Source organism: Anabrus simplex, chromosome 2 (assembly GCF_040414725.1).
Source record: "Anabrus simplex isolate iqAnaSimp1 chromosome 2, ASM4041472v1, whole genome shotgun sequence".
Classification (NCBI taxonomy): domain Eukaryota; kingdom Metazoa; phylum Arthropoda; class Insecta; order Orthoptera; family Tettigoniidae; genus Anabrus; species Anabrus simplex.
Genome location: NC_090266.1, coordinates 114,745,498 through 114,817,586, shown reverse-complemented (window position 1 = coordinate 114,817,586; position 72,089 = coordinate 114,745,498). Strand labels below are relative to the sequence as shown.

The window sequence follows — 72,089 nt, the reverse complement described above, 5'->3', positions numbered from 1 at the left end:
TTAGTGGTGATAGCCTCCTAATATCTCAATGCTAAATAATAATAATATTAAGTAACATTCTTTTCAGTCCGACTCGTTGGCTGAATGGTCAGCGTACTGACCTTCGGTTCAGAGGGTCCCGGGTTCGATTCCCGGCCGGCTCGGGGATTTTAATCGCTTCGGATTAATTCTTCTGGCTCGGGGACTGGGTGTTTGTGTCCGTCCCAACACTTTCCTCTTCATATTCACACAACACACTACACTATCAACCACCACAGAAACACGCAATAGTGATTACATCCCTCCATAAAGGGTTGGCGTCAGAAAGGGCATCCGGCCGTAAAACAGGGCCAAATCCACATGTGCGACACAGATCGCACCCGCGACCCCACAGGTGTGGGAAAAAGCGGTAGGAAAAGAAGAAAGAAGTAACATTCTTTTCCTTGTAAATTTGGTATCATTCCAGCCCCTTGAAAAAAAAAATCCAATGATTTCCTTAAGACTGGCGTTCTGTGAATGAGGCCCTAATTGTAATTTTGCTGATTACTTGTTGAAAAAGTAATTTGTAGTGGTAATTGAGTGAATATTTCTCAGGTAACTGTAATTGAGCCAAATTAAACTTGTCTTGTACTTTTTCCATAACTGTTTTCAACACATAGTTTTGTTTATGCAGATATTATTTTCGTGCCCCAAAGTTCGTTGTGGTAGCCACGTCGGTCTGATTCTTGTAAAAAATATTTAATTTACGTCTACTGTGTTATGTATTTAGGTCTCTTCGCTATGCGTAGCGAATAGTGTGTCCAGTTCCTTGGCTGAATCGTTAGCGTAGTGGCCTTCGGATCAAACGCCCTGGTCTCCATTCCCAACGCGGTCGGGGATTTTTACCCTGTCTGGTTAATTACTCTAGATCGATGATTGATTGTTTGTGTGCGTCTTAATAGGCTACACATCTCCATTTACATACAACACGCCATGTTACAAATCACCACAGTTAATACATCCCTGCACATAGGATTGGTGTCAGGAAAGGCATCCGGCCGTGAAACAGTGCTAAATCCATACAAAATGCAAAGAAGAAGGAAGCATAGAAAATAGTGTAGGATTTGCTTTTTAGTTATGTTTACTTATATTAATATATTTTACAAGAATTTTAGAGACTGTTATGAATGATTATTTAGGTCAGTCCTCCGCAAACTTGTTATGTCGAGGCTGCCTTCTGGAGAATAACGTTTCTTGCAACCCCATTATCCTTCCTTCCTTCCTTCTCACTACACATTACATTCAAAACATCCGGCTTACTAGAAATTTTGTTAATAATAATAACAACAATAATAATACCGGGTGAGTTGGCCGTGCGTATAGGGGCTCGCGGCTGTAAGCTTGCATCCGAGATATAGTGGATTCGAACCTCACTGTCGGCAGCCTTGAAGATGGTTTGCCGTGGTTTCCCATTTTCACGCCAGGCAAATGCTGCGGCTGTATCTTAATTAAGGCCACGGCCGATTCCTTCCCAATCCTAGGCCTTTCCTATCCCTTCGTCACCATAAGACCTATCTGTGTCGGTGGGACGTAAAGCCAATTGCAATAATAATAATAATAATAATAATAATAATAATAATAATAATAATAATAATAATAATAATAATAATAGGGGGACCGATTAGCTCAGAGGCTTAGCTGCTAGCTTCACACCCGGCATCCTGGGTTGAGATTTTCATCTCAAAAGTCACGTGGCGACAGAAAAGGCCGCCGGCCTTAATCCCCTGGCCAGAACTAAAAATGAACCTGGGTGACTCCAACGACCTCAGAAATATTTGGGATAACCTAAAGAAAGTTTTAGTTGTAATTATTATTATTATTATTATTATTATTATTATTATTATTATTATTATTAATAGACTAATAAGTGGCTTGGGACAGCAAATGATTCTAGTTAAAACCTCTAAGGACGTTCTTAGTGCTTTGTTAGGAATTGTAGAATGCTTTTCTAGGAATTTGGCATTTAATTTCAACTGTTGCTCATGACGCTTAAGAATATCGATAGATTTTCTCATATGCTCTGGATGTTTTATCGGAAAGTGTCTTGTAAGTACAGGTTTTAAACTAACGTTGGCTAAAATATCCAAGCAAAGAACACCCCGTGGCCATTTTTGCTTATTCACTAGAATGTTAGTGAAAGCTAGTTTTCGGTAATCATCTTGATATTTGTACATTATTGTTTTTGTCGAATAATTAACCTCACCGGCGAGAGCTGAAGCAGATGTGGAAGGTGAACATATAACTAAATTCATTTCATTTTCTAAATTCAATATTTTCCTAGCAGAACAGGCACTGAAGTTAATTATTCGACAAAAAAAACAAATTGCACAAATATCAAGACGATTATCTAAAACTAGGATAGCAACAATTGTTCAAAAATGAGATGAAATTTGTATCGTCACATGAGCTTGTGAACTTAGAACAATCTCATGAATAACCAGAAATGGTCACGTGGTGTTCTTTACTTGGATATTTTAGCCAATCCAGAGCATATGAGTAAATCTATCGATTTTTTAAGCGTCATGAGCAACAGTTGAAAGTAAATGTTAAATTTCTTGAAAAGCATTCTACAGTTTCTAACAAAGAACTAAGAACGTCCTTCGAGGTTTTAACTAGAATCATTTTCCGCCCCAAGCCACGCATTATTATTATTATTATTATTATTATTATTATTATTATTATTATTATTATTATTATTATTATTAATAACTAAACTTTCTTTAGCTTATACTAGGTGTTTCTGAGGTCGTTGGAGCTACCCAGGTTCATTTTTAGTTTTGGCCAGGGTATTAAGGCCGTAGGCCCTTCCTGTCGCCACGGGATCGTTTTTTAACACTGAGAATAAGCCGCTTGTCTACGATTATGGCGATATATTTGCCACTAAACAAAAGAGGTTAACTACCACTACTCAGTACGCGCCGAAATCGATCTCTACGGCCCAGCGTACTGTTCATTTATAGTTTTTGCACTGGCTGACGAGTCTGAGGCTGAGAAGGAAGAATCATTCTGTTCTCGTTAGAGTAGCGAGGTTGTTGCGGTAACATTATCAAGTGGCTTATTGTCACTAAAGCAGGCCATTCACGAGTGAACTTGTTGGCCAACATGCTCTCCGACGTGCTCGTCAACATGTTCTCTACTGCCCACACACGGAGACAACTTCAGTTACACGCGAGCTGAGAAGTGGGTAATACCTGTAAAAATGGCAGTGTTGTCTAAGCAACAGAAAGTGGCAATTGCAGTAGGCCTGCAGATAGTGATGGAAAAGGGTAGAAAAAGAAGTATATGAACAACGCAGTGGCTATTAAATCGCAGAAAATTCACCCATATGAATTTGTTGCGAGAACTGAATTCTACGGCACCAGCAGATTTCCAGAACTATTTAAGAATGGACGATAATTCGTTTGCCACTCTCTTAGAGATAGTGAGACACAGCATGAATTACTTGCAGCCGTCTTCTACAGATTTCGAAAATGTCAACAGCGGTAAAATTAGAGAGGGTGACTGGTGTCGAGATGTAAATAAACATTTTGGTCTTACACGCTTTCATTGTAGAAAACCAAGGTAGTTAGAGTAAGAGGTAGGATCACGCGCAGGTCTCACCACCACGCTTGGCCGTCGATGACGTCAACGTGAACCCTCAGCGCCTTGTCTTCTGCATGAGATAGGCTAATGCACAGCTGTAAGCTATTCTGTTTTAACCACAAGATAGGGATAAGAGAAGTTCATTGATATTTTAACATCACCTCACAAAAGGCATTCCAATTCACTATTACAGTTGAGTAATAATAGGAGATCAAATACAGTGTGAATCCAGCAGCGTTTCTGAAGTATTTCGATCTGTATAAAAGGTTGTAACAATGCTAAGACTGTGATCGCAGTGGAATGACCATTCCATGTGTTCATGTTCACAACACCTATGATAACAATAACAAGGGGCTCTAATTGTTACAGACGCGAACATTAAAGCTTGATGACTGCAAGAAATATGCCCGTTACAAGCAATATTGGGAAACTATATACACTGTCAACAACACAAACAGCAAATGTTAGGAAACTGTCCACAAAACAAACAGTACAGTAAATGTTCTCCTCCAATTAGATAGGCCATATAAATTAATGAGCCTGTATATTAACATTCTTAACACTGGTTTCATATACAACATAATAAATTGCCTTTCATAAAAAAATAACAGGTATGTTATACACATATAATGCTGATATTAAAAAAATAATATCAAACACACTTACCCCTAGCATCAGTGGAATTTCTTTGCTTTCCTTCTTTCTTTATCGGTATTGTATTAACTGAAACCCGGTCTCTTGAATGCCTTACTTTTGTTTAAAGCGTCCATTCGAATAAAAGAACGGCTTCTCACGAAGCAACTTGGAAGCTCATAAATTTCGGGAAATTCCTTCTTCAGGATATCTGTAAGGTTTGTGATGATGTTGAGAACCCTCTTTCAGTTCTTTCCCGTGGTAAAATTGAAACTACCGAGCTCGATAGCTGCAGTCGCTTAAGTGCGGCCAGTATTCAGTATTCGGGAGATAGTGGGTTCGAACCCCACTGTCGGCAGCCCTGAAGATGGTTTTCAGTGGTTTCCCATTTTCACACCAAGCAAATGCTGGGGCTGTGCCTTAGTTAAGCCCATGAGCGCTTCCTTCCCACTCCTAGCCCTTTCCTGTCCCATCGTCGCCATTAGACATATTGTGTCGGTGCGACGTAAAGCAACTTGCAAAAAAATGGAACTCTTTTTGAAATCTAATTTCCGCCCCTTGTAGTTTGACCTGTTTTCTCTCCGTAATTGCTTTCTATATCGAGGTTCTTCTTCTTTACCCTAAAAGCTACAATATCGCCTGTGAAGTTTTCAAGCAGCTCATCACGATTCTTGGTTTCGCGACTGTCCTCGAGCTGTTTTACTGGCTCTTCAAGGGCTTTAACGAACCCTTGCTTATCCTCCGGTAAAGAATAGAATGTTGTGGGCTCAACGCTGGCCTTAGGCTGGCACACGATATCCGAGTTTTGATCGAGTTCATCAGTAGCATGTAACATATTTGGGCGTAATGTTTCATAATCTTCCGGAGAACAGATGGAATTTCATATCGCCTCGGATACATTGAGGCTAAGAAGCAATGATCTCACCTTTCGCATCACAGCTATCGGAAGAGGATGGTCATAAAGCCTTCCGAACCCTCGAAGCTGAGAAAGATAGTTTTCGATAATGTCTTGATTACTTCTGTCACCATTTATTTAGGTCAGTGGCTTTAGGGAATACATGAAAGTGTATGTTTTGTTCCCCCGCGTGCCTGTTATAATTTGTGCAGCCTACAATGGCATGACAAAGCATACTGAAAACTGTACACTATTACTGCTTTTTATGTTTTATTACATAAAATAAACACACACGGTTTCTTATACACCACAGATATGTTACTATCGTATATTATTAGCACCTAGCTTCTGCGTGCACAGCGATTCTTATTCGAACTACCTCTACCTTATTCAGAGCAGATTCAACGCGAGGGGCCTGCGTGACGTCACAGCTCTGCTTTGCAACTGCGCACCTCCCTCGCGATCCCTACCTTGTATTCAACGTACCTTGGTAGAAAACAAACGTTATTACGACAGACGGGAATTAGAGACTTATACAAAACTTACTACAGTAGCAATGCTGGATGTGTACCTTTTCAAGAAACAATGATCAGTCATTTAATTGACTAGTGGACGTTAACAGCTGAATTTTGTGTGCCTTGTGCTAAGAAAACTAGAATGTGATACAAATAATAGTATTAATAATGACAATTACTTACCGGCGTATGACCTCCCCCATCTTCACTATTGCTAGAAACATGGATCGTAGATGCCATGCCATCTCAAAAATTTCACAATCGGCAGTGAATAAAAGCACGTAGTACCATAGAGACAGCTCACAAATGTCATCGGGAGATGCACCAGTACTCTTCGACGTTAACACTTTCCTGGGTTCTCTTCTGAACGATGCTCTTGGACTCTTTTTCTAAATTTACGAACTCCTTGACCGCATTAGGATAAACACTTTGACATTTTTTTCATTAATGTCTGTATTGCTTCATTCCTTAGGTGTTTATTTGAATATTCTTTTCCTTAACATCCCACAAGATGTTAAAGATCCATGTAGTTCAATAAATTCTTTCCAGAATTCTTTGTTATCACTGAAAGACATCGTATACGCTGTACTGTATATTGCAAGCAGACCACTATCTAACTGGTTGTCAACACGTTGCAACATGTTACAATTTACAATATTTTTTTTACGTCGCACTAACACAGATAGGTCTTATGGCAACGATGGGATAGGAAAGGCCTAGGAGTGGAAAGGAAGCGGCCGTGCCCTTAATTAAGGTACAGCCTTGTGTGAAAATGGGAAATCACGGACAACTATCTTCAGGGTTGCCGACAGTGGGGTTCGAACTCACTATCTCTCGGGTGCAAGCTCAAAGATGCGCGCCCCTAATCGCACGGCCAACTCGCCCGGTTCCAACATGTTGAGGCAGCGCCACACACGAAGCAACATGCTAGACTCGTGTTGAGGCTTCTAGTATTTCTTCGCGAGCCTGCAACTTGCTAGCAACTTGGCAGCGTGTTGACCAACTAGCCCACACACGAGTGAACTTGGTGTAGCAACTTGTGTTGACGAGCATGTTGGCCAAGTTCGCTCGTGAATGGCCTGCTTAAGCTACAATGGGTGGAAGTTGGCGCCACGGGAGGTCGGTTCGGATCAGAATGGGCGCTGGGTTAATTGCTGTGCTCAAAGACGTGTGACAGCACCTAATTACCCAACTCGTGCTGATAGAGTCTAATTGCCAGCCTTTCTGGTCAGCACTTGTTAAATTCTATGTGAGGTAGTGTGTTTCCGCGAAAGTATATTCGATCCGAGTAGGAGTGAAGAGCTTCTTGCCTGGCTTACTGTACTGAGAATCTGAGGATACCAACAATTGTTCAAAAATGAGATGAAGTTTGTATCGTCATATGAGCTTGTGAACTTAGATACTCCCGCCGAGGAGGGACTTTGCGGATCGCTGCTTTAGGTTAATTTATCACACAAACTTTTTTTTCTGAATTTATCATTAGGCTATAGTTATGCGTTTTATCATAATTGATTAGGCCTACACTAGAAACTTGACAATTGATTCGTTTTCTGTAGGTTAGTCCATCAGTTTCGTCTTTTATGTTAAATAACTTCTTGTGCGTATAATTATCGTACGAGGTTGATAGATATCCGACGACAAACCTCGAATTCTTGTTCTTTCCGTTCCTGCTCCAAAGAAAGGAGGAAGAAGTTGAACCTATTCGCAACCAGGCGCAATCAATTATTATTTGTATCTCTTCTTCGCCAGACATGATAAATTGTTGCAATGCGAGAGGATATTGCACGATGTGGGTTAATGCACGTTTCTTTCCCTTCCTGCAGTCTCTGTAAGTTATTTCTTTTAAGTTTGGATTGTTAGCCTTGATTTTATGCCGTGATTGTGTGCAGTGTGACTTTTTTTGTCAGTTTGTGGTGTCGCATTACGTGTATGTGATTTGACTATACCTATCACATTTGTTCTGTTACTTTCCTTAAGAGTGTAGATGTTTCTATTATTTTCTTCACTAAACATATCCAACCGAGCGAGCTAGCTGCGCGGTGGAGGCCGTGTAGCTATTAACTTGCATTGGAGAGATAGTGGGTTCGAACCCTACTGTCCGTAGACCCGAATATGATTTTCCAAGTTTTCCCATTTTCCCATTATCACACCAGTTAATTAAGACCACAGTCACTTCCTTCGCAGTCTTAGCCCTGTCCTACATCATCGTCACCGTAAGACCACTCTACGTCAGTGCGACATGGATCTACAACATGATTTGTTTACTGTCCTTAGTAACTTTTGGAGAGATCTCGGACTTCCGGAAAGTGTCGGTACATTACTTTCGGCGGGAGAAAGAAGAAAGCAAGTAGATAAAAGGAATAAGAATACGGCATAAACCTCAGAGAAAAAACCTAAATATCTCAAGCTTTCGGAAATCACTATATATTCAATTCTAAGTCTTCACATGAGTTCACATTTGTTGTATGTTCAGTCCTCAGCCCGAAGGCTGGTTGGATCCTCAACAGCTCCGCCATCAGCTGTCATAGTTGCCCTAGGCATCACTGAAGATGCGTGTTAGGGAAATGAGAAGTGAGGTAGTTTCCCGTTGCTTTCCTCACTGAGCCAGAAGTTGTTATTACATATCCGTCTGCCAAGCCCACTGAAATGCATGCAACAACTGACCCTACGAGCAATAGTTTCACACTATTCATAACAGGGACTGTCTGCATAAGGAATGGCATTATTAGCATCGCTCATACCTCAGTCACTTTCGCATTGTCAAAGCCAACGATAAGACTGAGACAGATAAATGAAAGTAACAAAATTGCTCTAGCATATACCAGAAGACTTAGTGCCCTGTAAACACTAGGTCCCGCCAGCAAAGGTCAGAGTTCATATTTATACGATATTTACAAGGTTTATGATGTCTGCGGCTTTCCGAAATCACGATATGACAATTCTCAGTCCTCGTAGAAGTTCATATATCATGTTGTTGTTGTTGTTGTTGTTTAAGTCATCAGTCTATAGACTAGTTTGATGCAGCTCTACATGCCACCCTATCCTGTGCTCACGTTTTTATTTCTACGTAACTGCTCTAAACTACATCTGCTCTAATCTGCTTGTCGTATCCATACCTTGGTCTACCCCTACCGTTATTACCACCTACACTTCCCTCAAAAACCAACTGCACAAGTCCCGGGTCTCTTAAGATGTGTCCTATCATTGTCACTTCTTCTGGTCAAATTTATACAAATCGATCTCCTATCACCAATTTGATTTAATATCTCTTCATTCGTGATTCGATCTATCCATCTCACCATCAGCATTCTTCTGTAACACCACATTTCAAAACCTTCTATTCTCTTTCTTTCTGAGCTAGTTATCGTCCATGTTTCAGTTCCATACATTGCCATTCTCCAGACGAAAGTCTTCAAAAACATCTTTCTAATTCCTATACCATTGTTCGAAGTGAGCAAATTTATTTTCTTAAGAAAGGCGTTTTTTTGCTTGTGCTAGTCTGCATTTTATGTTCTCCTTACTTCTACCATCGTTAGTTATTTTACTACCCAAGTAACAACATTCATCTACCTCCTTTAAGACTTCACTTCCTAATCAAATATTTCCTGCATCACTCGACTTCTTTCGACTGCACTCCATTACTTTTGTTTTGAACTTATTTAATTTCATTTGTTCTCCTCACCCAAGACTCTGTCCATACCATTCAGCAATTTCCCCAGATCTTTTGCAGTCTCAGAAAAAATAACAATATCATCAGCAAATCTCAGGGTTTTGATTTCCTCCCCTTGGATTTTGATTCCCTTTCCAAATTCCTCTTCTTTACCTCGTGTTCTATATAAACATTGAAATGAAGGGGGGATGAACTGCAACTTTGCCTCACTCCTTTCTGGATTGTTGCTTCTTTTTCATATCACTACAGACTGATTTTTATACAGATAGTAGATAATTCTTTGTTCTCCGTATCTGATCCCGAGCACCTTCAGAATCTCAAATAGCTTCATCCAATCAACATTATCAAATGCCTTTTCAAGATCTACGAACGCCATGTGGGCTTGTCCTTCTTAATTCGATCCTCTAAGATCAGACGTAAAGTCAGGATTGCTTCACGTGTTCCTACATTTCTTCTGAAGCCAAATTGACTTTCTCTCAACTCAGTTTCAAGTTGTCTTTCCAATGTGAGTTAATTCTGTGATTTTATATTCATTTCTATGTGCAAGGTTACGTGCCAGATGCGACCGTGCCGGATGCGACCAGGCCATTATCGTGCCAATAGCGACCGAGTGGATAAGCATCGTGCCGCATGCGACCCATCAATCACTTACAATTGTTCTGCATTAAGGGCTGTCACCAAGTGGCACATTGCTCATAAGTATCTAACTTAGTCTTTTCTAAAATAAAGGCTTGACACCGTGGTTAGCAGGTTCGAGTGCCGTTGGTCGAAAGAAAAATATAATAATGTTGCTGGCTTTACGCCCCAGTAACTACTTTTATGGTTTAAGGAAACGCCGAGGTGCCGGAATTTAGTCCCGCAGGAATTATTTTACGTGCCAGTAAATCCATCGACACAAAGCTGACGTATTTGAGTACGTTCAAATACCACCGGACTGAGCCAGGATCGAAACTGCCAAGTTGGAGTCGGAAGACCAGCATCTCAACCGTCTGAGCCACTTAGCCTGGATGAAGAAACATCACCATCAGAATGTTGGCCGGCAGGATAGGAAAGTTGGTGGTAGACAGTTTATAATCACTAGATTGCATGCCAAAAGCCTGGATTCAAATTCAAACATTTTCGCAGTGTTCAAATGGAGTGAGAGGATATGATGCTGTTGATGGTGATTCGGCCGTCGGATGGCGACGTAAAGCATTGAGTAGGCCCCTTGGTATTATTCGAGACATCCAGACGCGCAGGCCGCCCAAGAGCGTCAGGTAGAAAGACCTGCACCAGGCAAGCCGAACACGTCCTCGGACACTCCTGGTACCAATAGGACACGATAAGTAAATAGGCCTAAGTCGTAAATAATTTCAGAGAATTAGGATCTTTTCTTTTGCTAATGGCATTACGTCGCACCAATACAGACAGGTCTTAAGGCGACGATGGGATAGGAAGGGGCTAGGAATGGGAAGGAAGCGGCCCTGGTCTTAATTAAAGTACAGACCCAGCATTTGCCTGGTGTGAAAATGGGAAACCACGGAAAACCATCTTCAGGGCTGCCGACAGTGGGATTCGAATCCACTATCTCCCGGATGCAAGCTCAGGGCCGCGCGCTTCTAACCGCATGGCCAACTCGCCCGGTGGGAAAAGACGTAAACGCATCACCATGTTTCGTGTTGTAAAACGAGTTTCCCCCAGAAGTGTTATGTAATGTAGGGGCGGTAGCTGCTTATAGGACTTACTGATATGGCATTGCACTTCGTTTAGCTTACCTTATCTTGGGTGATGACACAACTTAACTAATGACAATTTGCTTGTCAACGCCGGTCGCATCCGGCACGGTTACTGATAAGGCGGTCGCTAGTGGCACGGGTCGCATGCGGCACGGTCGCACCTGGCACGCCACCATGTGAAAATGTTTTCGTGGGTTGTGTTCTTATCACATGGATCATTCTTGACTGTGGACGAGTGTTTATGCAATATTTGTAAGAACGAGAAAAAGAAACGTGGCTCAACGTGTGAAGCAAGGAAAATGACATTTCGGACCAGTTATTCCTCAGAGTTTCTTAATTAAGTGCATGCTCGTTCTGACAGACCATTTGGCTCATTTGCTCCAGTATATAATTTATTTCACTCATGGCAACTCTCAATCGGCAAGTCCCTTACTTGTCATCCCCTTCTCCCTTCTCTCTTGTCCCTTCTCACCCGTAGACCCCTCCTAGCTCGTTGTTAAATCCCCAGATTTAGCATATTATCCTCTCTGGGAAACATGCGTATTTTCCATTTTTTGCTTAAATGTACTGCAATGAAATAGCACGGACACGTTTACACTTTGATACGTTGCTTTGTTTTCTATCATTATTTTTTTAATCTCTCTTTCCGCAAGGCGAGTAAAACGTCCTGTGACGTTACAATTTGGTGTAATGTCTTGGGTTATGTCGCCAGATGTTTTAAGTACAGTCCGGATTCAAAAAACAGTACTTAGAATTATGATGAATGTTGAAACTAGAGAATCTTGTTGACTTTTTATCCAAGAATTTTAACATTCTCCCATTATCCTGTATCTATATCTTTGAAAGTATCCTGTTTTTTAAAACAACTTGATGAATAAAGACAGTTCCCTAAAAATGAATAACTGTATTCGTGACCGTAACACGTGGCACAAACAAAACATTCATATCTTACACGCACATACAAATATATATCAAAAAGCAGTGGCGGCTGGTGCAGAAAATCAGTTGTGTTCTGTAACCCATCCCCCCTCCAAAAAATAAAAATATTTAGAAAAATACCGGTATGTGGTTTTCACGAGGCTCTCAACTGAGTTTTCCACACTGAACAAACACGCAAACAACCCCAGCACATATACACACTCCTCATAAAAACTATAAAACTATATAATTAAATACACAATAACACCTGCAATGGCAAAATATTCACGAACTCAAACACTTGGTGAGAGCGCGCAAATACAGAACTTCCCAACGTTACCAACTGAAATAAAACCAGCAACGTCGTAAGGCAAATTTACATGTTATGTTTTTATAGTGACTGTTACCGTGTTTTGGTGGATCAGCAGAGGTGAAAGAAGGTGCGGACTGGAATGGGTCTAACGACAAGTCCGAAAGATGAATTTAAAATTTAAATAAAGGTTATATTTTCACTAGACAACAAGATTTAACATTTTTCACTAGGTGAAATAACAAAGAAAAATCAGGTACAATGTAAATTTACAAACGAAAGCACAAGTTAAGGGGTCTTTACAAATTCTGGGCTACGAGCCCCAAAGTTTAACAATTTCTGAGCTCTCAGCTCACAACCACCAATTACCAAAGAGCAGAAAACCCCTCATAACATGGAACACTTGCTCCCACCTTCACATCTCAAGCCTCTCTGAGGCACTTTTACCACAACGCCACAAAGAGCTGACCCGCTCTCAATCTTTCAAGCCTATTAAAGGCAATACAAAGCTTTACAATCACTTGCCATCGAGGCGCAACTTACACGAATTAAACAGGGATATCTCGTACCCAGCCTACCGGGCCTTGAAAGAAAAATAATAGGTTAATGAAATGGCCCAAAATACCAACATGAATGGAGGCGTTGCTTGCACTCCTACATGCAACTTGTTAAAACCTAAGGGGCACTAGGCCGATTACACAGGGGCTATTCCCACACTAGGGAGGTGACTCGTATAAGAAAAATAATTTAACACATTAATGAAGAGAAGAAAATCGGTTATGAAAACGTAGTCACCTCAAATCCAAATTGAAGGGGAGCTCGAGAGGGTAAAGCACTCTCTATCCCCGATTTACAGTTAAAGTAATAAGAAAATGTTTACATAAGCCGGAACCAAGTTACATTTTTAAACAGGTAGGATACTTTGAAAAGGTTTCGAACCTTCCCCGGGGGTTAAACTGCTGAGCAAGAAAGAAATAAAGATGTTAAAAGGCCATTACCTTTGCTGAAGAACTGCTGCTCGAAGGAAGAGGCGCAACCCGCCCCCTGCTATACTTCCATACACTAAGCTAGATGTTGTTGAAGTGGCCGAGAGACCAGAAAATCAGCAGCTTTTATACCCTCGTGGAAGATTCGAGACCTTTCATGAATAATTAAGACACACCCACATGCGTTTATTGGTCGGCTAAAAGTTACAAGTCAAAAATGAAGAAGAAACCTGTGATTGGAGGGAAATTAATTACAGAAATTACTGATTGGGTAAATTCAAAACAGGCGGAAATAAAGGATTAATATTGCCAACCCACCAACGAAAGAACGAAATTTAATAAAGACAACAAGTTATGCATACAAAATATCTTCAAGAAAAGTTCCTTCACTTCGCACCAGGGTGCATGATCATAGTTTTTGGTAGAGACATTTGTGAGAGAATGTCCACACTTCTTGATAATTAGTAAACAAAAACAATTCGAACTTAACACAGTGACATCTTCAGATAAACGGTTGAATTAATTCAGTTTTAAAGTTCAGAGTTTCAGCTGTAGAGGAGTAATTTAAGGCGGAAAATTCAAATGTGCGGCGTATAGGTGTACCAACCGGTACAGTGACATTTATAAATGAGACATTTTTAATTAAAGAAAATCACATTATCATTTCCTTACTTTGACAACATAAAAAGTACAATTTTTATAGTTCTTCGATTTACAAATGTGGCTATGGAATAGGTATTAACAGAACTGGCGGGAACAACTCTACAGTATTTTGTTTTCCCGTTTGCTTTGAGCTATCCCTTCTTTATTACTACCGCTGAGTCAACAGGGTGCCACCTGCCACCTTCTCATGTCAGTCGTAATGCAAGTGTGATTAGTGCTGCTTCTCTGTGGTCGAACGAAGAATCGATGTGAAGAGATGTCTTGCCGGTCTTCGCTGTTGTTTCCACAGCCTATCGGAAAAGTTGGGCACGCATGCGCAAAGGGCAGAGTTCCTGGTTTCTGGCTAAGAGCTTATACATTCTCGCTGAGCTGTGATCGCACAGCCACCCGGCGTGGAGCACACTACTAGTTGCCTGGTTGTAAGGGGAGTTGAATAATTTCCTATTCTTTGGCTGACGTCTTTTTCAATGCACTGTATTTGATTGTAGTTAATATTTTTGAATTTTTAAAATTTTCAAATAGGCAATGTGCTGCAGCACATCAGCACATAAGGTACGGCCGCCCCTGTCAAAAAGTATCATTTAACATAGGGATCAAATTATAAAATACACTGCTACAAGACATCAAATGCCCCCCCCCCAAATGAATGGTTATTAAAGGCTTATCTAGCATACCATTGTTTTCATTCTGTGAATGAATATCTAGTCCGCCTCTGTCGTGTAGTGGGTAGTGTGATTAGCTGCCTCCCCCGGAGGCCCGGGTTCGATTCCCAGCTCTGCCACGAAATTTGAAAAGTGGTACGAGGGCTGGAACGGGGTCCACTCAGCCTCGGGAGGTCAACTGAGTAGAGGTGGGTTCGATTCCCACCTCAGCCATCCTGCAAGTGGTTTTCCGTGGTTTTCCGTGGTTTCCCACTTCTCCTCCAGGCAAGTGCCGGGATGGTTCCTAACTTAAGGCCACGGCCGCTCCCTTCCCTCTTCCATGTTTATCCCTTTCAAACTTCCCATCCCCCCGCAAGGCCCCTGTTCAGCATAGCAGGTGAAGCCGCCTGGGCGAGGTACTGGTCATCCTCCCCAGTTTCATCCCCGACCCGGCGTCTGAAGCTCTATGACACTGCCCTTGAGGCGGTAGAGGTGTGATCCCTCGCTGAGTCCGAGGGAAAAACCAACCCTGGAGGGTAAGCAGATTAAGAAAGAAAGAAAGAAGGAATATCTAAATAGGTCATAACATTTATTTAATTGAAAGGTATCGTAACAATTGACCATGCTAAATTGCACTTTGTGACACCTGAAAGGAAGCTCGGCATACTAACAAAACGACTCCGTTCTGATGTGTAATTAGTTTGGCTTCCCGTTATTCACTGCGTATTAAATGCAATCGAACTCATTTGGGCTTTTGTAAAGGGGAAAATGGCAAAAGTATATATCGCCAATGTCACCGGAAGAGGGAGAAACATTGAAATGATGAAAGATTTGCGCACTGAAGCTTTACTCTCGGAAACTCCTGAATTATGGAAAAAATTCATTCAGCACGCTCGGAAAATTGAGTATCATTATTGAGATAAGGATGAATTTCCTGAAAACATCCCTCCGATGGAACCCATTAAAATTAACATGGATTAGAGCTATGATTCGGCAGGAACCGGTGCAACAGCCCTGATGGACCTACCAAGGTTAAAATCCATGACCTGACCGGGAATCGAACCCGGGGCGTCCGGGTGAAATGCAGGCACGGTACCCCAAGGCCGCGGTGCTGGCACAAAATGCAAATAAGTGCATAAAATACAAGTAAATACAGCTCAATATCTTTTTTGCTATATGTTTTACGCCGCACCGACACAGTTAGCTCTTATGGCGACGATGGGGCAGTAATGGCCTAGGAATAGGAAGGAAGCGACCGTGGCCTTAAGAAAGGTACAGCCCCAGCATCTGCCTGGTGTGAAAATGGGAAACCACGGAAAACCATCTTCAGGGCTGCCGACAGTGAGGTTCAAACTCACTATCTCCCGGATGCAAGCTCACAGCTGCGCGCCCCTAACCGCACGGCCAACTCGCCCGGTCAGCTCAATATCAGTCAGTCAGAAATAAATAAAGCATGTGTACATAAAGTATGCATGCCCGTGAAGTCTGTTGGAAAACGAAAATACGATTTAGATCGATTTTTCACACCACTGAACTTCCACATATTGTAGGGCCAACAGGCTATGCTGAAGTAATCTATATAAATAAAATTGTAGGGGGTCCGCTGTCTGTAATTTCTTTTGTTTTGCAAATTTTTCAGATATTTATCCGTTTTAGGTCAACTCAAGACCGAATCGGTGGTTTTTACGTTTCGTGTCTGTTTGTTTGTCTGTTTGTCTGTCTGTTTGTCTGTTCCACCATCACGTCGAAACGGCTGGATAGATCTCAACCAAATTTCATATTTAGAGTATACTCATCCCGGGGAAGGTTTCCATATGCATTTCGTTTAAAAATCTTTGAATACACGGGGGATTTATAGGAAAACCAGAATGGTTTTTCCACCATCACGTCGAAACGGCTGGTTAGATCTCAACCAAACTTCATATTTAGAGTATACTCATCCCGGGGAAGGTTTCGATATGCATATAATTTTAAAATCTTTGAATACACGGGGGTTTATAGGAAAATCAGAATGGTTTTTCCACCATCATGTCGAAACGGCTGGATAGATCACAACTAAACTTCATATTTAGAGTACACTCATCCCGGGAAAGGTTTCGATATGCATATCATTTTAAAATCTTTGAATAGACGGGGGGTTTATAGGAAAACCTGAATGGTTATTCCACCATCACTTCGAAACGGCTAGATAGATCTCAACCAAACTTCATATTTAGAGTATACTCATCCCGGGAAAGGTTTCGATATGCATATTATTTTAACATCTTTGAATAGACGGGGGGTTTATAGGAAAACCAGAATGGTTTTCCTCCATTTTCTCTTATACTATTGATTTTCTGTAAACTTAGTTTACCGTACGTGAAACGCCTCTTCATTATAAACAACTTTTGTTATGTTCATAATTTACCTTACTCTTCACATGACGGAGAAATTTACAATTTTCCGCTGGTAACATGCTCTGCATTGAGTGACCGATAGACCCACAACGAACCTACAGGTTACCATGGCAACGTCTCTGACTGCATGCCAGCAGGGAAGTAACGTATTGCCATTTCCCTCATCTTATTATTTGTTTACCTAAGAATCACTGGACCTAAATTTCTCCTCTGTTACCACTTTATTATATCCATAACTCACACTAGCATAATTTATTGAGGGGCATTTGATTTTCCAATACATTCACTTGGCATTTACATATTTGTCGTTATCCGGCCGTCCTCAGTTATAATCCATTTTCTATTACTTTCAACTTTCTTAACTGTATTATTTTCTTCCTTAATTACCCCGTATGTACGCGAGTGCTACAAACTACTGGATGTATTTCCACCAAGACTCATATTTAGAATACACCTGTCCTTGATAGGTTTTAGGGCAAATATTGTTTCTAAATCCCTGAACTGACTGGGGGTTTATAAGAAACTTCCACAAAATATACACAACCAAACTTAATGGAAATCTACCTACCTTGGTAGAAATTAATTTCTAAACCTTTTTTCTCATGTGCATCATTTCGATACGAGGATTAATAAGGGAGATATCATTAACGGACCGTTTTTCTGTACAAGTCCCATCGGACTTAACTCACGAGCGAGTGCGTGTAAAGCGTATTCCTTACAACTTGAAAACTACTGAAGACATTCGAACCAAAATTTATATTTAGCATCCACCTGTCCAAAGGTAGATTTTAAACGTAAATAACATTTCATGTTCCGGAATGGACTGGCGGTTTATAGGGAACCGAAATGGTGATTTTACTCTTCCACAATATATACAGAACAAGACCAACCTGACTGGAAATCGACCAAACGTGATGGAATTCCACCTCTAAACCTTTTTTTTTCATGTGCATTTTTTCGTCAGGAGGATTAATAAGGGAGATATCATGAATGGTCACTTTTGCAGGTTAAGTCCAGCGGACATAGCCCAAAAGGTGTTTTACATGGGGCAGATTCCTTATCTATATAAATCAAATCGTAACGACTGTGTGCCTCTACACTGACTATTTTGGCGAAATTTTCGTACAGCTTTCCGTTTAAGGGGTAATAATGACCATCTCCATAATTTTTGGTTTAGTTTCCTGAAAGTCCTAATTTTTACCCGCCTCGCCCAAAATCCACATTGCGGCATAATCTGCCAGAAGAAAAAGAAGATAATTGAAATTCGACAAAATTATACGTTTTAGCTTGTAACGAACGGAAAACATCCTAGATCATTAAATTGTTCACTTTTTATCCCCGAAGAATATCGAAATATGCAGGAAATTTTAATGATGGTGCACACCTTCGGAAATTCCTATCACATAACGGATTGCACAATCTCCGTTCAATTTGGAATGATCTACAACCTTGGTCTTATGACTTTTTGCCGTATCTGTATCCCTTTTACGTTTGATATTTCTCTATTAATCGATGTTAAGTCAATTTGGAATTTTCACATGCATAATTCATACTTTCAATTACTTATATGAAATACAGAATCATCAAACTCTTCACGAAAATTGGCCCACCCAGTAGCCATATGCGAGCCAAATGCTATGTATGTAGCTGTCACATAATTATCCGAAAGGTAATGTAATGTGAGATAATCTTACAAAACCTTTACCCTGTTCCACGTTTCTAACTCAATCCGACCCAAGAATATATGACATATCATAGGACCAGCCACTTAGGCCACTAAATCCGGCGTGTCTTATGGTATAATCCTTTGTCGATATGACGTACGTTTAGTAGCAGTTAATCTGTAAATGAAGGTCTTCAATATTGTAAACACGCATATAGTTTCGTATGTCGAACTATGTATATTCACTGATGTAGATTTTTAGCGATCGAAAAAGGGTGGGTCTTCTATTGTAATCAGTACTCCCCACACCGACTTTGACTGGCAGTAGGAAAGGGTTCCTTCTCCAACTCCTGTGTAACTGTCATTAGTAAGGAAGGCCTACAATTGTAATGAATAGTTCCCTTCTCGATTTGACTTGCAGAAGGCAAGTGAGCATGCAGTTTTGTTTAAAACTCCCCTACCCGATTGTGTTTGGCAGTAGGCAAGGGTGCCCGCCATTGTAAAGAAATGTCCTCGTCTAAAATGTGACTGGCATTAGGCATAGTGGCCTGCTATTTTGATGGAAACTCACCAACTTGGTGTGACTGGCAGTAAGCTGGCTGGCAGTAGGAAAATGGGCCTGGCATTATAATGATAACTGCACAACTCAATTTCGAGTGATAGTAGGGTAATTGCCTGCCATTATAATAGAAACTCCTCAACTGTAATCTGTCTGGAAGTAGGAAAGGGGGGCTGCCCTTTTAACGAAAACTCCCCAAATCGATTCTGTCCGCGTAGTAGGCAATGGGGCCTGCAATTATAATGTAAACTTCCCAACTTGATTGTGAATGCCAGTAGGCAAGTGAGCCTGCCGTTATATCACAAATCCGTATCAAACACTTTACATTGGAAACAACGTACGGGGACCTCACCATGCTCTTTCTCGGATAACGCTAAGAGACTTGCAATTTTAAAACAATCTTAATTACTGCATGTACACTATTTACTTCGATATTCGAATACAATGTAGAATACCGTAGCGAAGCACGGATACATTCGCTAGTTTCATATTAAATTGAAGCTTAAAAAATCTGATAAGAGAAAATAGAATTACTATCACAACCCATAGTAGACTGCAGACAATCTAATACTGTTACTCCACTACCGCTAGGGGCGCTGAATGCAATTTTCACGCGTTTTTGTCAAAGCTGTCCTGTCTTGTTCTATAGGAAGACTGAACGATGTCACAAGCCTTTCTTTAGTTAGCGGGCTGAGCAGCGGTCGCTTGGTAGGCCCGAGCCTTTTGGGACTGTTGCGCCATGGGGCTTGGGTATTTTTTCTTGGGGACCTGATTCTCCTCACCGCACCAGTAAGCTGTGTTCATCATTTGTCTCAATATACGACAGCAATGCACTGATGTTTGAATATCTACTCCACATTCAGGGGAATGTTCCTCGTGTATTAACTCGCCCGCTATTTTCGCTAACGAGCGGCACACTAAGCGATCCAAGTCCACGCCATCTACCGAGTTCCGAATAATGTGTTATTGCCACTTATGCGCTCGTGCGATTTTTAACTAAGAACATCGAAGCTGAAGTTGTTCAGTCTAAGATATTGAATGTTCCGGACAGAGAAGGAAGAATGTTCGTAGGAACCATAGGAGAACAAAGTGTACACTTCCCTTCTCGCGAACCACGCGATTCATTTATTTGGAGCAGGGTCTACATGCACTCTGGGATTGATTCACTTCAGAAATCTTCTCACTTGTTAGTTACCGGTACCGTAATTATCAGTTCGCGTCAACTTTGCGTTTAGTTTTAAATATTACAAAACTCGCTGCCGACAATCGTTCACAAGAGGGATTGAATTCGTAAGATGTTACGAACAACTTTCCATCATAGCCGCGGACCCCTCTCTGCATCCCTTCCACTACATCCCGCTGTCGCATGGCGGAATAGTCGAAGAGGCGAAATGGAACGCACTACAGCCGGCTAGCGTGAACGTTCACCATATGACGCTTGAAAGACACGGGTGAGAAGTTTTCCATTCAGTGACCAATTTGAGAAGGTCTGCTTGCTAACAAGTTTCTACCAGTAAACCTACGACTCTCTGTGGTGTAGTGGTTAGTGTCATTAGCTGCCATCCTTGGGAGCCCGGGTTTGGTTCCCGGCTCTGTCATGAAATTTGAAAAGTGGTAGGAGGACTGGAACTGGGTCCACTCAGCCTCGGTAGGCCAAGTGAGTAGAGTCAGCCATCCTCGGAGTGGTTTTCCACTTCTCCTCCATGCAAACGCCGGAATGGTACCAAATTTAAGGCCACGGCCGCTCCCTGCCCTCTTCCTTGTCTATCCTTCCAGTCTTCCCATCTCCACAAGGTCCCTGTTCAGCATACCAGGTGAGGGACTGGTCCTCACCTTCCAGGACACTGCCCTTGAGGGGGTACAGGTGGGATCTCTCGCCGAGTCCGAGGGTTAAAAAAACCTGGACGGTAAACGGGTTAAGGAAGAAAACTATGGCTAGAAACACGTTGTCACCGGGCAAGCCTGCCGTGCGGTTAAAGGCGCGCAGCCACTCCTAGGCCTTTTCTAACCCATCGTCGCCATTACACTCACCTGTGTCGTTGCGACGTAAAGCAAACGGTAAATAAAAAATACAGAAAGTATGAGTGAATAATGTGTGAGCGAAACGAAATATTATGTATTACATGCACGTACCTCTATTATCCCATTTCCGAGAAACATAGTAAAATGGTTTTCTTGTGAACTCAGATTGTAACATCGTAAACTTCAGACACTGTAATTTCATTTTGCCTTATATTAAAATAAGTTTTCCTTTAAGCGAGTTAGTAGACATTGTTGTATTAACTTAGAATTCTTTAGTTATTAATTTGATACTTATTCTGTCATTGTCTACGCCCTATTTATCCTATAGGTACCTTTTCATTAATAAGAATACTCGTAATCAATTGTATTATTGTTACTCCTTATCTGATTTACAGGCTTTCTCTCATTAATTGATTACCACAATATTTTAAATTAATGTTTTAACACTGCAGGCTTTCGGCACAATCTGCCATTAAGACCAAGTCGTCAGCATAGGCCAGACTGCTTAGTACATTTCCACCTAACTGAATCCCTCCCTGCCAATTTATACCTTTCAGCAGATGATCCATGTAAACTACGAACAGCAAAGGTGAAAGATTACAGCCTTGTCTAACCCGAGTATGGTATGAAAATTAGCCTCTCGAAGACTAAAGTGATGTCAGTAGGTAAGAAATTCAACAGAATTGAATGTCAGATTGGTGATACAAAGCTAGAACAGGTCGATAATTTCAAGTATTTAGGTTGTGTGTTCTCCCAGGATGGTAATATAGTAAGTGAGATTGAATCAAGGTGGAGTAAAGCTAATGCAGTGAGCTCGCAGTTGCGATCAGCAGTATTCTGTAAGAAGGAAGTTAGCTCCCAGACGAAACTATCTTTACATCGGTCTGTTTTCAGACCAACTTTGCTTTACGGGAGCGAAAGCTGGATATCTTATTCATAAGTTAGAAGTAACAGACATGAAAGTAGTGAGAATGATTGCTGGTACAAACAGGTGGGAACAATGGCAGGATGGTACTCGGAATGAGGAGATAAAGGCTAATTTAGGAATGAACTCGATGGATGAAGCTGTACGCATAAACCGGCTTCGGTGGTAGGGTCATGTGAGGCGAATGGAGGAGGATAGGTTACCTGGGAGAATAATGGACTCTGTTATGGAGGGTAAGAGAAGTAGAGGTAGACCAAGACGACGATGGCTAGACTCGGTTTCTAACGATTTAAGGATAAGAGGTATAGAACTAAATGAGGCCACAACACTAGTTGCAAATCGAGGATTGTGGCGACGTTTAGTAAATTCACAGAGGCTTGCAGACTGAACGCTGAAAGGCATAACAGTATATAATGATAATGTATGTATGTATGTATGTATGTATGTATGTATGTATGTATGTATGTATGTATGTATGTATGTAATGTTTTAACAATCTAGAAATTGTATGCGGTTAAGTGTAAGAGAGGACCAACTTCGCCCTTCATAAATAAATAAATAAATAAATAAATAAATAAATAAATAAATAAATAGATAAATAAATACAAGGCATTAAAATGTCGTAAATGACCCGGGTGAAACAGAAGCTTCCTGCACCGGCAATGGCAAGAATTCACTTGAGTGTCCCACTCTCGTCGCTTCCCTTTCATATATTAAGACCCATTTTAGTTTCATACCAGAAACTATTCTCCGGTTGGAAAGTGTTCTGGATATCATTGGCAATGCTTCAAGGAAGGAAACATCTGGACCAGTGGGAGATGCATGCTCCTCGAAGCTCAGACAATTCTTCAAGCCAATCCTGATTTTGAAGGTATGAAAGCCATCAGCTCAGTATTACATATTACAGGAAGAAAAGTATACAGAAAAATTAATCCTAGAACGTGGAGTATTAGCATCTATGCCCTACGCTCAAGTGACGTCATGTTCCGTTGAAAGATCGTTTTCTTTATACAGCAAGGTGTTAGTTACGTGATAATGGGAAATCGTTTACGGCAGGGACTTTGGGTATGCATGTAGTTATGAACTGCAATGCAAAAAGAGAACCGACAAGAGAAACAGTATTTTCTTTGTATTTTTCAAGAATATCTTTGGCAATGTAAACTTTTATGAAGTAAGTTCATAAATAAATAAATCTCCCAAAACTAAGAAAACCAGAAAATGATTGTTGCCTGTATTGATAGTCCGCCTCTGTGGAGTAGTGGTTAGCATAATTAGCTGCCACCCCCGGAGGCCCGGGTTCGATTCCCGGCTCTGCCACAAAATTTGAAAAAGTGGTACGAGGGCTGGAACGGGGTCCACTCAGCCTCGGGAGGTCAACTGAGTAGAGGCGGTTTCGAATCCTACCTCAGTCATCCTGGAAGTGTTTTTCCGTGGTTTCCCACTTCTTCTCCAGGCAAATGCCGGGATGGCACCTAACTTAAGGCCACGGCCGCTTCCTTCCCTATCGGTTCCAATCTTCTCATCCTCCACAAGGCCCCTGTTCAGCATAGTAGGTGAGGCCGCCTGGGCGAGGTACTGGTCCTTCTCCCCAGTTGAAAAACCCGATCGAAGGTCTCAAACTCCAGGACACTGCCCTTGAGGTGGTAGAGGTCCGAGGAAGTTAAGAATTAAGATTAGGAAAGGAAGGAAGAAAGAAATAAGCCTGTATTGATCCAAGAAGCAAAACCTAAAAAAATCTAAGCATAAAGAAACCTACAATGAAGGTTTTTACCACCTGAAATCCGGGCCCTACTAATAACGTGCCCCTTCTCAAAGTCTGATAAATGGGCAAAATCTCTTCGATTGTGTCGTAGAGACTTGTCGCGTGGTCGACGAACTTTCCGCAGCATTCCACCGCTTACGTAATCTCGGCGAGCCTAGACACAGGTCGCGGGTGTCAACACATTTATGGCCTCTGGTGGCAAGACCGTTCAACTAATCACGACACTACGCTAATCACTTGATTATCTTCCTCAGGTGTTACTACATGCCAAGTTTTTCAGCAAAATGCTAACTCCTTCATCGTGTGAAATATGCATTTTTAAAAAATTTTTGTATTTGCAAACAAGTGTATAATTATGATGGTTGGAGTTAGGCTTGCACCAATCTTCTCAGGCTGTCTCAGTTTTGAGTCTGCTTACTCTCAGACTAACGGCTGCACAATCAGTTGGATTACAGTTAAATACGTCATGTAATAATAATAATAATAATATTAATAATAATAATAATAATAATAATAATAATAATAATAATAATAATAAAGTGTCTGTCTCTGTGGTATAGTGGTTATAATGATTAGCTGTCACCGCCGGATGTCCGGGTTCGATTTCCAGCTCTGCCACGAATTTTTTAAAAAAGTGGTACGAGGACTGGTACGGGGTCTACCCAGCCTCGGGAAATCAACTGAGTAGACGGGGTTTCGATTCACACCTCAGGCATCCTCGAAGTGGTTTTCCGTGATTTCCCACTTCTCCACGCAAATGCCGGGATGGCGTCTAACTTCAGGCCACGCCCGCTTTCTTCCTTCTTCCTTGTGCATCCCTTAAAAAATCTTCCCATCCCCCCACAAGGCCCCTGTACAGAATAGCAGGTGAAGCCCCTCCCCACTGGGCGAGATACTGGTCTTCCTCCCCAGTTGTATCCCCGATGAAATGTCTCACGCTCCAAGATACTGCCCTTGAGGCGGTAGATGTGGGATCACTCGCTGAGTCCGGGGAGAAAATCAATCAATCAATCAATCAATCAATCAATCAATCAATCAATCAATCAATCAATCAATCAATCAATCAATCAATCAATCAATCAATCAATCAATCAATCAATCAATCAATCAATCAATCAATCAATCAATCAATCAATCAATCAATCAATCAATCAATCACTACTGATCTGCATTTAGTGCAGTCGCCCTGGTGGCAGATTCCCTATCTCTTGTTTTCCTAGCCTTTTCTTAAATGATTCCAAAGAAATAGGAAATTTATTGAACATCTCTTTAGTAAGTTATTCCAATCCCTAAACCCCCTTCCTATAAACGAATATTTGCCCCAATTTGTCCTCTTGAATTCCAACTTTATCTTCATATTGTGATCTTTCCTACTTTTAAAGACACCACTCAAACTGATTCGTTTACTGATGTCCTCACACGCCATCTCTCCACTGATAGCTTGGATCATACTACTTAGTCTAGCAGCTCGTCTCCTTTCTCCCAAGTCTTCCCAGCCCAAACTTTTCAACATTTTTGTAACGCTATTCTTTTGTCGGAAATCGCCCAGAAGAAATCGAGCTGATTTTCTTTGGATTTTATCCAGTTCCTGAATCAAGTAATCCTGGTGAGGGTCCCACACACTGGAACCATACTCTAGTTGGGGTCTCACGAGGGACAAATATGCTCTCTCCTTTACATCCTTACTACAACCCCTAAATACCGTCATAACCATGTGCAGAGATCTGCACCCTTTATTTACAATCATATTTATGCGATTATCCCAATAAAGATTTTTCCTTATATTCATACCTAGGTATTTACAATGATCGCCAAACGGAACATTCACCCCACCAACGCAGTAATTAAAACTGAGAGGACTTTTCCTATTTGCGAAACTCACAACCTGACTTTTATCCCCGTTTATCATCATACCATTGCCTACTGTCCATCTCACAACATTATCGAGGTCATTTTGTAGTTGGTCACAATCTTGTAACTTATTTATTACTCTGTACAGAATAACATCATATGCAAAAAGCCTTAACTCTGATTCCACTTCTTTACACGTATCTATCTATCTATCTATCTATCTATCTATCTATCTATCTATCTATCTATCTATCTATATATATACTGACTGACTGACAGAGCAAATGCAACACCAAGAAGGAGTGGTTCGAAAGGGATGAAAGTTGGGGAAAAAACAGAGACGGCACGGACGAATAATTGATGTTTATTTCAAACCGATATGCAGGTTACACAATGCGCACGGCATCGACTCAGTAGGATGTAGGACCACCGCGAGCGGCGATGCACGCAGAAACACGTCGAAGTACAGAGTCAATAAGAGTGCGGATGGTGTCCTGAGGGATGGTTCTCCATTCTCTGTCAACCATTTGCCACAGTTGGTCGTCCGTACGAGGCTGGGGCAGAGTTTGCAAACGGCGTCCAATGAGATCCTACACGTGTTCGATTGGTGAGAGATCCGGAGAGTACGCTGGCCACGGAAGCATCTGTACACCTCGTAGAGCCTGTTGGGAGATGCGAGCAGTGTGTGGGCGGGCATTATCCTGCTGAAACAGAGCATTGGGCAGCCCCTGAAGGTACGGGAGTGCCACCGGCCGCAGCACATGCTGCACGTAGCGGTGGGCATTTAACGTGCCTTGAATACGCACTAGAGGTGACGTGGAATTATACGCAATAGCGTCCCAAACCATGATGCCGCGTTGTCTAGCGGTAGGGCGCTCCACAGTTACTGCCGGATTTGACCTTTCTCCACGCCGACGCCACACTCGTCTGCGGTGACTATCACTGACAGAACAGAAGCGTGACTCATCGTAGAACATGACGTTCCGCCATTCCCTCATCCAAGTCGCTCTAGCCCGGCACCATGCCAGGCGTGCACGTCTATGCTGTGGAGTCAATGGTAGTCTTCTGAGCGGACACCGGGAGTGCACGCCTCCTTCAACCAATCGACGGGAAATTGTTCTGGTCGATATTGGAACAGCCAGGGTGTCTTGCACATGCTGAAGAATGGCGGTTGACGCGGCGTGCGGGGCTGCCACCGCTTGGCGGCGGATGCGCCGATCCTCGCGTGCTGACGTCACTCGGGCTGCTCCTGGACCCCTCGCACGTGCCACATGTCCCTGCGCCAACCATCTTCGCCACAGGCGCTGCACCGTGGACACATCCCTATGGGTATCGGCTGCGATTTGACGAAGCGACCAACCTGCCCTTCTCAGCCCGATCACCATACCGCTCGTAAAGTCGTCTGTCTGCTGGAAATGCCTCCGTTGACGGCGGCCTGGCATTCTTAGCTATACATGTGTCCTGTGGCACACGACAACACGTTCTACAATGACTGTCGGCTGAGAAATTACGGTACGAAGTGGGCCATTCGCCAACGCCGTGTCCCTTTTATCGTTCGCTACGTGCGCAGCACAGCGGCGCATTTCACATCATGAGCATACCTCAGTGACGTCAGTCTACCCTGCAATTGGCATAAAGTTCTAACCACTCCTTCTTGGTGTTGCATTTGCTCTGTCAGTCAGTGTATAATAACTTGTCCTGACTGACTGACTGACTGACTGACTGACTGACTGACTGATTCATCATCGCCGAGCCGAAACCACTGGATATAGAGAAATGACATTTTGAGGATACATTCATATTAACATGTGGGTGCTCGCTAAGTTAGGATTTTTGGATATTCCGTCGCTAAGGGGGTGAAAAGGGGGCTTAATTTTTAAAATGAGAATATCTATATCTCAAAAACTTAAAGGTTTAGAGTAATAAAAATTGGTATTTGGTATCTCCTTTAAAAATAAAGAAACATATTTTTTGTTTTCGGAAAATCCCATGAAGGGGGGGGGGTGAAAAGGGGGGGAAGGGGTTGAACACCTTTTATGAGGAGACTTATATCTCAAAAACTGAAGATGTTATAGTCATAAAATTTTAAATTTGGAACCTCCTTTAAAAATAAACACTTATTTTTTATTTTTGGAAAATCCAAATAATGGGGGTGAAAAGGAAGGTGAATTTTTAAAATGAGTGTATCTATATCTCGAAACCGTAAAAGTTTTCAGACCTAGAAACTGGTATTTAGAATCTCCTTTCAAAATAAAGAAACACGTATGTTTTGTTTTTGGAAAATCCCAATAGGAGGGGTGAAAAGGAGTGAAAAATGGGTTGAATGCCTTTAATGAGGATACTTATATCTCAGAAACTGAAGATATTACAGACCTGAAAAAAGGTATTTGAGATCTCCTTTAAAAATAAAGAAACATGTACTTTTTTTTTGGAAAATCCAAATAGTGGAGGGTTTAAAGGGGGGGGGGGGGTGAATTTTTCAAATGAGTGTATCTATATCTCAAAGCTTTCAAACTTTACAGATACAAAAATTGGTACTCAGAATCTACTTTCAAAATAAAGAAACGCTTATTTTTTGTTTTCGGAAAGTCCCAATAGGAGGGGTGAAAAGGGGTGAAAAATGGTTTAATGCGTTTAATATGGATCCTTATATTTCAGAAACTGAGGATGTTACAGACCTGAAAATCGGTATTTTTGATCTCCTTTATAAAGAAACATAGTTTTTGTTTTTGGAAAATCCAAATAGTGGAGGGTTGAAAGGAGGGTGAATTTTAAAAATGAGTGTATCTATATCTCAAAACTTTAAAAGTTTACAGATGTAAAAATTGGAACTTAGAATCTCCTTTCAAAATAAAGAAACGCGTATTTTTTTGTTTTCGGAAAATCCCATGAAAGTAGGTGAAAAAGGAGGGGGGTAAAGGGGTTGAACACCTTTTATGAGGAAATTTATATTTCAAAAACTGAAGATGTTACAGTCATGATAATTTAAATTTGGAACCTCCTTTAAAAATAAAGAAACACGTATTTTTTTGTTTTCGGAAAATCCCATGAAAGTAGGTGGAAAGGGAGGGGGGTAAAGGGGTTCAACACCTTTAATGAGGAAACTTATCTCAAAAACTGAAGATGTTACAGTCATGATAATTTAAATTTGGAACCTCCTTTAAAAATAAAGTAACACGTATTTTTTTGTTTTTGGAAAATCCAAATAATGGGGGTGAATAGGGCGGGGCGGTGAATTTTTAAAATGAGCGTATCTATATCTCGAAACTATAAAAGTTTACAGACGTAGAAATTGGTATTTAGAATCTCCTTTCAACATAAAGAAACACGTATTTTTTGTTTTCAGAAAATCCCAATAGGAGTGGTGAGAGAGAGTGAAAAATTGGTTGAATGGCTTTAATGAGGATACTTATGTCTCAGAAACTGAATATATTACAGACCTGAAAAAAGGTATTTGGGATCTCCTTTAAAAAATAAAGAAACATGTACTTTTTGTTTTTGGAGAATCCAAATAGTGGAGGGTTGAAAGGGGGGTGAATTTTTAAAATGAGTGTATCTATGTCTCAAAACCATCAAAGTTTACAGATGTAAAAATTGGTACTTAGAATCTACTTTGAAAATAAAGAAACAGGTATTTTTTTGTTTTCGTAAAATCCCAATAGGAGGGGTGAAAAGGGGTGAAAAATGGTTGAATGCCTTTAACAAGGACCCTTATATCTCAGAAACTGAAGATGTCACAGACGTAAAAATCGGTATTTGGGATCTCCTTTATAAATAAAGAAACATGTAGTTTTTGTTTTTGGAAAATCCAAATAGTGGTGGGTTGAAAGGGGGGTGAATTTTAAAAATGAGTGTATCTATATCTCAACACTTCAAAAGTTTGCAGATGTAAAAATTGATATTTAGAATCTCCTTTAAACATAAAGGAACACGTATTTTTTTCTGTAAATCCCAACAGGAGGGGTGAAAAGTGTGAATAAGCGGTTACATGTCTTTAATGAGGATACTTATATCTCAGAAACCGAAGATATTACACACCAGACAGTTAGTATATGGAATCTCTTTTAAAAATACAGAAACATTTATCTTCTTGTTTTTGGAAAATCTAATTAATGGGGTTTAAACAGGAGTGACAAGTTGGGGTGAATTTTTAGAAAGACTATATCTACAGTATATCTCAGAAACGTAAAATGTTACAGACGTAAAAACTGGTATTTGGAATCTCCTGTTAAAGTAAAGAAACAGGTATTCTCGGAAGATCCAATGAAGGAAGGGGGGTGGGGGGTGAAAAATTTAAAAATTAATTGAATTAATTGTATGAGGATATTTACATCTAATAAAAACTAAAGTTGTTACAGACGTAAAAATTGGTATTTAGACCTTCTTTAAAAATAAAATTTCGCGTTTTTTTTGGGGGGGGGAATCATCTTTGGGGGCGGGTGTGAAAGGGATCATGAGGACACATATCTCAAAAACTGAATATAATCGGTATTTAGAAGATCCTGTACTATTAAAGAAACAAATATTTTTTGCCGGAAAATTCACTTAACGCGGTTGGGGGGGGGGGAGTGTGAAAGTAAGTGAAAAAAGTTAATTATTTTTATGGGAATAGTTATATCTCAAAACTGAAGGTAACCCACGTGAACATTGGTATTTGGAATCTCCTTCAAACATAAAGAAACACGCCTTATTTTTTTTGGGGGGGGGGTTAAATCAGCTATCCGTGGTGGGGGTGAAAACGGAGGTGAGACCAATTGATTTTACTGTTCCTAATGTAGGCCTACTTATAAGGAGCCTCCTTGGCTCAGGCGGCAGCGCGCTGGCCTCTCACCGCTGGGTTTCGTGGTCCAAATCCCGGTCACTCCATGTGAGATTTGTGCTGGACAAAGCGGCGGAGAGACAGGTTTTCTCCGGGTACTCCGGTTTTCCCCGTCATCTTTCATTCCAGCAACACTCTCCAATATCATTTCATTTGTCATTCATTAATCATTGCCCCAGAGGAGTGGACCGGCTTCGACAGCCGGCACAGTTCCTGTCCTCACCGCTAGCTGGGGGCTTATTCATTCCATTCCTGACCCGGTTGAATAACTGGAAACAGACTGTGGATTTTTCAATGTACTTGTTCTGATTATAAACCGATCATTTTTAATCTTTCCTGGTTCGTTTTCAAGAGCCATCTTTTCCTTTGGAGAACCTTCTTAGATTACAGTAGATTCTTCTGACATAAAAATAAAAATTTAAACACATTTGAAATAAACGATAGGTCTAAGATTGACCGTGCAATTATTCACCTCTATAATAAGGTCAATAATGCACGGAAGTATGCCATTCGTATCGCCAGAAGTCCTGTGCACTTGCCTTCGGGCGACAATGGTGCTGGTCATACTGTCATCAATGACAATAGCAGCAGATGTAATTTACCGCCAAGTAGAGGTCTTGCATCTTGCTGTGGGGTCCAGAGCATCAATAATAATAATATTAATAATGTTCTGGACCGTCGTCAAATATGCGGACCGTGCTGGAAACGGGTCCTGGACGGGTGATGACTACGAATGCAGTCCGGCCGCCGGTTCAGTACCGCCAAGGCACCCAAGAAGACACCACCCGGGATCTCCTCAAGAATGTGATCCACATTAAAAATGCTTATAGGGAAAGACGGCAAAGATTTAGGGACCCAACTGGCCGGGTGGAATACCTGGACTTAGACCGGGAAGTACGAAATCGATCGCAGGAAAGAAAGATTGAAAAATGAGAGGAGCTTTGCCGTAATCTCTCACAAAACGAGTTAGATCGTGAATTTCGGCGGATTAGATATAAAACGTTAAGCATTCAATTATAAATTTCATTATAATACCGTAGCGAAGCACGGGTATCTTGCTAGTCTATATATATATAAAGTAACTTGTCCTGACTGACTGACTGATTCATCATCGCCGAGCCAAAACTACTGAACATAAAGAAATGAAATTTTGAGGATACATTTATATTAAATGTAGGTGCTCGCTAAGGGAGGATTTTGGATATTCCGTCGCTAAGGGGGTGAAAAGGGGGATGAATTTTTGAATTGAGTGTATCTATATCTCAAAACTTTAAAAGTTTACCGATCTAAAAATTGGTATTTAGATATTCTTCTAAAAATAAAGAAACGTTTCTTTTGTTTTCAGAAAATCCTAATACGAGGGGTGAAAAAGGCTGGAGAACGGGTTGAATGCCTTTAATGAGGATACTTATATCTCAGAAACTGAAGACATTACAGACCTGAACATTTGTATTTGGTATCTCCTTTACAAATAAAGGAAAACGTATTTTTTTGTTTTTGGAAAATCCAATTAATGGGGGATGAAAAGGGGAGTGAATTTTTAAAATGAGTGCATCTATATCTCAAAACTTTAAATGTTTACAGATGTGAAAATTGGCATTTAGAATCTCCTTTAAAAAGTAAAGAAACACTATTTTTTTCGAAAAATCCCAATAGGAGGGATGAAAATGGGTTGAATGTCTTTAATCAGGATACTTATATCTCAGGAACTGAATATATTACAGTCCTGAAAATTTGTATTCGGAATCTCCTATAAAAATAAAGAAAAAAGTGTTTTTTTGTTTTTGGGAAATCCAATTAATGGGGGTGAGACGGGTGGTGATATTTTAAAATGAGTGTATCTATATCTCAAAACTTCAAAAGTTTACAGATGTAAAAATTGGTATTTGGAATCTCCTTTAAAAATAAAGAAACAAGTATTATTTGTTTTCGGAAAATCCCAATAGGAGGGGTGAAAAAGTATGAAGAATCAGTTAAATGCCTTTAATGAAGATATTTATATCTCAGAAAATGAAGATATTACACACCTGAAAATCGGTATTTGGGATCTCACTTAAAAACAAAGAAACACTTTTTTTTGTTTTCGGAAAATCCAATTAATGGGGGTTAAACGGGAACGACAAATTGGGGTGAATTTTTAGAAAGATTATAACTACGGTGTATCTCAGAAACGTAAAATGTTACAGACGTAAAAATTGCTGTTTGGAATCTCCTGGAAAGGTAAAGAAACATACGTGATTTGTTTCTGGAAACTCCACTTAAGGGGAACTAAAAAGGGGGTGAAATTTTAAAATTAGCATTTCTACAGTATATCATAAAAACGTAATATATTACAGAAGTGAAAAATGGTATTTTATCTCTATTACAAATGGAGAAACACGTATTTTTTGTTTTCGGAAAAGCACTTGTGGGGCGGGTAAGAGTGAATGAAAAAGGGGTTGGATTATTTTAATTTGGATAATGATATCTCAAAAACTGAATATTTTACAGACGTGAAATTTGGTATTTGAAATCTCCTTTAAAATAAAGAAATACGTAGTTTTTGTTCTCGGAAATCCACTTAAAGTGGGGGTGGGAGAGGGTAATTGAAAAAACAGTTGAAATATTTGTATGAGGATACTATTATCTCAAAAACGAAAGACTTTGCGGACGTGAACATTGGTATTTGGAATCCGCTTTAAAAGTAAAGGAACACGTATTCTAGGAAAATCCAATGAAGGGGGGGGGGGGGGGGCGGAGGTGAAAGAATTGAAAAATTAATTGAATTCATTGTATGTGGATACGTACGTCTAATAAAAACTAAAGATGGTACAGACGTGAAAATTGGTATTTGTATCTCCTTTAAAAAGGAAGGAAATCTGGGGAGGCGGGGGTGAAAAGGAATTGAATTCCTTTTATGAGGGCACATATATGAAAAACTAAAGATGATAGAGTCGTGATAATTGGTATTAGAAGATCCTTTACTATTAAAGAAACAAGTATTTTTTGCCGGAATATTCACTTGGGGGGGGGGGGGGGAGTGTGAAAGGAAGTGAAAAAAGTTAATTACTTTTATGGGGGATACTCATATATCAAAATTGGACGTAACAGGCGCGGAATCACCTTTAAACATAAAGAAACACGCCTCTTTATTCTTGGGGGGGGGGGGGGGTAAATCAAATTAATGACGGTGGGGTGAAAAAGTAGTTGAGACCAATTGATTTTACTGTTCATAATGTATTTATTCTGATCATAAACCGATCATTTTTAATCTTTCCTGGGTTACAGTGTTACAGTGTTCGCAGTGTATAGTTTGAAGTTCTTCACTTTTCCTTGGTTTTTTGTTACTACAGCTTTCTACATCTCTATCAGTATTTACACCCATTTTTTTCGCACTACCTGAGGGTTATAGTCGCAAGTAGATACCTGATGATGTTTTATTTTAAGATGTCGTGCGAGGTTATCCCGTCTTGTGAGCGTTGCCTTACACAGCTCGCAGGGGAACATATTGTCCTCTCTTTCTTAGAATAAAGTGTTTAGATGAACAACGTATGCAAGAAGTTCTGAAAAGAGAACATCCATTTATCAATAGAGATTAGACAAAAGTTGCGATGTTCCGAAGAAAGCAAGTTTCAACCTATAGAGGTCAGCCATTATCGCGAGTTTGAAGATTACCACTAAAGATTAAATGTAAACGTAACGGAGACACACATAGTTGTAAAGTTCGGAAGAAACCAAGTTTTACCTATAGAGGTTAGATATTATCGTAAATTTAATGTTAGAAGAAGTAAACAGAGAGATAAATGTTCCATACCTAACAAAGTAGAAGCACTCTTGCAGATAACGATAGATGGTGTTGCTGCCGTTGTTAAGAATATGGTAACTCAATGTCCTTCTTTCGAGTCACATGGTTAAAAATGGAAACAACGAAAATTCAAATAATAACGGTCATATACAGTAACCAGTATGAGGTTTGAAGAGAACAACCATTTATCAATAGAGATTAGACAAAAGTTGCGATGTTCGGAAGAAACCAAGTTTCAACCTATAGAGATCAAACATTATCGCGAGTTTGAAGATTACTACTAAAGATTAAATGTAAACGTAACGGAGACACACATAGTTGTAAATTTAGGAAGAAACCAAGTTTTTACCTATAGAGGTTAGATATTATCGTAAATTTGAAGTTAGAAGAAGTAAACAGAGAGATAAATGTTCCATACCTAACAAAGTAGAAGCACTCTTGCAGATAACGATCGATGAGGGTGTTACTGCCGTTGTTATGAATATGGTAACTCAATGTTCTTCTCTCAAGTCACAAGTTTAAAAACTGGAAACAACGAAAATTCAATTAATAACGGTCATGTACAGTAACCAGCATGAGGTTTGAAGAGAACAACCATTTATCAATAGGGATTAGACAAAAGTTGCAAAGTTCGGAAGAAACCAAGTTTCAACCTATACAGGTCAGACATTGTTACGAGTTTGATGTTACAAGATTAACCTCTTCCTTGTCTATGCCTTATATCCCACTACAAGGGTCCTGTTCAGCAAGCAGGTGAGGCTGCCTGGAAGGGGTACTGGCCCTACTCCCCAGTTGTATCCTACGACCCAATGTCTTACGCTCGGTTTGAAGAGAACAACTAATTATCAATAGAGATATTACTGCCTAAGAGTAGCACATAGTGATGAAAAGAAAGAGCATAAAGGTTAGTAAGATTATCAACAGAACTGCCTAGCACTAACCGACAGTTTAGGCTTACTTTAAGTTGTACGCTGCAAACTGAAGAATGGTTACTGGTATAATGTTAACAGCAGACGGTGATTTTCTAAAAACAAAGAAAAAGAAATCGTAATAATAATAATAATAATAATAATAATAATAATAATAATAATAATAATATTCAAAGAATTAATATTACCTTTTGTTTCACTACTAGACGGTAGACGATAATGAGCTTGAATCAAAGTACAGGAATTGTATATGCACACACTTTACACACACACGGAGAACTGCAAACTGGCGTGCGTTTCACACAGACTACATCCGGTGGACTGCGACTTGTTACTAGCCGGCTATGCAGTCTGCATACGTCTGCACTACAGTTGTAACAAACGTTTATGCACTGACCTTCTAAGCGGTCAGGAGAAAACACACACAGGCCTTTAAAGTAAGTAGTAGACTAAAGACCTTTTTCCTTCCCGTGTTAGTATCCCAAAAATAGTTGTTAGCAAGACGCGACTCTAAGTTAACAACAACGTGCCGTAAATAAATGGGGTATCGTCTACGGTATCCCCTACCGGATCGAACCTGGAGACGCCGAGGTGCCGGAATTTAGTCCCTCAAGGGTTCTACCGATCACCTTTAGACTGAACTACACGATCGAACCTAGAGACACCAAAGTGCCGGAATTTAGTTCTCAAGAGTTCTTTTTAAATTAACGAAGCACCTTCATACTGAGCCACAGGATCGAACCCGGAGACGCCGAGGTGCCGAAATTTAGTCCCTCAAGAGTTCTTTGTAAATTAACCAAGCACCTTCAGACTGAGCCACAGGACCGAACCTAGAGAGACCGAATTGTCGGAATTTAGTCCCTCAAGAGTTCTACTAAGCACCGCCAGACTAAGCTAGGATCGAACCTGGAGCCGCCGAGGTGCCGGAATTTTATCCCTTATGAGTTCTACCGAGCACCTTCAGACTAAGCCAGGATTGAGCCTGGTATGTTAACAACATAAGACGGTAAGGTGCTGGAATTTTGTCCCTCAAGAGTTCTTTGTAAATTAACCAAGCATCTTCATACTGTGCCACAGAATCGAACCTGGAGACGCCGGAATTTAGTCCCTCAAGAGTTCTACTAAGCACCTTCAGACTGAGCCACAGGATTGAACTTGCTGATTTTGGAGACGCTGAGGTGCCGGAATTTAGTCCCTCAAGAGTTCTGTGTAAATTAACCAAGCACCTTTAAATACTACCGGACTAAGCAACAGGATCGAATCTGCTATGTTAACAACACGAGACGCTAAAGTGTCGGAATTTAGTCCCTCAGGAGTTCTGCTGTGCACAACCAGACTGAGCTACAGGACCGAACCTAGAAACACCGAGGGAACGGAATTTAGTCATTTGGAAGTTCTTCCGTGCACGACTAGACTGAGCTAGGATCGAACCTAGAGACGCCGAGGTGTCAGAATGTAGGAGTTCTGCTAGTAAACGAGGCTAACGTATTTAAGCACTATCGGACTAAGTCAGGATCGAACCTGCTGTTTTTAGAGACGTCGAGGTGTAGGAATTTAGGAGTTCTGCCAGTGAAACAAGGCTGACATATTTAAGCACCTTTAAACTGTGCCGGGATCAAGCCTGCTATGTTAAAAAGCCAGCGCCTCTGAGCTACTCAGCCCGACCCGGCAAGAGAGAGAGCAGGCTTAAAGTCGGCTGCTGTTACTTATGGCGCAGGCTGTAAGCGAGCAGTGGACTTTGTACCGGCCGAAACTCGCTGATGCACTACATTCCAGCAAGTGTCCGTGCGCTAGCCAACTTGAAGCAGCTTGTGTGTTTGCTTCAAGCTCACCAGTGGCGGCTCGTGAAAAAATCGTCCTACGTGCTACAAAAAACGCTAAATACGCTGTTTTCAGTCTTCAGTGCAAACAGGAGCTTGGAAATATAGATCCTCACTAAGAACACTAGTTTAATTTCACTTGATATACACTGTAGTGGATAAATAATTGGATAAATCTCCGTATGAACTTTAGCACTAACAAAGTGATAGAAAAACACGCACCAACAATATAACCGCGAGATCAAATACCGCAGAAAGCAACTGAAAGTGCTGCCAACCAACTGAATCATTGAGACCTCCTCTATTACCGGCATAATTTACCTTCTAATGCGGGATAACATTTAGGGTCAGTCCAAGATTCTTTGACTCACGTACGAATTCTTTATTTTTGACACAAAAGGAAGATGGATATTGGTTGGTTACCTTAATAACAACGTTATTTTTGCGATAGATTGCCCCCAGTTACGCTGTACATTTGAGCCCATACGATGCTGCTCTCTAGTGGCAGAATCGCTTATCACGTTCAACATCAGAGTAGCAGGAGGCATCGAGCACTTCTACCCCCTTGCGGGAGGACAAGTAACCATAGACGTGATCAGTGAAAGTTGATCCCGGTTGACGGTATACTCCACCGGCTACGGGGAGTGTTGCAAGCTTGGCTGCGCCTGCGTATTGCTTCCTCCAGGCTACAGGCCAGAGCTCATTTCACATGAGCACGAGAGTTCCCCGGGAGAACAGAGCACAAGAGTCTAGCCCCTGCGATCTAACTATGGCTCCACCACGCCGAATACTTCCGAACAAACCCGAGAGTTATCGAATGCACTTGCCAGGGGGTGGAGGTAAATGACCCGCCTCCCTTTGGAATTCCAGCTGGCGTTTAGTGTGTTCTGTGTTACCTGGCGCCTTTCTTAACTGGTTTGTAGTGGTAGAAGAAATTATCTTTAACAGGTGATATATGTGTCGTAAGTTATACGGTCGGTTTGTAGCGGTAGAAGAAATTATCTTTAACTGGTGATGTACGTGTCTTAAGTTATACGGTTCGTACTATCATTTTTAAAATGCCAAAATCATATATCTGCTCGGAATGTGGAAACAGCTACGATTATAACAAAAATCTTAGGAAACACGTGTCAAAAGTACATCCAGACAAATTAGGTGATATAGCTCCCCTTAAAAACGGCAAGAAAACATATGCTTATAAGTGTGAAAGTAGCGACAAACAGTTCGATAACCAGTACGTTTTTAAACAGCATGAACGGCAATTTCACGGGGCTGTTTATCTTAATGAGAAGAGGTTACAGTGTGCATTGTGCAGTTTTACAACCGCTGTGAAGAAAAGTTTTCATGAACACTTAGAATCAGAACATTGTATTTCCGTTAAGCTGGAACGTAACGAGTTTCGTACATTGCAAAATTTTCTACAGTGGAAGGAAGAAACTGAAAAGAAATCCTTGGCTAAATATGTTAAAAAGCGTGGTTCGCACCGTGGCGCTGACAATGTTGCTAGACATTACTATACGTGCCATCGTTCGGGACATTACTATTCTGAAAGTACAGGGATTAGACATATTAAAACTCAAGGAAGCAACAAAATAAATGGAAACTGCCCTTCAGGTATGCAGGTACTTGAGTTTGAGGATGGAACTCGTAGAGTTGATTATATACCAACACACGTAGGGCATGAAAATGATGTAGCTCACCTGAGTCTAACAGAAATGGAAAAAAGAAGCTTGGCTACAGACATCGCCAACAAAATTTCGTTTGATGCCATACTAGACAAGGTCCGCGACTCACTTTCGGACTCTAAACTACATCGGATTCACCTCTTAACAAAGAAAGACTTGTACAACATTGAACACTGCTTCAACTTATCTTCCTCGTCCGTGAGAGACAGTGATGACGGTACTAGCGTTGAAGCTTGGGTAAATGAAGTAAATTCTAGTGATAACGCATGTGTTCTGCATTATAAACCCCAAGACACAGTGAATGAAAAACACCCAGGATTAATGGCAAGTGATTTTGTATTAATTATCATGAACAGTGCCCAGCGAGAAATCTTGAAGAAGTATGGAAGCGACTGTATTTGTGTCGATGGGACTCATGGAATGAATAGTTACGGTTTCGAACTGACCACACTTCTTGTTCTAGACGATATGAGACAGGGGTTCCCGTGTGGTTTTCTCATATCTAATAGAAGTGATCAATATGTCCTTTCTATATTTTTTGAGTATGTAAGAGAAGAGGTTGGAAAATTAACCCCTAAAGTTTTTATGTCTGATATGGCAGAATCTTTCTTCACGGCCTGGATTTCAACAATGGAGCAACCAGAAATGCGACTCTTCTTTCTGTTCCTGGCATGTAGACAGGGCTTGGAGGAAGAACATTTCAAAAGCGAAAGGAAAGGAGAAGCAGGCTGAGGTATATAAACTTATTAGGACCTTAATGCAGGAAAGAGATATCACAGCATTTGAAATCATGGTTCCAGCTGTAATGAAACAACTTAGTGAGGATCCTGACAATTGAATTTGCCATATATTTTCGGGAAAATTATCTGAAAAATGTAAAGTCATGGGCTTATTGTTACAGAATAAACAGTGGCCTGAACACTAATATGCACATCGAAAGAATGCATAGGACACTAAAATATATATATTTACGTGGTGAAAATGTCAAGCGACTAGATAAAGCAATTCATGCTTTGATGACCTTCGTAAGAGATAAGTTGTTTGATCGGTTGGTGGTACTTACAAAAGGAAAAGTAACGAGTAAACTTAAAGATCTTAGAAGCAGACACAAAGCAGGTTTGCAGGTAAATTCAGGTCTGATAATTAAAGAAGCAAATGGCTGGATAATTCCTTCATCTTCCGATGTCAAGGAGACCTATTTCGTGCAGGAAAATATTTGTAACTGCAATTGCAAATTAGTTTGCGAGGAATGCAGTGCCTGCATTCATCAATACACTTGCACCTGTGTTGATTCCAGCATAAAATGGAATATGTGCAAGCATATCCATAGCATTTGCTTGCTTAGAAGGAGCCAGAATGAAGTGTTCAGTTCGCTGCATAATGATAATGGCGACAGAAACAGTGAGGATGACTTATTCATTCATACAGATGAACACTGTGCCACTGAGAAGGACAATATTATAGAAGCGCTCGCGAAGAAGGGAAATAAGCAATCTACTCTAACTTTGGAGACTGAAAAAGAGAAACTAACAGAAGAGTTCACTGAGTTAATTACAGGAATACGATCAGAAAGTGAAATCACAGTTCTTAAACGCCATATGACATCACTAAAAGCGACCATAGCTGCTGTTCGTTGTAATGAAAGCTGCGAACCCTTGAGGAGAGACAAATCGGTACCTCTGTCAAGCAAAAGATGCATAGTGCCACAGAGGAGATTGTTTTCCACTAAAAAGAAAAAAGAAAAGAAGTGCTCAGCTATGAGGAAACCTGACGGCACAGAGGCACAGAATATCGCTGTTTCCTTACTTCAGGGAAACTGACTGTCCCCAGTCTCGTGTATATAGTGTAATAACTTGTAGTGTGTAGCGTGGATTGTTGTAAGATAAGTGTTTTATTTTCGAGTTAAGGCCTACTGTAATTAGCAGCATTATAATTTAAAAAAATGTTACGTGTACAGACTATCGAAAGAAACTTTTGTGATCGAACGAAGGACACCGATGTGAAAAATTAGAAGCCCAGGAAGCAGCATCGTCAAATTCACCAGGTATGTTTGTATGGTCATTTTAAAATTTATTGCCTGTGTTTGAGCCTGCTTTTTGTGATATTTGTCATTTTAAAATTTCATGCCTGTGTTTGTGCCTGCTTTTTTAATATTTGTTATTTTAAAATTTCTTGTCTGTGTTTGAGCCTGCTTTTTGTGATATTTGTCATTTTAAAATTTCTTGTCTGTGTTTGAGCCTGCTTTTTGTGATATTTGTTATTTTGTGGTATTTGTCACAGTAGCTTGTTGACGAGTGAGAACTTAAACAATTTGAACTGACCGCCGTAACATGAAGAGTAGCCGGCGGGAGTAGCCGGCGTTAGTGCCACACTTACATCTCGATAACTCTCGGGTTTGTTCGGAAGTAATCGGCATGGTGGAGCCACAGTTAGATCGCAGGGGCTAGACTCTTGTGAACAGAGCTAGGTGTTCGATAGATCTCGTCCTGATTTTCACAAAACACAAATTCATACCGTACTCAAAACAAAGAAAAGGCACCAGGATAATTGTATTGATAATAATTAATTCCTTATAGTTACAAGCTACGTGCTGGAGCCCGGTAGCACGTATTGACCGGCCGCCACTGAAGCTCACTCTAATACAACGTTTTAGTAAAACACATCCCCGATATTTTTCTTGCTCGATAAGGACTTACGCATCTCTAACCCGGTGCCGGAACTCTAGGGACTGCACAAGTCCTCTTTCGAAACCCGGTTTTAGCACATAGCCTGCTCGCAAGGCATGACGCCCGAACTACACTGTAAATGCTAGGGATCGGCTAGCTGCCTCCCCGCTCCTAGCCCTAAGAATCCGTTTTACGACCGGATGCCCTTCCTGACGCAAAGACTAGGTTTTTAAATAGCAATAATACGTTTTACGACCGGATGCCCTTCCTGACGCAAAGACTAGGATTTTAAATCGAAAGAATCTCTTTTACAGTCGGATGCCCTTCTTGACGCAAAGACTAAGATTTTAAATCGCAAAAAATCTGTTTTACAGCTACATGCTCTTCATGACGCGAGAACTAAGATTTTAAATCACAGTATCCAGTGTCTTACATCACGAACAATTGGTTTACGGCCGGATGCCCTTCTTGACGACAAAGGACCGGGCTTTTAAGTGGCAAGAATCTGTTTTACGGTCGGATGCCTTTCCTGACGTAACAAAAGCGGTATTTAGTTTTTGCTAAGTCACTTCCACTTTGCAAGCAGAGATGCTGCTTGCTATGACTTTAAGTTGGTAGGAAAGAGAGCAGCACGTTGCAGGGGCATAGTATTATTGATAGGTACTACTTTACAAAAAGGAGATGTGTGTGTGCGAGCACGGTGCTCTGTTGGTTAAAGATGGCCGCTTGTCTACTGTCAAAAAGCATGTGGGTTTGTTTCCAAACAAGAGCACGTAGAATTTTTCAAATTTCTGCTACAACATTTCAAAGGTATGTACATAAAGATGGCAGCATGGTGCTCTGTTAATTAAAGATGGCTGCTGTTGAAAAGCACGTAGAATTTTTTTAATTATCCGCCACCACATTTCAAAGGTAGTAGCTAAAGATGGCAGCACGGTGCTCTGTTGATTAAAGATGGCTGCTGTCAAATAAAGCATGTGGAATTTTTCGAATTGCCCGCAGTGCCGTAAAGAGGGCAGGCCATGGGCGCCCGCAAGGGGGGGCAAGGGGGGGCACTTGCCCCCCTGGAATGCTAAAATGTTGATGTTCAATTGTTTAATATCATGCCAGATTATTTCATAAACTGCAATTACTGACAGTCACCTAGCATCTGTTATAACCGGAAATTTCTGTAAACAATTTAATGTTGCTGACGTTATATTGGTTTTTATATTCAAGAAAATTGTTAATGTGCCCCTCCCTGGAAAAGATCCTGTGGGCGCCCATGAGGGCAGCACTAAGGTTAGCGATGCAAGATGATGGATGACAGCTGTCAAAAAAGCACGTGGAAATTGCCCGCCACCACGTGCCTGTGAGGTTTAGTGCCGTTAAGATGCCAGCTCTGAAGTTAGCGATGCGTTGTTGTTGAGGTTTTGTGCCGTTAAAATGGCAGAACTGAGGTTAGCGATTTAGCGATGCAAGATGGCGGATGGCAACTGTCAAAAAAGCACGTAGCTTTGTTTACAAATTTAAATCTCGCGCTAAGATCCAAATTTCCCGCCCGTGAGGTTTAGTGCCATAAAGATGGCAGCACTGAAGTTTAGCCCCGTCAAGATGGCAGCAATGAGGTTAGCGATGCGTTGTTGTTTAAAGATGGCGGATGACAGCTGTCAAAAAGCACGTGGCTTTGTTCACAAATTCAAATCTCCCGCCAAAATTCAATTTTCCCGCGGGAGGAGGAGGCCTCTGCGGAGGGCCTGAGGAGGAGGAGGCGCCCGAATCCCCCACTTATACTACTCATTTTCCTTTGGTGAAAGTTTTTATTGTATAAAGTTAAATCAAAATCTCAAGAAGCTATTGCTACCGTAGTTAAATTGGGTGAACTCTACTGTCAACCTTAATTTTTCTGGATAAATTCGTTCAGATGCATGTATATGCTTGTAAGAGTTATGTTGCTGGTATTTTTAAAATAATTGTTGTCTAATCCCCTACCACTATATCCCTCCGCCTTTGGTACCTTTCGATGTCTACATTTATTTAACCCCTCCCCCTTCTAATTTCCAATCGCCGCCACTGGGAATGTGTAATAATAAAGGACAACGTTCCCTACCATTCCGCCATTCACGACAAGGCTCAAGTCCAACAATAACAGCCAAGAAGTCGGTGGATACTTATTAAGTAATTGGGTGACATGTGAGGTGTTGTGAAATGGAGAATGGCGTAGGAAATTTCAGCTGTCGGTATGTACGTCCAGTGTATTTTCAATTTTTTGCGCATTTATTTACAACGTGTACTGTTTACCATTTGGGTCATTACATTTTTAAAACGATATATGCTGTGGTGGGAGTACATCAGTTGTTCTAACAACAGAAGAAATGAAATGGCGTATGGCTTTTAGTGCTGGGAGTGTCCGAGGACAAGTTCGGCTCGCCAGATGCAGATCTTATGATTTGACACCCGTAGGCAACCTGCGCGTCGTGATGAGGATGAAATGATGAAGACGACACATATACCCAGCCCCCGTGTCAGCGAAATTAACGAATTATGGTTAAAATTCCCGACCCTGCCGGGAATCGAACCCGGGCCCCCTGTGGCCATGGAGCCGGACAACAACAGAAGAACTTCGTCAGCACAGGTCAGACTGGTTTGGTTGAGTGAACGCCAAGCGTTTTGAGCTGCAGTCCTAAGGGAGAAGCATGCCATGTTGTCAGGACTGCTTCACAAGCTACTGCCTTAGCCTCTGCTACTGTCAATACTCAACACCTGATTAGTAGCGTGCTGGCCTTTGACCGCAGGGGTCCCGGGTTCGATTCCCGGCAGGGTCGGGGTTTTTAACTATAATTGGTTAATTCCGCTGGCACTGGGGCTGGGTGTATGTGTTGTCTTCATCATCATTTCATCCTCGTCACGACGCGCCGGTCGCCTACGGGTGTCAAATCAAAAGACCTGCATCTGGCGAGCCGAACTTGTCCTTGGGCACTCCCGGCACTAAAAGCCATGTGCCATTTCATTTCATTACCTGATTAGTGGAGATGGTAAACCTAAGGTTAACCTAAGGTTTGGCAAATTAAAGCCCTTACCAAAAGTCTGGTTTTGTGACTAAATTGATAGAATGCTTGCCGTTGGTCCCATGACCCCGGTTTAATTCTCAGAATCAACCCCTCTTACTGGCTTTGTTGACGGGGTGTTCATGACGTCTTCGCCATTCATTTAATCCTCATTAGGGCACCTATACAGATGACATGCACCATTATTATTATTATTATTATTATTATTATTATTATTATTATTATTATTATTATTATTATTATTATTATTATTATTATTATTATTATTATTATTATTGAATACAAATTTTCAGTTCTACAGCATTACCAGCGATCGGTGGTTTATTAACTTCCTCGGGAGATCAGTGGTGGTGGTGCGCGACCCATGATCACGGGTTCGATTCCAACCAACAAAAGAGAACACTAAACATGAAAGACTGTATTGCATTTTAGCAGATCCACCTATAAAAAGAAAACTATTACTCCTGCAGTGTCTTCCTACAATGTTGTAGAAGTAAACGGGAATGAAATACCTGCACTCTGTTGTCTATGAGTGTCAGGCGAAGAAGTTTATACGATGAGGAACGCACGGTAGTCGGTTAGCCGTGGCGATCTGATGGAGCGAAGCCTAGATCAGCTATCCCCCTCCCGGCCCCACACCTATCAGACATGCAGCAGCAAGCTGCGTGAGGTCGGTCGAGGGGAGAGGGACGCAGAGCCTGGGCTGCAAGATCAATCTCCGATGCCTTGATCTCAGAAATACGTGCGACGTTTTTTTCTTATTGCTTTCAAGCTTTGTAAATGGAACAATGTGTCATTCTCATTTGAAGTTTGCGTTTCACCGATAGCCTTGGCAGCCCTCAGTACACGCCACTGTTGGTAGCATAGTTTGTTTGTTGTGTGTGTGTGTGTGTGCGTGTGAAAAGGAGTGTTCTGGAACAAACACAAACACCCAGCCCCAATTCGGAGGAATTAATCAAACACGATTAAAATCCCCGATCCTGCCAAGAATCGAAACCCAGACCCTCGGAATCGAGGGCCTCGACTAAGCCGTTTGGAGCACAGGTTGAAAATTAATGATTTAACATACACGTTTTGTTATTATGTCTTGCAGTTAGACCTTTTACCTTTTTTACCCGAGGTGGTACAGCTCTATTCACGCACACCCCCAATGGAGGTGAGCCGCGTGTACAATTTTAACTATATACCAGCCCTCCTGCCATTCTTAAATTTCTGGCAGTTCCGGGAATCGAACCTGGGTTCTCGAAGACGACATCTAAGAGTGCTAACCAATACTCTACGGAGGCAGACACATTTTAGGTGAAGAACCCCTTCTCACTCTTCACTTGACCAGCCGCCCTTGGTTTCTGCAGAATGTTTTGAAAGTCAGATCGTAAGGTTATTTCAATATCATCCGTAATTCATTTGACAATGTATTCAACTAAGAAAGCCTCCGCGGCTCAGGCGGCAGCACGCTGGCCTCTCACCGTTGGGTTCCGTGGTTCAAGTCGCGGTCAATCTATGTGTGAGTTGTGCTGGACAAATCCGAGGCACCGAGCTCGATAGCTGCAGTCGCTTAAGTGCGGCCAGTATCCAGTATTCGGGAGATAGTAGGTTCGAACCCCACTGTCGGCAGCCCTGAAAATGGTTTTCCGTGGTTTCCCATTTTCACACCAGGCAAATGCTGGGGCTGTACCTTAATTAAGGCCACGGCCGCTTCCTTCCCACTCCTAGCCCTTTCCTGTCCCATCGTCGCCATAAGACGTATCTGTGTCCGTGCAACGTAAAGAAACTAGAAAAAAAAAGAAAGAAAGAAAAAGAAATCCGATGCGGGACTGATTTTTGTCTGGGTACTCCGGATTTCCCTGCCATCTTTCATTCCACCAACACTTTCAAATATTTCATTTCATTTCATTCCATCTTTCAGTCATTAATCATTGCCCCAGAGGAGGGCGACAGGTTTCGGCAGGCGGCACAATTCCTATCCTCGCTGCTAGATGGGGGCTTCATTCACATAATTCCTGACCCGGTCGAATGGCTGGAAACAGACTGTGGATTTTCATTTTCATTCAACCCAGAACCAGTACGCTTCGACAAGAGCGGGAAATTAAAACTAGCAATGAAGTGAATTGACAGAAATACTGTAATGAATTAACATTTTTTCTTTAATGTCTACCGTTTGTTACCATCCAAGGAAACTATCGGATAATCCAGTTGTATAAAAAGCTAGTCATGGATTATATCAGTTCAGAGTTCTGCATGTCAGTACAATGGAATGTTGGGACGTATAGCAACACCATACCTCGCTCACAGGGTCACAGGTGACAGTACCTTCTCTTGACAGCTGTCAGGATGTTTGTGATAATGTAAGCAGTATGCAAGTAAATATTATCTGATCAAGCGGAAAGAGGGTCTACGGTAGTTAACCTAAGCAAATTGTGTTCATTTAACATTATTCATGATGTTATTTCAAGCGTCAGCAAATTAGAATATTATCTTTCACTTTGTATTCAAGATGTCTCAGCAAGCATAACCTCACCCTGACCTTACTTGGACTTCTCTCTCCTGCCCCTCAGAAGTACGTAACAGTATTTTCAGCAAAAGCATTAAACACAATAGCTGCTAGTAGACAAATCAAGGTATTACTAGACGAACCTGTAGAACTGTTGTCCGCCCGGTCCGGTTCCTTGACTGAATGGTTAGCATCATGGCTTTCTCTTCTGAGGATCTCGGGTTCGATTCCAGGTCGGATTGGGGATTTTAGCCTTGTATGGTTATGTTCTCTGGCCCGGGAAATTGGTGTTTGTGTTTGTCTCAATACAATCCCCTTCCATCAGCCTGTTCTCACCTGCTGATAATAGCGTGTTTACCGCGTGTAGCATAACATGTCTTCCAGTGGTGATGTAAACATTCTAAAAAGGAGAAAGAGGGGCTCTGAAAGTGTTTCCAGGGAAAGGAAGAGACTAAGAAACAGTGGACAGCCCTACAAAAACTACAGACAGAAAGATGTGCCAGCAAAACGGCCTCCGAAAGCGCATGTAAGTGAAAGTTATATTATATACTCCTAACATAACCTACATCTGTATTCTCAATCTTACTACTACTACTACTACTACTACTACTACTACTACTACTACTACTACTACTACCACTACTACTACTACTACTACTACTACTACTACTACTACTAACAATAATAATAATAATAATAATAATAATAATAATAATAATAATAATAATAATAATAATAATAATAATAATAATAATAATAATAATAATAAGTTGAATAATTCTCTCACAGGTAATATGCAAGTGTAAAGGAGAATGTCATACTTTGTCAGCTGAACATAAACAACGCCTGTTTTTGGATTTTTACAATTGCACATTGGAACAACAGGGAACATTTCATCTTGGTCTTATGCAGCTAGTTGTTGTAAAGACGAGACGGCATGGAAAATATGACGATCCTGCAGAAAGCCGTCGACAAACTACTGTCTACTACACTGTTCCAGATGGTAAAGGTAGTCATGTACAAGTCTGTCGTAAAGCCAAATATTTTAATATGACAATACCGGACAGCTTGCGGTTTTCAGCGAGAAAGTCGATAGTGCTGCTACCTACATGTCTTGGTGTGACCGTTACCTACGAGATATGCAAGGCCTGGACATAGCTAACAATTTGCCGCTGAAAAGACCGTGTTCGCGGTTTGGCCGCCTAATGTCACGTTTCTGCTCTGCTCTTGGCGGACTTTAACATTGTGATGTACGGAGTAATTGTGATCCTGTGCTGATTTTATGCAATTTATTGTGCGCATTGTCCCTGTCGGTGAATGTCCGTGAGGTTGAAAGGCATGGTGCACTGTTGTGTGCCTCTATATACTTCGGATACCGCTAAAAGGCAAGAAAATGTGATGTTTCATAATTTTCCTTCGGAGTGCGGTTTAAGAGAGAAATGCAGGCAAGCTATTTCGAGGCACGATTATGTAGCTTGCATTTTAATACATCAGATTTCAGTGTAAGCATATCAATCAAGCGAATTCTCCCCAACGAAGTTCCTTCTGTTTTTAGTGTATATCCTGTTCACAACAGAAAAGTGTCAAACGCAGGAAGGCTCCAACTCCAAGAAATGGCGTATTGCCATCAAAATTTAGTAAAACTTCTGATTCAGGTAACGTTGAACATACCATATATTCAGCAAATAACTGATCTACGTCACCCGCAAACAAAAAAAAAAGGAGTACCTACAAGTCTCGTTTCTATGTCGAGGAAAGGCTACAAGTATCTGTGTTTAATCTAAATATATATTGATGAGATTTCAAATGCCAGAACACGGAAAATAGTCTTTATATTGAGAAGTAGGATACGGTAATGAAATCAGAAAAATGATTTAAGGTATCTGAACTTGACCAAAAAGTAAATCAAATTGAAATAATGGTACAAATGATCATTTAGGAGTGCTGTTAGAACAAACTGAATCTTACGGGAAGAAAAAGTGAAATAGGGAGAAACTACGCTAAAATTTGCGTCCTCTCGCATAGGTGCTTCACCTACCGGCTACAGATTTGAGATCCTTGCACTACCTAATTGTACCACATCAGAAGATGCTGAAAATTATGTAGGATTTTCTAATGGCGAAACATCGCTCTCCAAACAGCGGCTTCAGTACGAATGTCTCAACATCAGATGTGCTGAGGAAAAGGTAGGATAGCTGATAATTTATAAGATGATGATTAAACCCAAAGTTATTTATTACCACAATATCGATCAGTTTATCAGATGCAATGAGGCAGAATTAGAGAAAACGGGAGAAGTGACAAACAAGCTAGTAGATTTCTCTGCTTCTTTCGTGAATTACTTATTTCGTTTAAGCAAAGTGTAAGAAATACGTTGTAGAAAGTAAGTCATACAACTGCTCTTGGTCTATTTATTTATCTCACATCGTTTGGTGTCTTCTGAAATTGCTAGTTTTAATGAATTTTTATAGGTTTTCGTACTGGAACGTGTTGCAATGAGCGGGCGACACAATTCAGTAAAGAGAACTCTAGCGGCGCTTGTTGGAAGAATCTCGAGGCTGTATTTCCCGGCCTTGTGTATCTCGTAGGCGACGGTGTGACAGAAAATGAAAACCTACAACCTGTTTTCCAGTCAGTGACCGGGTCAGGGATGTATCGAATGAATCATATATAGGCTGTTATTACGATGGGGTCGCCACTCCCAAAGTGATATATTAATGAATGATAGATGCTACGAAATGAGAATGGAGAGTGTTGCTGGAATGAAAAATGACAGGGAAAACCGGAGTACCCGGAGAAAAACCTGTCCCGCCTCCGCTTTGTCCAGCACAAACCTCACATGGAATGACCGGGATTTGATCCACGGTATCCAGCAGTGAGAGGCCGACGCGCTGCCGTCAGAGCCACGGAGGCTCCTCAACGGTATGACTAACTCTTCAATATCATATGCCCATCTGTATGATTCTTGGCGCACTGGCGTGTTGTTTATAATGTGTTAGTGTTTGTCAGTAAATAATCTTACACTACAGCTATATTCCGAGATAAGTGTTGTGAGCTGATCAAATTACCCAGCAAGAAAATGACATGGGAACTGATAAGGACCGCAAGTATTAAAAAGAAGTAATGACCTCGCATCTGTGTTGAGGTTACATTCTATGCCCCTTATACTAAAAATCAATCAAATACGCCCCACTAACGTTCCATTAGAGTAGAACCAATAATATTAACAATATGTAACTCATGTACACTCAAACTTGAGAGCCCACATTGTTAAACAGTACCATAAATTTTACAATCGAAATCCTCAAACAAATTCTGCTTTAAATTTTTAAGACATAGCGAAGGACACGGCTAACATAATGCTCGTTTGGAGGTTTATGAAGGAGGCATTTCATATTTTAAAATTTCATTCTTAATTATTGATTGTTCAATTATTTTAACAAAAATATTTCCAATGAGTGTAGATGAATTCCTCTGAACTGTAGCATAGACAAGTACGCAGTTTACACCAACAAGCTAGACATCACCACCGTCGCTGTTCGCACTTCACTCAATGCTGTTGAGATAGAGCTGTCCGGTATTGGTGTATTAAAGTACTAGCAAGATACCCGTGCTTCGCTACGGTATTATACTGAAATTTATAATTGAATGCTTATTGTTTTAGATATATAATCCGCCGAAATTCGCGGTCTGACTCGTTTTCTATTAGATTACGGCATGTTTCCTCCCATTTTTCAATCTTCTTTTCCAGCAATTGATTTCGTACTTCCCGGGCTAGGCTCAGGTATTCCTCCCGGTCAGTTGGGTCCGTAAATCTTTGCCATCTTTTCCTATAATCATTTTTAATATGGATAAAATCCTTCAGGATATCCGGCGTGGTGTCATATTGGGTGCCTAGAAGGCACTGAACCCGCGGCCGGACTGCATTCTTAGTCATTACCCGTCCAGGAGCCGTTTCCAGCGCGGTCCGCACATTTGACGACGGTCCGGAACATTATTATTATTATTATTATTATTATTATTATTATTATTATTATTATTATTATTATTATTATGTGTTGCTGGAATGGATGATGACAGGAAAACCGGAGTATCCGGAGAAAAACCTGTCCCGCCTCCGTTTTGTCCAGCACGAATGTCAGATGGAGTGAACGGGATTTGAACCACGGAACCCAGCTGTGAGAGGCCGGCGCGCTGCCGAGGATCCTTATAAGTACATTAAGAACAGTAAAATCAATTGGTCTCACCTCCTTCTACACCCCACCGCCGTTAAGTTTATTTACCGGCACCCCCCCCCCCAAAAAAAAAATTAAAAGAAGGCTTGTTTCTTATGTTTAAAGAAGATTTCAAACACCAATGTTCACGTCTATTACCTTCAGTTTTGAGATATAAGTATCCCCATAAAAATTATTTACTTTTTTCACTTCATTTCACACTACCCCCCCCCCCTCAGTGAATTTTCCCGCAAAAAATACTTGTTTCTTTAATAGTAAAGGATCTTCTAAATACCAATTATCACGACTCTAACTTCTTCAGTTTTTGATTTGTGTGTCCTCATGAAAGGAATTCAACTCCTTTACACTCCCGCCTTCCAAGATGGTTTCCCCCCCAAACGCGTTTTTCTTTGTTTTTAAAGGAGATCCAAATACGAATTTTCACGTCTGTAACAACTTTAGTTTTTATTAGATGTATGTATTCTCATTCAATTAATTCAATTAATTTTTCAATTCTTTCACCTCCCCCCCCCCCTTCATTGGATTTTCCGAGAATACGTGTTTCTTTATTTTTAAAGCAGATTGCAAATATCAAATTTCACGTCTGTAACATCTTCATTTTTGAGATATCAGTAGCCTAATTAAAAGAATTCAACACCATTTTCAGTCACTTTTACCCCCCCCCCCTCCACCCAAGTGGTATTTCCGAAAGCTAATAATACACGTTTCTTTATGTTTAATAGAGATAAAAAAATACCATTGTTCACTTCTGTAACATGTTAAGTTTTTGAGATAAACTGTAAAAATTCTCATTTTAAAATTTCACCCCTTTTGAGTTCCCCTTAAGTGGAGTTTCCAAACACAAATCACCTATGTTTCTTTAGATTTACAGGAGATTACAAACACCCACTTTTTACGTCTGTAACATTTTACGTTTCCAAGATATTCTGTAGATATAGTCTTTCAAAAATTCACCCAATTTGTCACTCCTGTTTAACCGCCATTAATTGGATTTTCCGAAACTAAAAAATGCGTGTTTCTTTATTTTTAAAGGAGATCCCATATACAAATTTTCAGTTCTGTAATATCTTTCGTTTCTGAGATATATATATCCTCATTAAAGGCATTCAACCCATTTTTCACCCTTTTACACCCCTCCTATTGGGATTTACAGGAAACAAAAAAATACGTTTTCCTTTATTTTTAGAGGAGATTCTACCTACCAATTTTTACATGTGTAAATTTTAAAGTTTTAAGACATTTTAAAAAATTTACTCGCCCCCCTTTTTACCCCCCAATATTTGGATTTTTCAAAAACGAAAAAATACGTGTGTTTATTTATTTTTAAAGGAGATTCTAAATACCAATTTTCACATATATAACCTTTAAAATTTTTGAGATAGATACACTCATTTTAAAATATTACTCCCTTTTCACCCCCCCCCTAAATTGGATTTTCCAGAAACCAAAAAATACGTGTTTCTTTATTTTTAACGGAGATCCCAAACACCAATTTTCAGGTCTGTAATATCTTCAGTTTCTGATATATAAGTAGCCTCATTAAAGGCATTCAACCACTTTTTAGCCCCTTTTCACTCCTCCTATTGCGATTTTCCGAAAACAAAAAAATACGTGTTCCTTTATTTTTAATGAAGGTTCTAAATACCAATTTTTACATCTGCAAACTTTAAAAGTTTGGAGATATAGATTCACTCATTTTCAAAATTCACCCCCTTTTCACCCTCCCATTAATTGGATTTTCCAAAAACAAAAAATTACGTGTTTCTTTATTTTTAAAAGAGATCAAAAGTACCAATTTTCAGGTCTGTAATATCTTCAGTTTCTGAGATATAGGTACCGGTATCCTGATTAAAGGCATTCAACCCATTTTTCCCCATTTTCACCCTTTTTCACCCCTCCTATTGGGATTTTCTGAAAACAAAAAAATACGTGTTTCCTTATTTTTAAAGAAGATTCTAAATACCAATTTTTACATCTGTAAACGTTTAAAGTTTTGAGATATAGAGCAACTCATTTTAAAATTTCACCCCCGTTTTCACCCCCTTAGCGAAGGAATATCCAAAAATCCTCTCTTAGCGAGCACCTACGTCTTAATATGAATATATCCCCAAAATTGCATCTCTTTATGTCCAGTAGTTTTGGCTCGGCGATGATGAATCAGTCAGTCAGTCAGTCAGTCAGTCAGTCAGGACAAGTTATTTTATATATATAGATTTGGTAAAACCTTTTCGGATATATTTGCACTGTCTCACAAACGTGTCCAAGTTTTGCGAGAGAAAAAAGAAGAACGGAGAATGCGTTTATGCTGATAATAGGGGAAAGCACAGTGCACCAAGAAAGTATTCAGAAGAGAGGAAGCAAATAATATATGAACACATCAAATCTTTTCCCACAGGAGAATATTATTCTAGAGTAATCATCAACAATCTTTAAGCCCAGGTTTGAATATGTCAATGCTATTTAAAGCTTTTACTGTAAAATATTTAGGTACAAAAGTGACATGCAATTACTATGCTGATACATTCAAGAAGAATTTTCCTAATTTGAGATTTGGACGGCCCAGATCGAACATTTACAGTACTTGTGACATGCTGCATGCGACAATTAAGTGTGATCCAAGCAACACCCAACACATAGCAGCCTTTGAGCTTCACCAGAGAAAAGCAGAGAAGGAAAGGTCTGCTTTACATGAAGATAGAGTGTTGTCACAGACGCCTAGTAGTGATACAGGTGTGATCATAATCGATTTACAGAAGGTATTGTATATCCCTTCATTGGCACATTGTGAGATATACTATTCCAGCCAACTGCCTTGTTTCAATCTGTGTGTTCATGTTTGTGACACTGAAGATGCATACATGTGTCTTTGGAATGAGAGTGTTAGTAGGCGTGGTGATAATAGAATTGTTTCCTCAATGCTACTACCCTTCTTCCCTCTAATAAGAGAAAGCTGGTAATTTGGATTGATAATTGCATCGGACAAAACAAAAATATATAATTATAATTTCGTGTGGCTATTTCTAGCCGAGTGCAGCCCTTGTAAGGCAGACCCTCCGATGAGGGTGGGCGGCATCTGCCATGTGTAGGTAACTGTGTGTTATTGTGGTGGAGGATAGTGTTATGTGTGGTGTGTGAGTTGCAGGGAAGTTGGGGACAGCACAAACACCCAGTCCCCGGGCCCCTGGAATTAACCAATGAAGGTTAAAATCCCCGACCCAGCCGGGAATCGAAGCCGGTACCCTCTGAAACGAAGGCCAGTACGCTGACCATTCAGCCAACGAGTCGGACAAAACAAAAATAAGAAGATGGTTGTTGCTCTTCTGCATCTCGTTGCAAAAGGTCGCTTTGATGAAATCAGTCAAGGGTTTCTTGTTAGTTGTCATTCGTTTCTTCCTTACGACCATGACTTTGTTGTAATTGAGAAGAGGAAACGTGTCAGTTAGATGTTTGCGCCACATGAACTAAAAAGATTAATAACATCTAGTAGGCCTTCTTATATTGTTGTAAATATGGAAGAGAATGATTTCAACATTTACACAAAGCTGCAGATAGCTCTGTGAACACAGCAAAATTGAATATATCCCAGGTTTCTTGGACTAAAGTCACGAAGGAGAATCCTGCCCTTGTACACATGAAAACATCTTCCTCTGACTTTGCCCTCCGGACAACATGCAACGTTATAAAGAAGGGAAGGTGACGAGAAGACATATTTACTACGGAACTAAAACCACTGGAGTACAAAAATCTCCTCAAGTTGAAAAGAAAAAATGATTTGAAGAAAATGATTCCTTACTTATCAAATGAACACAAGCAATTTTAATACAGTACAGCACAGTAGGCTCCAGTATTTTATATAAGTTAAAATAAGCTGTGCCACATACTCTGCATAGAGAGACAGTAGTACATGTTTGGACATAGACCCTTGTACACGAGTATGTTAGTCAAAATGGTACATAGACCCTTTTTCAAATATCACTGTTTAGGAACAGGGAATTTTCTTAATTATTTTCTTAAGTAACACGTTCATGTAAATAATGTCTGTCACAAAATATATTTTATTTACTTGCTAATTGAAATAAAACATGTTTATCGACTTTTCTTGGTTCTCTATTTTTGGCATATAGACCCTTTCTAATTTAGAGTATTAAATTAGTGTCTATTTACAAAGCCTCTCTTTTCTCGCAGCTTATTGCCTGGGACGGCGATCATCCTGATTGACAGGCCTCACTTTCACTTCGCTTCCCATGCTCAGTCACTTCAACACAAACTGCTCGCAAACAGGTTCGAACACAGTGCCTGTTAGCAATCACGACACACGATGTCTGTTCCTTGGCTCGACTCTAGATGAGTCCAGTAACTCACGCAATGAACACACTCAACTCATTTAACTCACAGTCAACGCGACTCCACACAGTGAACTACTCACCACCGACAACTAAACAGCGAATTCAACTACCTTGTGTTCGAGACTCCGAGGTGCTGGAATTTTGTCCCGCATGAGTTGCTTTCCCAAATGCTGGGGCTGTGGCTGTACCTTAATTAAGGCCACGGCCGCTTCCTTCCCATTCTTAGGCCTTTCCTCCCATCGTCGCCATAAGACCTATCTGTGTCGGTGCGACGTAAAGCAACTAGCAAAAAAAAGCATGACCTGTACCAACAGTCAAATAAAATCTCAGACACAATTAGCAAAAGACGTTTGAAATTTTGCGGACATATTCTCAGAATGAATAATCGGAGAATGGAAAAAGTACTTTCTGAACCTTGCCCTGTCAATGAAAGTAAGAAGCACTCGACTGTTCGTAATTGGAAAAGATCTTCAGGAAATAGGCATCACAGATGATATCGTATTAGACAGATCTAAGTTCTGAAAATTAGTCGCCAATCACCGCTTTACACACCATCCAAAAGAAAAAAGCAAATAAGTTCCATCGCACTCTTTAGTCTGGCATAACGAAGAAAATACTACTACTACTACTACTAATAATAATACGTCCCACTAATTACTTTATTACTGTTCGGAGACGCTGATGTGCCGGAATTTTGTCTCGCAGGAGTTATTTCACGTGCCAGAAAATCTACCGACACTACACTATGAAAGGTTTTTGCAGCAGTACGTTGAACTATTACACATTACGTAGGGCTTTTCCATCAATAAATGAATTGTGTTTCTTTAATCATTTTCGTAACGTTGTTCTTTGCGGTACCATCAGTGGTTTAGTTGGACCGGAACGGGCCGGAATGCCGTTCCGGAAAATATTTTCCCGCTTTAGTGTGACGTAACATTTTTATATTCAGTAAGAAAATCTTATAATCTATTCATAGCGCTGAAACGTCATGTTTGTACTCTAGCGGACTAATATCGAACCTTACGGTTTTATGTTCATAAGATACGGTCGCTTTTACACTCCTGGGCGGTTTTCTGGTTCTCTAAGTTTAGCTATACTGCTATTGGATTCGGAGAACGGGAAGTGAGCGCAACAACTTTCTTCCACTCGTTATGTTTGTGTGAATTCAAGTTTATTTTATGTTTTGCTTAATGTGTTGCTGTGAAGTAGATATTATGGAATCTCTTTGCAGTTAATGAACATCAGTAGCCCCGTAGTACTTTCCAAGTTTTCCAGTGGCTGTGGAAGTGAGTTGTGAGTGTGATCATGAGTTTACTGAAGTGGCTGGGTTCAAAAAAACGTGCTGGGGATGAAGATTAAGAATCATAGAATACTAAAAAGGTGTGTGATGGCTCAAGTAAAAACGAAACTGAATGGAGTTCTGAGAACATTAGTTTCATTAAAGACGTGAGTATAAAGACAGAGCCTGGGTTCAATGTTGCTGGACCGAGCTCGATAGTTGCAGGCGCTTAAGTGCGGCCATTATCCAGTATTCGGGATATAGTAAGTTCGAACACCACTATCGGCAGCCCTGAAAATGGTTTTCCGTGGTTTCCCATTTTCACACCAGGCAAATGCTGGGGCTGTACCTTAATTAAGGCCACGGCCGATTACTTCCCACTCCTAGCCCTATCCTGTCCCATCGTCGCCATAAGACCTATCTGAGTCGGTGAAACGTAATGCAACTAGCACAAAAAAATGTTGCCGGACCAGGCAAATACCGGGGCTGTACCTTAATTAAGGGCACGGCCGCTTCCTTCCACTTCCTAGGCCTATCCTATCCCATCGTCGCCATAAGACATATCTGTGTCGGTGCGACGAAAAGCAAATAGCAAAAAAAATTTATCAAAATGCTGCCCAAGGCTTCTTCAAACCGATCAAGGTAAGGAGTTTTACAACAAGGATTTTTCTTTTTACCTCAAGTACTTGGCATTCATCACTCATCTGCGTACATCAGTCTCAAGGCAAGTGTTGTAGAACGCTTTAATCGTACACTCAAGAGAATGGTGTGGCGAGAATTTATAGCTCAAGTTTCTTATCATTGGATTGAAGTGCTACCTAGACTCGTGCCTACCTACAACGGTACATCTTATCCCACAATCGGCACAAAGCCACGTCTTGTTACAAATAATACACCACGAATAGATGCTATTCATCTTGTAATCACAACGGCTTATCCGCCCCGCCATCGCTTTAAAGAAGGTGATTTCGTTCGCATTAGCAAACACAAGTCTATCTTTTAAAAGGATACACACCTAACTGGAGCAAATAAATTTTTCAAATCAGGAGTGTTAAGCTTACTAATCCAGTCACGTATTTACTTCACGATCTCACAGGACAGCCTATTGAAGGAGGATTCTACATCGAAGAACTGCAGGAAACAAAATATCCTGATCACTATTTAATCGAACGTGTTATTCTTCGTTGTGGAAATAAACTGTATGTCAAATGGCTTGGTTTTAATAACAACTTCAATTCATGGATTAATAAAGAGGATGCACTTTAAAACTTGATTTTTAAAATTCTGGAACCTCCACCTCTCCTTTCTTCTACTGCATAAGACAAGTTTAAACTTGCAAGTCAACATTATTACTACTAATTAATTTACGACATGGTGTAGGGTAATATTAATATTAAAAATCAAACAACACCTGCATTATGTTTCACAATTCGCATTTATTTTAGTATAGATACATTTTTCTTTCATCAAATAATTCTGTTCTGTCCTTTCTTATGTATATTATTTCTACTATCTACGCTGTTTAATTCCACCACCCAGTAACAGTTTTCCTTTCGTTGCACCGGCAACAAGTGCTGCTATCTTCTCAGCAACTGTAGCATTAGGTGACGTTACACGCTGCATAGTTTTACGGAGCAGATTTTCATCATCGACACGTCTTAGTTCTGGTTTGTTTTGACGATAAACCATGTCATGCCGTTTGCAGGCAGCATCTAACATATTAATGCCAGGATCACCATGTGCCAAGCGGACGTCAAGTCGAGTTCCAGGGCCACAGTACTGGTAATTAGGAAGATGAAGCTCAATAGGGTGAAGATCGATCACCTTATTGATGAGTCCCTGTCCAACATGCTTCCTCACCTTTCTCCCAGCATGTTTCTTCACCTTTTCCTGCGACAACGTGCTTACTCTTTTCGCAGCCATGATAAGTGTTTATAAGCGAAGACAACTCGATGATTTTAGGCCCGTGATATAGTTTATTGAGTTGACATGTACGGTACTCTCTCACTGAAGACCTGTTTGCTAACCTCACTTGTTCATGATGTAAACTACATGTTTGAAGCTCTGACAAAACAGGATCTTGAGTCCACACACGAGACACCTTATCCCTGATCTTCTTTACTGCATTCTCAGCTACATTGAATAAAATGCCTTTGGTAATGCATTCAACTCTTCTTCAGTAAAAGTGTTTAGTTTCTTTTTGCAACCATAAAATTTGACGATTGCTTTTTCAACTGTATTACAATATTAGTATCAGACAGAAGTGGCATGATGTCTTTACTGTACAAATGTTTCTTTCACACTGTTGTCTTTTCGGCACTGTAATTTACATATGTTGTTCACCTCCCGGCATGCACTGCGACACAACCAATCAAAGAGCATATACACATGTGAAGACTGTTTAATTGTTTCTCCACTATGCTCTTTGAGAAGAGTTTTAAATGATATACATCCTAATTCATGCATTTTGATCGTTTCACATGTTGATGGTAGATACTCACGCAACCATTCCTTCTTTTCACAACCTTCTAAAAACAAGATCTTCTCTTGACAAATTAGCTTTCATGATCATGGCTAGAAAGCGATAAGGTATTCCTTTCTCTTTCCACTGCAGACCTAACTTTTTCTATCCATTGTGTCTTCCTTTTGTCTTCATCTGTTTGCAAACAGTAACGGAAAGGTGGGTTAAATACTAACTGACGAGTTTTGGCACCCACAGCACAGTACAATCCAACACAGTCACCTCGTTGAACACAAATTTTTTGCCGTTCACTTTAAAGCCTTGTACATAAACTATTAATGTTCTTGTTATGATGGAATAAAGCACTCTACTCTCTATCATGGTATCTTAGAGACTAAAGAAAATATTCTCACTTATAGCATATATAAAGGCTTGAGTTTACTAGAGTGCCCTTGATAACTAACAAGTCTAATCATGCATAAACATATCGACGTGATCGTTGTATGTTAAAACAGTGTGACCTTAGTATTGAACCCATAATTCTACGGTGAGAAAATTTTTTATTTTTCACAAATATTTATTTGGTATTCAGAAACTATTGTATGTTTGAGGGTAGCCATTTTGCGCTCCCAAGAGCCCGATGTTGCGTGGGGAGGTTCTTCCTTCCCGGCGAGCTCGTGGATTGCCGGGACACCTCGGCGGGGCTCGAGTGCCCGGCAATTCTCTAAATCCATGGAATTCTGCACAACGAGGGATTTTGACAATGTAGTAAATAATGAAATAAAGAAGCAAATTTATTCATACACCCTCTGTGAAGGTAGAGACATCAGGGGAAATTTTAAGTGCAGTTAAGCCCAAGTACATGGTAGCGTGAGACCAGCGAACTAGCTACACGTGCCAAGGTCATGGAAGGAAGAAAACGCGCGAAACGCACGGGCAGAAACAATTTATTTCTCCTGTTGTGAGTGTAGGAAAATTATAAAATTAACATCGAACATAAGTGCAAGTCTGTCCGGAGTTCTGGGACAAATCTTATCAAAATTGGTCTATTAGAAGCAAATTTGGCAGATTTCACAACCAAGCCTCATAGAGGGGATAGCGTCCTTCTGGAAATTATAAAAGAAACCCCCCCCACCGTAGATTTTTCAGTGTCGATCTGGAACTTGAAGCCGCGGGAGCTTGTGCCCGCCGTCATTAGAATTTCGCGCCAGATTGACCGACAATAATTCAATACATGCTCGTGGCTAAAGTCCATATATTTAGTTAAGAAGAAAAGTGATTGGAGAAGCTGTGAACGTTTGCAGACGAACTGGGAAGGTGTAGGCTGGTTGAAAAATACACAGCAGAATTTATTTTTATCATTTCCTGTACTCTTGTAAGTGAAGAAGGTCTGGGGGAAGCGATTCAAAATAGTTCTACTCCCTTATCGGCCGAACACCTGTTCTTGTTGAAACAACGGGGAGAGAAACCACTCTGGGAGGCGCATCAGACAGTTAGAGTCGACTGCAGAACGAGGGAAGTTCGTGGTGCAAGTTACAAAGAAAGTGCATTATTTATGGTAATTTTAATCTCGTGTGTGTGTGAAGGGTAGTGTTTGGATGAGTGAAATGTTGAAAATGACAATGTTGTCTGTGAAAATGAGTGGTTAAGTACGAGGTTGCTGGAGATGATGTAATCAGAATGCTGAGAATGTCACCAATGTGCAGGTCTGTCTATTTTACATTATGTTGTAGTTAGTTAGTTAGTTACTGTCTGTCCTAACAAAATTTCCAGATGATTGTCGGGTGATATTCGAAAATTATCAGGCGAAAGGCGTTGTGAATTTTGGTCAGCGTGTGTAAATTTCAGTGTGTAAATTTCATGTCAAGAACGGTAAAATGCGACGCTTAAAATTTTGTGTCGAGATGAGATATCATTCAAAGTGCGGATTTGTGAACGTTATAAGTGTAAATTTGTCGTGGCGAATATTGTAATTTCAGGTGTCAGTTGCATTTAGAAACGCTGGTTAATAATAATAATAATAATAATAATAATAATAATAATGTTTACCGCGGGATAAGGAAATTCTTCTCTGTTAAATTACATTTAACCAGTTATTTCTACAAGGATCGTAAGCATATTTAGATAATGTCAATAAAATTTGTTAGAGTCGCAGTCGTTAATGGGAAGGAAATTGTGAGACATCGTGTATACTTGAATTGCGAAAGGTTGATGTGTGCTCTTGGATTCTTGAGGTCCGAAAGTCTTAATAATAGTAAGGTAAGAGATGTGTTTGATGATGGTTGTCGTTTTCACCAGGGGATCGAAGTATGAAAAAGGGTCGTGAAGGAAAGGGGATTGAGAGCGATGGATTGATATGTACGTGGAGATGAGAGAGAAGTAGTACCGCTGAAATAAAGCGAGGAGAAAGTGTGTTGAGACAAGTTGTATTTTTGTAGAGGAAGTATTTAGAAACAGGCTGTGTGAAACAGGCTGTATTGTTTTCCGTAATCAATCCGAATTTGAGACGACTATGGTGTGAATTTATAGAAAGATTCCAAGTGAAAACGACTCTTGTAAAATGTTACAGTCTGGGTAGTACACATCCAGTGATCTATGTTACGTAAAGCCCGCATGGATGATAAGAGAACGAACAATCTTCAGGATCAGAGAGCACTTTGGACACACGGTTGGGTTATATTTAATTTGTTCATTGGGGAGGTCATGGATAAGATGGTTGGAATTGATGATAGGCGATCTGAGAATTTCGAATGCGATGGTGATGATTATTATTTTGAAGGCGTCCACTAAAAGGGTACACGTGTGTGGGAAATTTTAATTTGCTTCCCTAATACTTCAGTGCACAGGCTGAGATTGTGTTCGAGGTGGAGAACCGTTCGTCACGTCTATTTATTTTTTGAGTTCACATATTATAATGATGTAGACACTTACTGTACTTTTCGAGAGGTAGACACTTGCTGTATTTCGACTTGCATTCAGTTGATAATAGAGACGTTGGTTCCGTCGTGCGTATTTGTTTGACGAAATCTAGTGTTAAATATCAGAGTTGTTTGAGAATTGCATTTCGCCTGATATGTTAAGGGAGACGTAGTACGACCCACTTTGACGCCCGACGATAGATTTAGGACGTCACGTGTTTATTCTTGGAGTCATTGATGATGAGACGTCCTAGGTCACGCCCGACGATAGGATTTGGAAGGCATCATGTATATAATGATTAGGTTTAGGTTGTACAGATTTCAAGTGAGCCCGACGATAGGTCTGGGATGGTAGCTGTACACACTCAAGTCTCGGTTAAGATGTTCCTTTTGTTTGTTTCTTTTGTGAAGTGGCCTGGTTGAAGGTAGCCATTACAGTGCGATATGATTTATTGTAGAGGGTCTATGCGAAGCTCTCATTGAGATAACGGGACTGCTGTTGACAAACGAGGGCTGTCCAAGTGTGGGACATCGACCCGATCTAGATTAAATATTTTTACTGTGTTTCTTCGTGCGTATTAAGCTGTATGACTTCGAGATGTTGATTTATTTTTACGGACTTTATTGTTTCCTCGTCTTGACGTCCGTTTCCATTGATAGTGTGCATTATTGACACTCAGTGTTTTAGAATGAGACTTGAGTTGCGAATGCGGTTTCGATTCGTCAGCCAGTAATTTTATTTTATATTTTAATCTTGTCGTATTTTCATTCGTATTCATAGTTAGAGTAAGTAAGTAATCACTTTACCAGTAGTGTGTTGGGACAGACAGTAAATAGAGAGATCTGTACTGGTAGCATTGTTTTTCAAGGGAAAGAATTCCTTAAAATTGTAGTAAATTTTAGCGTGGACTGGTAAATTTATTAAGCATAATAAACCCATTTCTAACCTGAAAATCGGTTCAATAATAATATTTTCAAGTGACTTTTCACTTTTTGATTAACTTCAGTGTTTGGCATTTCTTCTAAATGCATGATTAGTAAATGTTTCCTGCATTTCGCAGTTTTGTTCCTTTAGAACGACTTAACGTAAGATCCTCTCGGATCATGTTGTTGTTGGTTCCTTCCGAACAGCTGTTTGGGTGATGCACGTTTAGCATCGGGAGTACCTTATCACTTAAGGGTGTCATGAATGACAAATACATGGTGGAATTTTATTTCAATTGTGAATGATGCCATTAACTTGTAGTGAACACCATGCTTTCCCATAATATTTCGCAACCTATCCAAAGCAACTGATAGTCAGTTTGGTTCGATTAAGGGTCCATTCGGCGGATGTTCCGTATCCGTGAAGGGTATTTGACTGGTGGATAACCTTAATTAAGAGAAAATCAGGCGTTCTACTTGTTGAAAGTCAGATTTTCCACGGATCGTGTGGATTAACTCTCAGTTCTCGTTTGGAATGATAGGTGCCCGGTTTTCAGGTCTTCCCTTTTTCAGTTTTTCAGTTTTTCAGTTTCGCTGTCCACTAACATATTAGCTTCTCTGAAGCAACTCTTCGACATTGGAAGAAACGAAGTGACGTTATGTAACGTGACTGTGTTAGGAACTTTTCAAAAATCAATAATTAAATGTTTTTATGTTTTGTGGCAAGAATGCATATTAAATTAACGATGTTATCGTGCTCTTTCAGTTTAAATAAAAGTTAGTAAGCACATTTTTGCTCCTCATTTCAAGTAGTTAGGCTTTCTTCTGAACCCCATCGTTTGGTTAAGATCGTGACCGAATTTATTCCCGCAACGACCCAAGATTTAAGAGTTCTAAATTGTTCTACTATAGCAGCCGTGGCCGACCAACGATGGAATGGTAAGTTCAAGGGTTCAGTAGAAGTGGCTTCCAACGTGGTGGCTTCAGTCACTTAAGACAGGGCCTAAGTACATCGAGAGAAGAACTACAAGTTAAGTTGGTTGACATCAGTGAAACGATGACCAATTGTAGGATTGTTATACGTTGGTGGATCAGTAGAAGTGGCGCCATCAACTTTGGGGCCTTAATGTCACGATAACGATGAGGAGCCCAAAGTCACGATAACGATACGATGCCACGATAACGATAATGAAACTATCCATTGAAAATAAATGTTAGAAAAATATAAAGTAATGTTGAGGCTTAAGCCACATTATAAATAATACAAGCGGGTGAAAATTATGGCTGAGCCACAGTTAAACGAATTAGGCCCAATGAGAGTGCTAGATATTAACACGTTTAATGAGGAGCGTAACTACTTGGTAGATAATAATTATAATAACAGTCACAATGCATTTTAGGAAACCAATACTTAAAGCTGTATTGAAGCTTATGTCATGTTGCCAATATAAATTTTGGAAGTGGTAACGCTGAATTACATTCAAAGTTTATGCGTTAACATGTTCTTCATTTACTTAATTTACGGAAGCGAAACTATTTGGGATATTTATCCAAAGTAACTTATTAACTTCAGATTTTCTTTTTATTAAACGAGTTTGTGATACCAGCCATGTAAACAAAATTTTATAAGACAACTGTTGGAATGTTGTCAGTTTCGGTATTAAAGTATAATAGCGTTTGTATGTGAAAACGCAGTAGATAGTGAATTCTTTCCTTAGTAGTTTGGAGTATTCTGGTTGCATCAACAGCCAGCGTACTCATTATTGTATTCTTTGTGGTATTGTGAGATGGAAGGTCAGGCGACCTTGGAGAAGTTGATGCAGATGATAGAGGACATGAAAGTCCAGAATGAGAGTTTAAGGGAGGACATGAAGGCTCATAATGAGAGTCGGATAAGTAAGATAGATAGGTTGCATAGTAAGTTGGATAGCTGGAATGATAAGTTGAGAGAGGACATGAAGGTTCAAAATGAGAATCGGATAAGTAAGATGGAGAATTTACATAGTAAGTTCAATGAGAATTTGAGTAGTAAAATGGATGACATGATAGGTCAGCGTAAATGTGTGGCAGCTAGCTTGAAAGACACTAGGGAGAAGGTACAGTCTAGTTTGAAGGACACTAGGAGTAGTATGGATGCTTTTCGAGCCAGTTTGAAAAAAAGTCATGACGATTTAAAGAGTGGGATAGATGAGTTGAAGGTTAGCCTGAAAGATAATTTTAACGGTTTGAAGAGTATTGTGGGTGAGTTACGAAATGTTTGTAAGAGAAATAATAATGGGTCAAAGGTAGGCTCAGAAGAAATGACCGATAGACACGTGAAAGTTGAGAATCAGATTCCAGAGACTGAGATTGGTTGTCCAGAATTCAAAGAGGGAGCAGTGGAAGTAGAAAAGGATTTAGGTGACGATGAACGGGTCATGACCGTCCACACCAAAGAGTCCGAGGATGTCGATAGTAATTGTGAACAGGATTCAAGAGTGAATACCTTAGCCCAGGAGCAGACGGACGAGAAGGTCAAACTCAAGGAGAGTGAAGTTAGTAATGAGATCCGTACAGCGGACAGGCAATCAAAGATGGTTGGAAATCTGAGTCAAGCTATGGAGGATTATAATCTAGACCTTGGTAGTCAATTGAAAGTTGAAAGGGACGCAAAGGCTACAGGCCAGAATGTGTACGTTGAGGCGAGAAAATCTCAAAACTTAAGGATCGCGAACGTCTTTTATATGACTGGGAGATATCAGGACCAGTTTTGCCAATTGAAGGAAGACCCGCACCTAACTGTAAAGGAACTCTTTGAGGATCTAATGGAAGATGTCCTGGAGGCCAAGATATCTGAAGAACGTAGATGGAGGACAGCTGATGGATACGTCGAGAAAGCGCCATTATTGTGGGTAGACGTTACAGCCCGTCAACATTGTTTCTTTGATAAAGGAAAGATATGCCGGAGAGCCCTTTCAGTGAAATGCAGATAGCAGGTGTAGAGAGAGAGAGAGAGAGAGGCAGGCGGCAGAGACCACCAAATGACGCACATAACATCAGTAACATCAAGAAACAGACTCCTAGCAACCCCCATTAAATGAAGACAGCAACCCAGCGAACTTAAAGGTTTATCATAGAGCAGAAGAAAGAGTTCCACTACAGGATGACGCAGCCTTACCATCTGGGGAAATGGTCACCGAAGAAGAAGAAGAGGCAGTACAACCCGTAAATATGATCGTCACGTCGAGAGGAAGACAGGTCGAGGCACCACTCCAAGGACAGGCAAGCAGCGGGAGTAAAGAAGAGGAAGACGCTGAATGTTTACAATGTTCATTCTTAAGAGAAGACTTTGTTGATGACATCTGTAACGCAATCCTATTGTTGGAAGAAGAAAACAGGGAAATACGTGAAAGTAACAGAGCCCTACGTCAAGAGTGAGATCGGCTGGGAAACTTTACGTAGAATCATGGTTCATTTGTATCAAAATTCCCATGTACAATTTAGAATTTTGAAGGAATATATCTGTTTAAATATTTCCCCTTTCTGGGTAAACATTTCGTCGTTGTAGGTGGATTATGAACCCATAATTCTACGGTGAGAAAATTTTTTATTTTTCACAAATATTTATTTGGTATTCAGAAACTATTGTATGTTTGAGGGTAGCCATTTTGCGCTCCCAAGAGCCCGATGTTGCGTGGGGAGGTTCTTCCTTCCCGGCGAGCTCGTGGATTGCCGGGACACCTCGGCGGGGCTCGAGTGCCCGGCAATTCTCTAAATCCATGGAATTCTGCACAACGAGGGATTTTGACAATGTAGTAAATAATGAAATAAAGAAGCAAATTTATTCATACACCCTCTGTGAAGGTAGAGACATCAGGGGAAATTTTAAGTGCAGTTAAGCCCAAGTACATGGTAGCGTGAGACCAGCGAACTAGCTACACGTGCCAAGGTCATGGAAGGAAGAAAACGCGCGAAACGCACGGGCAGAAACAATTTATTTCTCCTGTTGTGAGTGTAGGAAAATTATAAAATTAACATCGAACATAAGTGCAAGTCTGTCCGGAGTTCTGGGACAAATCTTATCAAAATTGGTCTATTAGAAGCAAATTTGGCAGATTTCACAACCAAGCCTCATAGAGGGGATAGCGTCCTTCTGGAAATTATAAAAGAAACCCCCCCCACCGTAGATTTTTCAGTGTCGATCTGGAACTTGAAGCCGCGGGAGCTTGTGCCCGCCGTCATTAGAATTTCGCGCCAGATTGACCGACAATAATTCAATACATGCTCGTGGCTAAAGTCCATATATTTAGTTAAGAAGAAAAGTGATTGGAGAAGCTGTGAACGTTTGCAGACGAACTGGGAAGGTGTAGGCTGGTTGAAAAATACACAGCAGAATTTATTTTTATCATTTCCTGTACTCTTGTAAGTGAAGAAGGTCTGGGGGAAGCGATTCAAAATAGTTCTACTCCCTTATCGGCCGAACACCTGTTCTTGTTGAAACAACGGGGAGAGAAACCACTCTGGGAGGCGCATCAGACAGTTAGAGTCGACTGCAGAACGAGGGAAGTTCGTGGTGCAAGTTACAAAGAAAGTGCATTATTTATGGTAATTTTAATCTCGTGTGTGTGTGAAGGGTAGTGTTTGGATGAGTGAAATGTTGAAAATGACAATGTTGTCTGTGAAAATGAGTGGTTAAGTACGAGGTTGCTGGAGATGATGTAATCAGAATGCTGAGAATGTCACCAATGTGCAGGTCTGTCTATTTTACATTATGTTGTAGTTAGTTAGTTAGTTACTGTCTGTCCTAACAAAATTTCCAGATGATTGTCGGGTGATATTCGAAAATTATCAGGCGAAAGGCGTTGTGAATTTTGGTCAGCGTGTGTAAATTTCAGTGTGTAAATTTCATGTCAAGAACGGTAAAATGCGACGCTTAAAATTTTGTGTCGAGATGAGATATCATTCAAAGTGCGGATTTGTGAACGTTATAAGTGTAAATTTGTCGTGGCGAATATTGTAATTTCAGGTGTCAGTTGCATTTAGAAACGCTGGTTAATAATAATAATAATAATAATAATAATAATAATAATGTTTACCGCGGGATAAGGAAATTCTTCTCTGTTAAATTACATTTAACCAGTTATTTCTACAAGGATCGTAAGCATATTTAGATAATGTCAATAAAATTTGTTAGAGTCGCAGTCGTTAATGGGAAGGAAATTGTGAGACATCGTGTATACTTGAATTGCGAAAGGTTGATGTGTGCTCTTGGATTCTTGAGGTCCGAAAGTCTTAATAATAGTAAGGTAAGAGATGTGTTTGATGATGGTTGTCGTTTTCACCAGGGGATCGAAGTATGAAAAAGGGTCGTGAAGGAAAGGGGATTGAGAGCGATGGATTGATATGTACGTGGAGATGAGAGAGAAGTAGTACCGCTGAAATAAAGCGAGGAGAAAGTGTGTTGAGACAAGTTGTATTTTTGTAGAGGAAGTATTTAGAAACAGGCTGTGTGAAACAGGCTGTATTGTTTTCCGTAATCAATCCGAATTTGAGACGACTATGGTGTGAATTTATAGAAAGATTCCAAGTGAAAACGACTCTTGTAAAATGTTACAGTCTGGGTAGTACACATCCAGTGATCTATGTTACGTAAAGCCCGCATGGATGATAAGAGAACGAACAATCTTCAGGATCAGAGAGCACTTTGGACACACGGTTGGGTTATATTTAATTTGTTCATTGGGGAGGTCATGGATAAGATGGTTGGAATTGATGATAGGCGATCTGAGAATTTCGAATGCGATGGTGATGATTATTATTTTGAAGGCGTCCACTAAAAGGGTACACGTGTGTGGGAAATTTTAATTTGCTTCCCTAATACTTCAGTGCACAGGCTGAGATTGTGTTCGAGGTGGAGAACCGTTCGTCACGTCTATTTATTTTTTGAGTTCACATATTATAATGATGTAGACACTTACTGTACTTTTCGAGAGGTAGACACTTGCTGTATTTCGACTTGCATTCAGTTGATAATAGAGACGTTGGTTCCGTCGTGCGTATTTGTTTGACGAAATCTAGTGTTAAATATCAGAGTTGTTTGAGAATTGCATTTCGCCTGATATGTTAAGGGAGACGTAGTACGACCCACTTTGACGCCCGACGATAGATTTAGGACGTCACGTGTTTATTCTTGGAGTCATTGATGATGAGACGTCCTAGGTCACGCCCGACGATAGGATTTGGAAGGCATCATGTATATAATGATTAGGTTTAGGTTGTACAGATTTCAAGTGAGCCCGACGATAGGTCTGGGATGGTAGCTGTACACACTCAAGTCTCGGTTAAGATGTTCCTTTTGTTTGTTTCTTTTGTGAAGTGGCCTGGTTGAAGGTAGCCATTACAGTGCGATATGATTTATTGTAGAGGGTCTATGCGAAGCTCTCATTGAGATAACGGGACTGCTGTTGACAAACGAGGGCTGTCCAAGTGTGGGACATCGACCCGATCTAGATTAAATATTTTTACTGTGTTTCTTCGTGCGTATTAAGCTGTATGACTTCGAGATGTTGATTTATTTTTACGGACTTTATTGTTTCCTCGTCTTGACGTCCGTTTCCATTGATAGTGTGCATTATTGACACTCAGTGTTTTAGAATGAGACTTGAGTTGCGAATGCGGTTTCGATTCGTCAGCCAGTAATTTTATTTTATATTTTAATCTTGTCGTATTTTCATTCGTATTCATAGTTAGAGTAAGTAAGTAATCACTTTACCAGTAGTGTGTTGGGACAGACAGTAAATAGAGAGATCTGTACTGGTAGCATTGTTTTTCAAGGGAAAGAATTCCTTAAAATTGTAGTAAATTTTAGCGTGGACTGGTAAATTTATTAAGCATAATAAACCCATTTCTAACCTGAAAATCGGTTCAATAATAATATTTTCAAGTGACTTTTCACTTTTTGATTAACTTCAGTGTTTGGCATTTCTTCTAAATGCATGATTAGTAAATGTTTCCTGCATTTCGCAGTTTTGTTCCTTTAGAACGACTTAACGTAAGATCCTCTCGGATCATGTTGTTGTTGGTTCCTTCCGAACAGCTGTTTGGGTGATGCACGTTTAGCATCGGGAGTACCTTATCACTTAAGGGTGTCATGAATGACAAATACATGGTGGAATTTTATTTCAATTGTGAATGATGCCATTAACTTGTAGTGAACACCATGCTTTCCCATAATATTTCGCAACCTATCCAAAGCAACTGATAGTCAGTTTGGTTCGATTAAGGGTCCATTCGGCGGATGTTCCGTATCCGTGAAGGGTATTTGACTGGTGGATAACCTTAATTAAGAGAAAATCAGGCGTTCTACTTGTTGAAAGTCAGATTTTCCACGGATCGTGTGGATTAACTCTCAGTTCTCGTTTGGAATGATAGGTGCCCGGTTTTCAGGTCTTCCCTTTTTCAGTTTTTCAGTTTTTCAGTTTCGCTGTCCACTAACATATTAGCTTCTCTGAAGCAACTCTTCGACATTGGAAGAAACGAAGTGACGTTATGTAACGTGACTGTGTTAGGAACTTTTCAAAAATCAATAATTAAATGTTTTTATGTTTTGTGGCAAGAATGCATATTAAATTAACGATGTTATCGTGCTCTTTCAGTTTAAATAAAAGTTAGTAAGCACATTTTTGCTCCTCATTTCAAGTAGTTAGGCTTTCTTCTGAACCCCATCGTTTGGTTAAGATCGTGACCGAATTTATTCCCGCAACGACCCAAGATTTAAGAGTTCTAAATTGTTCTACTATAGCAGCCGTGGCCGACCAACGATGGAATGGTAAGTTCAAGGGTTCAGTATGGCACATGCTCTGTCCCGCTATTATAGAACTAATCACAGTGTGTACAATGTGTTTGATTCGCAGCTCTGTTACGAAATTTGAAAAGTGGCACAAAGCCTGAAACGGAGTCAACTCTGGCACAAGTTCTCAACTAAGTAGAGATGCGTTTTAGGAGGAGGAGGAAGGGGAGGAGGGGGAGGAGTGTTGATGGTTATTTGTCCGTCGGATGGTGACGTAAAGCCTTGAGCAGACCTCTCGATGCTATTCGACAGGAGAAGGCTATGTGCCACTACCGGCTTTTACCATCTCCCTTCCTACTATCATATATCATGCCATTCAGTTCTTTTTATTATCTTCCCTGATGAGGTTGACGTCAGGAAGGGCATCCGGTTATAAACAATCCATCTTAAAATATTCATCTCACCACAAACCCGACACCGTACGTATACGTTTCAGCCCGAGAAAGCTTCTTGGTAGAGGATTTGAGAATGCAAATGCCTCTACAGCAATCTCCGTCATACGAGGAACTGGTACAAGAACTACGAGAGAAACGGGACTCGATCGAGGAAAGTTTTTACAGTACAGATGCACTGATAAATAAGGATTGGGTGAAAGAGGAATATGAGATGAGACATTTGGTGACACGCTTTGCAATGCACGGCTTTCACCACCGTATCTGTGGCAAGAAATCCTACCACAGGGCCAGCCAGGAATGTGTGTGTGTATTGTGCAATGAACAGTGTGATACATATCACGTACTGATGTGCAAGAAGAGAACAGTCTCTCTGACTCAATTTTGCTCTAAACAAAGTTCTCCTTGAGTGAAATATAATTTACTTGATGTATTATGCAAATTTTTGCACATTATGCGCAATAACATTAATTAATATTCTTCTTCTTCTTCTTCTTCTTCTTCTTCTTCTTCTTCTTCTTATCATCATAGTTCCTCAATCAGCACCTACAGATAGCGTTAATGTTGCTCTATCTGAAAGCTTTGAAAATCAAAGGGAAAATACACAGAATGGACAGCGTCTACTTTCGTCTACGTGCTTCGTGTAACTGACGCGAGCCCGAGCATTACCGAAGTGAGTTTAAAATAAGTAAAGCGGGGAATACAGTACTGTCATGTATTTGGAAATAATTAATGTTCTAT

General features: G+C 40.5%; 1 pseudogene; it reads left to right on the top strand.

Moving 5' to 3' along the window:
- The first annotated feature begins 37,845 nt into the window (after positions 1-37,845).
- Positions 37,846-40,581, top strand: LOC137498442 (uncharacterized; annotated as a pseudogene).
- Positions 40,582-72,089: the final 31,508 nt, after the last annotated feature.